At 48.1% G+C, this 69,787-nt stretch overlaps 3 protein-coding genes across 5 annotated transcripts; 2 read left to right on the top strand and 1 right to left on the bottom strand.

The window, feature by feature from the left end:
- The first annotated feature begins 2,910 nt into the window (after positions 1-2,910).
- Positions 2,911-28,852, top strand: KEL (Kell metallo-endopeptidase (Kell blood group)). 3 transcript variants are annotated; one of them, XM_061414973.1, is made up of 19 exons: positions 2,911-3,130; positions 3,450-3,564; positions 3,875-4,019; positions 4,280-4,456; positions 6,384-6,508; positions 6,814-6,960; positions 12,210-12,269; positions 12,363-12,551; positions 12,782-12,930; positions 15,458-15,587; positions 24,157-24,267; positions 25,340-25,438; positions 25,674-25,751; positions 26,408-26,508; positions 26,663-26,773; positions 26,921-26,988; positions 27,221-27,390; positions 27,744-27,839; positions 28,568-28,852. In XM_061414973.1, exons 2-19 carry the CDS (start codon positions 3,517-3,519, stop codon positions 28,727-28,729), a joined length of 2,166 nt encoding a protein of 721 aa, XP_061270957.1. In that variant the 5' UTR covers positions 2,911-3,130; positions 3,450-3,516; the 3' UTR covers positions 28,730-28,852. The 3 variants fall into 3 exon arrangements, with proteins under 3 accessions (XP_061270957.1, XP_061270956.1, XP_061270958.1); XM_061414972.1 differs by lacking the exon at positions 2,911-3,130 and having other exon boundaries at positions 3,385-3,564; XM_061414974.1 differs by lacking the exons at positions 2,911-3,130; positions 6,814-6,960 and having other exon boundaries at positions 3,385-3,564.
- A 183-nt stretch (positions 28,853-29,035) lies between these two features.
- LLCFC1 (LLLL and CFNLAS motif containing 1) lies at positions 29,036-30,383 on the bottom strand. Its single transcript, XM_061414975.1, has 2 exons — positions 30,130-30,383; positions 29,036-29,583 (listed from the first exon to the last, which is right to left on the bottom strand). Exons 1-2 carry the CDS (start codon positions 30,269-30,271, stop codon positions 29,405-29,407), a joined length of 321 nt encoding a protein of 106 aa, XP_061270959.1. The 5' UTR covers positions 30,272-30,383; the 3' UTR covers positions 29,036-29,404.
- Positions 30,384-33,511: 3,128 nt separating this feature from the next.
- On the top strand, positions 33,512-66,566 carry TRPV5 (transient receptor potential cation channel subfamily V member 5). Its single transcript, XM_061414971.1, has 16 exons — positions 33,512-35,004; positions 35,317-35,520; positions 37,452-37,549; positions 37,687-37,809; positions 38,273-38,410; positions 38,696-38,794; positions 38,956-39,131; positions 39,504-39,650; positions 41,471-41,683; positions 55,257-55,343; positions 56,893-56,969; positions 57,204-57,369; positions 57,670-57,736; positions 59,861-60,129; positions 64,549-64,655; positions 65,729-66,566. The coding sequence occupies exons 2-16, from the start codon at positions 35,393-35,395 to the stop codon at positions 66,027-66,029; spliced, it is 2,196 nt and encodes a 731-aa protein (XP_061270955.1). The 5' UTR covers positions 33,512-35,004; positions 35,317-35,392; the 3' UTR covers positions 66,030-66,566.
- Positions 66,567-69,787: the final 3,221 nt, after the last annotated feature.

Below are 69,787 nucleotides of genomic sequence, written 5' to 3'. Positions count from 1 at the left end.
AAATGCACAGAACCATGAACGCAATCGGGAGGCAGTGTCAGTGAAGGTCTGTGAGCGTCTGCTCCTGGGCCTTGCGCTGGTTGTGAGCTGGAGCCGCCTTGCCTTGGAGTTCAGCCGGGGGTGTGGAGTGACTGGGCGTGGCTGGGGAGGCGTGGATGCTGATCATGATGCAAGGTGGAAGATAAGGTGCTTTAGGCTCCAGAGGCGGCAGCCAGAACAGAGGCTTCTCCGCCTTCACTAAGGCCGAGGGATGGGGAGGGCTGGCCTGTCAGCCTTATCTCTGACTTGGCCCGGAGCCTAAGTGGCTGTTTACAGGGCTGGTTATAGGGCATGCTTGTGCCTCAGCTTGCTCTTATCTAATCTGAATTGTCCTTCTTATCATTTCCTCGAGAAACTGCAGCCCGGAGGACTTGGTTGGTGGAAAAGGATCAGGGAGGGGGGGTAGGTGTGAAAGAAGCTAGAAGTCCATCTGTAGAGAACTGGACTTTGGGGGAAGGGAAGGGAACAGAGAAAGCATGGTGGATTTGTATCTAAACAGACCAAAACCTCTCAAAGTCCTGAGTCATCGTTTGGTTCTCAATCCTTAACCTGCTGGCTTGACTGTTCTGCAGCTGAGCTCAGGCATTCAGTTGTCTGACTGTGAACCCATGGACTATAATAGCCAGCCAGGCTCCTCTGTCTGTGGGATTATTGAACCTGCATCTCTTGCATCTCCTTGCATTGGCAGGCTAATTCTTCACCACCAAGCCAGCTGGGAAGCCCCCTAATGTAGACACACGTTATTTTAAGAATCAACTCAGTGGATCACTGTTCTCTTAGACATTCAGAAAAAAAAATGGGGAAGCTCATATGTGGCTGATATCTGCTGACTCCCACCCCACCCCACACCACCCCCATTCAATTGGTTTCCATGACTTTGTTTTCCTCTGTAAATGTTTTCTCTCCATGTGTTCTCCCCTCTGCCCTCACCCAGGGCTGGGCCTCTCTATATCACTCCTGTTCCATAGAACCAGCACTGTTTCTCTTGTCTTTTATCAATCCAGAACCCCAGCACCAGCCATTTGTAGGGATTATTTTCATCATGTCATACTCTTCCTCAAAAGCCTTTGGTCCCTTTTTTTCTGACTCTGAAGTTGTGACTTTTCTTCAAAACTTTCATGATGCTTTACAATCTGGTGTCCGTCAACATAGGAGCTTTATTCCTCATCTCCAGCCATGGAGCCGACCATCCTTACCCACATTCCAACAAATACACCATAACACAGTACTGGTCAGGAAATACTGCAGAGGTATCATTAGTGTGACTGTCCTAGTGAATCCCATTTTGCCTGAGATGGAGAAACAAAGAATGATGGTGAAATACTTTCTTTCAGAAATGTGCTAAGACCCCAGGTGAGGACTCAGTATGATGTGGGAAAGAGAATTTCTGGCTTAGAATGCAGTTCATTCCTACAAGTGTTTACAAAATATCTTATGAGGCTGTGAAAGAGAAAGGAGCCTTGTTTCTGTTACCAAAGAGCTTGTAATCAATAGAGAGATGATATACAAGTTTGCAAAGTCACTTCGGTCATATCAGACTATTTGCAACCCAATGGATTGTAGCCCACGAGGCTCCTCTGTGTGTGGGATTCTCCAGGCAAGAATACTGGAGTGGGTTGCCATACAAGGCAACTGGGTAATAGCATAAGAGGGTCAGTCATGCCTCTCTCAACTGGAAAAAAAAAATGCACACCTTGAAAGTTGAGAATTATGTTTTATCTGGTGGACTTAATGAGGATTTAAGTCCAGGGTACAGCCTCTTAGATAGCTCTGAGGGACTGTTCCAAAGACGTAATGGAGGAGCCAGGTTATATAAGAGATGTTGCAAAAATAGCAACAACATAAAAGGTAGTAGAATATCAAAAGTATCTTAGTCACCCAGTTGTGCCTGACTCATTGTGACCCTATGGACTGTAGCTCACCAGGCTCCTCTGTCCATGGAATTCTCCAGACAAGAATACTGGAGTGGGTAGCCATTCTTTCTCCAGTGGATCTTCCTAACCCAGGGATCGAACCTGGGTCTCCTGCATTGCAGGTGGATTCTTTACCACTGAGCTACCTGGGAAGCCCATCAAAAGATTACTGCTAATTAAAGAAAAAACCATACATCTCAAGTTCATGACTTTAATGCTTGTCTATGTATGGGAAGATGCAGTCGTCAGGACTTATTGACATTATTCCTTTGATATGTACTGTACTATCTAGGGCTGGTATCCTGTTTTTCCTCTGTCCTGAATCCTCTCAGCATGCACCGTTGGGGCAGCTGTAGTGGCTGATGGTTTGATGGCTGAAGCATCCTTTGCTTACCAATATGACAGGCAACATTCTTTGTCCACACTTCATTCTTTGTGGAAGGTGTGAGACCAGGTGAGGTATTCAAAGGGAAATATCATTCCTCATTTTCCAAATGGTGAAACTTACCTGCCTGAGAGTTTAAGTGGTCATTCACAGTCACAGAGCTAGTAATGAGCAGATTAGGGTCTCCTAGCTTGTTGTTCTCTTTCCTGGACTGTTCTGCCTGCAACCTGCAGGGCTGTGATGCTCCCAGGGAAGCCATTAAGCATGCTTGGGAGCAGAGGGAATGGGCATGGAGCTGGAAGACCTCCCAGGGGAGGGGACGTTTGACCTGAGAATTAAAAGGCTCAAGATGTTTCCATCATATTAGGAAAGAGAGAAGAAAGAATATTCCAGAAATAAAGTCTGTGAGCAGAGGCATAGAGCAAGGCAAGAGGAGCCACCCAGGGCAGGATTGCTTGGGGAATGGAGACTGCCTCCCTTTGCCTCCCCTGAGAGGCTGAGATAAAGGAGCCAGGAGAGGCTGGGGTGTCTCCAGACCGATAAACAGGCTCCACCCAGAGGCCAGTAGCATGTGTGTGGGGACAGGGACTGCGGGTGGCACATGTGCCCTTTCTTTAGGAAAAAGGAACTGGGGTGGGGGTCAAAGCGAGGTTATTTCCTGAATCCCTGTCCTCAGACTCAGCACCTAGAGCAGAAGCAGGACGCAATCTGAGAGCAAGAGAGACGGCCAGACAGACGGCAAGTCCCCTGGAGAAGGCCATTCCCTTTGGGAGTCAGATGCCTAGGGTGGGAGGTGGGGCCAGCTGGTGTGTGTGTGTGTGTGTGTGTGTGCATTCTCTGTCCCCCTCCAGAAAGGAGGGATGTGGGACTTGGAGAGTAGGAACCGGGGAGGAGAGGCAGGTGATGGGAGACCGAGGAGGCGGGAAATCTCAGGAAGAGAGGTTCATTCTGAAGCCCGCCTAGGAGCACTGCCCTGGGATGAACATACATGTATGTGTGTGTGGTGGTGGTGGTGGAGGAGGGGGGCACACAGGTAAGGGGGTAGGTGGGCAAGAGGAGGTCTCAAAATGACCTGATATAACTCTCTGTGATGTACCCCCTTCCTGAACCAGCTTCACTGTCCTGCCTCCTCCACATCCAGTTCAGGAAGGTGGACACAAAGAGTCGGTGGGGAGAGCCATGTGGACTGAGCAAGCGAGTGGATCGGGGACACGCAGGAGATGGGAGGTAAGTGCGCAGGGCAGCATTCTGACAGCCCTTCCAGCTCCCAGGGGTCCAAAGAAGGCTGGGTTTGGGAGAGTAAGGGGCGTTATCTCTGTACCAGGGGGTCCCAGCACCAACTAGCGGGGCAGAGCTCTGACAATCCTTCCAGCTCCCAGGGGTCCAAAGAAGGCTGGGTTTGGGAGAATAAGAGGCATTATCTCTGTACCACGGGGCCCCAACACCAACTAACTGTTCCTTCTTCCTCCTTTCCCCCTCCCTCCCCCATCCCAATTCTCTCCATTGTGTGTTTTTTGTTTCCCGGTTCTCGGCACAGAGATCTCCAGAAGAGGAGCTGCACACCGCACAGGATGGATGGTGGCAAATGACCTTGCGAGCGCTAAGGACCCTTCTGCTCTTCAGTATAATCCTTGGTCTTTCTCTGCTGCTTTGGGGCTATGTGTTCCAGGGCTGTGGTCCTTGTAAGCGAGATCCTAGATCCCCCCACAGCCCACTCTCCATCCACCCATCCATCCTCCCAAGACCCACCACACATCCTGACCCCTGGGGGACCCGGGTTCCCAGCCTCGTGCCCCGTGAATCCCTCTCCTGCCCATCAGTCAGACCATTTCCTCCTCATCAGGGTCCCTGTCCCTTTCCCTAACCAGACACTTCTTTGCTTTGCCCCTTGGGGGGAGTCCTCATCGCTTCCTCTTTCGCAGCTCTGAGCTTTTCCCCACAGCCCCTTGCAAGACATCTGTGTGTCAGGACCTCCTGGATCTCTACTTGGCCTCTGGGAACACCAGTGTGGCCCCCTGCACTGATTTCTTTAGCTTTGCCTGTGGAAACATCAACAGGGCTGGCAGTCCTTTTCAGGCTCTTGCAGAGGAGAACAAGCGACGAGTTCGAAGAATCCTGGGTAAGGGAATCAGGATGGAAGATTCTCTTGCTGTAGGTGCCGTGGAGCCTGGAATGATCATGACTGTCCCTCCCAAGCCTGTGTGGCTGGGGAACAGCCAGCTTGTACCATGCTCCACTGGCTCCTAGGGAACTGCTAGGTTTGCTTCTCCATCGCCATACATTTCACAGCAGATCCTGCCTCTCTTCCATCTCTTCTGGTCCCTCTCATCCTCATTTCTTTACCTGGTCCCTATCCCCTCACCTTTCCCATCCATCCACAGATATCTGTGTTATCTCCCTTAAATTTTCAGTCTCTACCCTGTGCCCGATGTCTTCCCACACTGGCATCTCCTCAACACCTATTGCACTTTAATCCTTTTCTCCATTGCCCTCATTCTCCAGCCTTCAAATCCTTCTTGTCCCCTAATGCTCTCTTGTGGGTATTACCCTCTCACTCTCATCATTCCTCAGATCCCCGCTCTCACTATTATCTCCTGTCCTCCCTGAAACCTTAGACAATGGCATGCCAGTTGAACTGGAAGGAAGCTGAAACTGGGGTGCCAGAGATGGGTGATTGGAGATGATGGTGGGAGGAAAGAAGTGACAGAGTGGGTGAGAAGTGGTGGACGGGCTTTTTCTGGTTGTGTGTAAGGGAAGAAATATAGAAGGACACAAAAGACATGCTGGAGGAAGGGGAGGACCAAGTTAAAAACCCTGGAGGTAGGAGAGTTTCTGTAGATGGTGGTTCTGTTGAAAAGAACCAAGAGGCGAACCGTGAGGCAGGAACCCAGGCCACCCAGGAAGTAGGAAGGTGATCCCAGGATGTCGGTGGACAGTGATGAGGACTGAGGAATGAGAATACAACCAAAGAGATGCATTTTCTCTATCGGGGAGCCCAGAGAACCTGTTGACAGTATCAGTCGGAATTTGGAAGAAATAAATGTATCCCTTTGCCCTCCTTCTTTTGATGGGAAAGAGTGGAGGTGGGTATTCCCTGCATAGCAGAGGGCCAGGCTTTCAGGTACGGTACAGAGATAAAAAGAAAATGTACCCTTCAGACAGATTCTGTGGCCCACAATAGAACAAAAAGATATCAGGGGGCCTGAGTGAGTGGGGTTAGATAGGAGAGAGTGGAGGGTTCCAGTGGTGTGCGTTTGGGTAATTGTCATGTGTGTGTTTGTTTCCTGGGATCAGAGAGAGGGGAGAGTCTGGGCTAGGGGAGCCAGCACTGGTTTCTTGGCTTTGCCAAACCCTTCCTCATGTTCTTCTGCTCCTATCCCTTGAAAGTTCTCTGATTTCCCCGATTTTTCTAATTCCTTCGTTCATCTCCCTCTTACCCCTCGTTTCTACTCTTCTGCTTTTTCCATACTCTTCCCCTACACCCTTGTCTCTTCCTCTTTATTGCCCTTCTTACATTTACTTTCCTTTTTTTCTTTTTTTTTATGGTAGCCATTCCACTCGTCTTGTGGAGTATGAGATCTATCTTACTCACACCCACCCCCCAAACCAAGGATTGAACCTGGGCCCTTGGCAGTGAGAATGCAGAGTCCTTACCAGGGAATTTCCTCACCTTTCCTTTATCTTCCTCTTTGTCTTCTCCATGTTCTTATTCTTCCAGCAAATTGATCCAGCTCATGACTTGCCTCGTGGTACAGTGGTAAAGAATCTGCCTCCCAAGGCAGGGAATGTGGGTTCAATCCCTTGTTGGGGAACTAAGATTCCACATGCCACAGGGCAACTAAAGAAGCCTACATACCTCATGAACCCAGCAGAGCAAAACAGAAAAAAAAGAAGTTGTTCCCCTCATCCTCATGCCTGGGTTCCTCCCCTTCCCTCCTTTTCCCTGGGAATCCTCCCTTCCTTTCTTATAACCTTTCCATCTCCCACCTTCCCTGCTTATTTCCAAGCTGCCTCACTCCTTTAATTCTCCCCTGCTTCCTTTCTAGAAACCCCAGGTTCCTGGCGCCTGGCCCCTGGGGAGGAGAAAGCCTTTGAATTCTACAACTCCTGCATGAACATGAGTGCCATTGAGGCAGCAGGGGCCAGTCCCTTCAGACAGGTTATTGAGGAGGTGAGACTGGCACATCTACTTTTCTGGATGTGGAAAGCACACAAGACAAGTGTGTGCTCAGGGCTGCCATATTTTCTTCCCCATAGAGGATGGATCTCTTTCCTAGGAGTTTGGGAGGGAGGTGGACATGGCAATGATCTGTGGACATATCAAGACCTTGGCTGAGGGTAGGAAAAGGGGGACAGAGCTGGAGCCCTAGAAGCGGCAGGGGACTCAGGGTAGAAGTCAGGATGTAGCAATGGTGGTGAGGGATGTGCTCTGAGAGACTATATCCCTGTGTTGAGCGCTGTTTCTTTTCTTCCCAGCTTGGCGGCTGGTCGATCTTCGGTAACTGGACTCCGTTAGATTTTAACCAAACTCTGAGCCTTCTGATGAGTCAATATGGTCACTTCCCATTCTTCAGAGCATATTTGAAACCTCTTCCCACTCCTCCATACCTGCCAGTCATCCAGGTGAGGGATGTGCTGGCAAAAATGCAGGCCTGTCTCAAATTTGTTCTTAGACCAAAAAAATGTGCGATTCAGGAAAGCAACCTAACTTTGTTGTTGTTATGGTTCAGTCACTATGTCCTGTCTGACTCCTGGAGACCCCATGGACTGCAGCACGCCAAGCTTCCCTGTCCTTCACTATCTCCTGGAGTTTGCTCAAACTCATGTCCATTGAGTCAGTGATGCCATCCAACCATCTCATCCTCTGTCATCTACTTCTGCTGCCTTCAATCTTTCCCAGCATCAGGGTCTTTTCCAGTGAGTCAGCTCTTCCCATCAGGTGGTCAAAATATCAGAGCTTCAGTTTCAACACCATCCTTCCAATGAATATTCAGGGTTGATTTCCTTTAGGATTGACAGGTTTGATCTCCTTGGTGTCCAAGGGACTCTCAAGAATCGTCAGCACTGCAATTCAAAAGCGTCAATTCTTCGGCATCCGGCCTTCTTTATGGTCCAGCTCTCACATCCATACGTGACTACTGGAAAAACCATAGCTTTGACTATATGGACCTTTGTTGGCAAAGTGATGTCTCTCCTTTTTAATACACTATCTAGGTTTGGCAGAGCTTTTCTTCCAAGGAGCAAGTGTCTTTTAATTTTGTGGCTGTAGTCACTGTCCACAGTGATTTCAGAGCCCAAGAAAATAAAACTGGTCACTATTTCCACTTTTCCCCTTTCTATATCCAATGAAGTGATGAGGCCAGATGCCATGATCTTAGTTTCTTGAATATTGATTTTTAAGCCAGCTTTTTTACTCTCCTCCTTTACCCTCACCAAGATGCTTTTTAGTCCCTCTTCACTTTCTGCTATTAGAGTGGTATCATCTGCATATCTGAGGTTATTGATATTTCTCCTGGCAATCTTGATTTCAGCCTGTGATTCATCCAGTCCAGCATTTCGCATGATGTATTTTGCACATAGGTTAAATGAGCAGGGTGACAATATATAGCCTTGACATATTCCTTTCCAAATTTTGAACCAGTCAGTTGTTCCATGTAAGGTTCTAACTGTTGCTTCTTGACTTGCATACAGGTTTCTCAGGAGATAGGTTAGATGGTCTGGTATTCCCATCTCTGAGAATTTTCCACAGTTTATTGTGATACACACAGTCAAAGAGTTTACCATAGTCAATGAAGCAGATGTTTTTCTGGAATTCTCTTGCTTTCTCATTGATCCAACTAATGTTGGCAATTTGATGTCTGATTTCTCTGCCTTTTCTAAATCCAGCTTGTACCCCTGGAAGTTCTCAGTTCTCATACTGTTCAAGCCTAGCTTGAAGGATTTTGAGAATTACCTAGCTATCATGTGAAATAAGAGCAATTGTACAGTAGTTTGAACATTCTTTGACATTGCCCTTCTTTGGAATTGAAATGAAAGCTGACCTTTTCCAGTCCTGTGGCCGCTTCTGAGTTTTCCAAATTTGCTGACACATTGAGGGCAGCACTTTAATGGCCTCATATTTTAGGATTTTAAATAGCTCAGCTGGATTTCCATCACCTCCACTAGCTTTGTTGGTAGTAATGCTTTCTGAGGTCTACCTGACTTCACATTTCAGGATGTCTGGCTCTAGGTGAGTGACTGCACCGTTATCTTTAGGGACATTAATGTTGGAACCAGGGACTTGAGGTGAGATTAAGGGAGTTCTGGGAAGACCGTCTTTCTGGTCTTCCTTGTTGCTTATCTGAATCATCCCTGGAACACTGGACTCTTTCCCCCTGTGGCCTGTACTGCTCTTCTCTTATTTTCTTTTCAGTTTCCCCAGAGGGAGCTTTTTAAACCAAGAGCTAATTATGCTATTGTCTCTGTTTAAATGCCTTAAATGGCTCATTGGGTCTTCAGGATCCAGTTCTTAATCCTTAAGGAAGCCTTGCAAGCCTCCCTCTTACAAACTCCTCCAGCCTTATCTCCTCCTTATGCCCCAAGGCAAGCTTGTGCACTTATAGCTCCAAGGATAGTTCTCAGTTCTTTGTGTTCATGACTCCCTTTGCCTGCAACACCACTCCTCAATTTGCACACTCAGCCTGGAAAATTCCTATTTTTTGCATTTTGGTTTTGATGACTATCCCTTCCAGGATGTCCTCACCCTCCTCCTGGCTGCAGTGGAGGTGGGCCTCTCTGTTCTCTCATTTCACGTGCTCTCAGCCTTGAACCCTGTCTTGAAGACTAAGCCTCTTAAGGACAGGCTCACACTTTATTCATTGCTGGTCCTCAGAACCTGGCACAGGGCCAGGCAGCTAGAGGCCCATGCCAGGTGCTTGTTGAGTGGGTTAATAAAACCTTGGAGGCATCGGTATTGTGGGAGGCAGCGTGATGCTATATATTTGGCCCCTACTTTCCAAAATTCCGCAAAACTACACGAGCATGAATATACAAGAACTGATAATCCTTGTGAGGTATTCTCAAGTTCAGTTCTCAGGGTGTGCTGAGGAGTGTAACTGGTGCAGCCTTGGGAAATTAGTTAAGATCTGAAATGGTTAAGGAGAAGCTCAGAGGGGAGAACTGGACTGAGCTCTGAAGCCTGGTTGATTCACCTAGGTGACAGTGAAGCTAAAGGGTCTTAAAAGGGCTGTAGGGAAGTCCTGAGATTAGGGAGGAGCCAGGAACAGTGTGACCCCTCTGCAGGTCAGTGAGGAGACTGGTCTCTTGAATAGAGGATTTGGGGTTGGGGTGGGGTGCGTGGAAGGCAAAAGTAAAACTGAAGACATGAAGTTGAACCTGACTATTCCCAGCCTACAACATCAGACTGAGGTGATAACTTCTGACATAATAAGGGGTGGGGGGGGGGGGCGGGGGCTGGCGGCAGAAAGAGAGAGCTATGGAGGCTTTTCAAATGTGATGGTTTTACATAATGCCCAGGTAGAGTCAGTGGTTTTTGAGGTCAGCCTGGAGGTGCTGAGGAACCTAGTTGAGCAACCTTGATTCCAAATGGAGATGATTATGACAGAAATGGAAATTGGGGCCAGGAGGATGTAGACAACTTCATCCTAGTGGTGATTCATGGTCCATGGTGATTCAAGAGGACCTGGTGACAGACTGAATATCAATAAAAGAAGTGGAGAAATTAGAAAAGGACCCCACAGAGTTGGTTTGGTGTGCATGGAAGGAGGGTGGCTCCCATTGCCTTGAGACTAGATGGTCTCTGAGGGGAAATGCAGGTGGAGAAAATGACTTGAAGAGGGACATCCCAATGAGTTGGGGCCAGAGAGGAGGAAGAAGGGCCAGAAAGTGGGAGTCAAACCAGTTCCACTGAGTCACAAAGAACAGGGGAGAGGCCAGTTCAGGAGGGAGGAATCTTTGATTCCAGAGACTTCTGAGCTCAGAAAAGTAAGGAATGAGGAGACACCATAGGAAACCTTCTACTGGTTGTCGTTCAGTCCCTAAGTCTCATCTGACTCTCTGCGACTCCATGAATTGCAGTACACCAGGCTTCCCTGTCCTTCCCCATCTTCCAGAGTTTGCTTAAATTCATGTCCATCGAGTCGATGACACCATCCAACCGTCTCATCTTCTGTTGCTCCCTTCTTCTCCTGCCCTCAATCTTTCCCAGCATCAGGGACTTTTCCAATGAGTCGGCTCTTCCCATCAGGTGGCCAGAGTATTAGAGCTTCAGCTTCAGCCCTAGTCCTTCCAGTGAAATATGCAGGGTTGATTTCCTTTAGGATTGGCTGGTTTGATTTTCTAGACATAATGTCAAAACAATCATGAAAATGGATTCAGCTTGTATGGAGTTAGAAAGGAGGGAAGTTGAAGTAGACGCATAGATGACTTTTAGTTTTTTAAAGTTTGGACATGAAATGTGACAAAAGAGTCAAGTGAAAGCTTTTTTCAAGATAGCAGAAAAGTTTATAGCTCCAGGTAGAAGTAGGGGATTGAAGTCAGATAAGACAAGCCAAAAACATGGGAGAAAAACCCTTCAGGACAGAGATAAGGACATACCAGTGCCAGAACTAGGGTGAGGCACACGAGGGGAGTGGGCTATTTTCCTGGGGTGCAGAACTTAAGAGGGTACCAAAAACTCACTAATCAAATAGTATTTCAATAAATATTTTTTAAATGTCAAAATCAATGCAAAAACCCATGATGAACAAAATATCACTTTTTTGTTCACTGTAAATTAAAAAAAAATTTTTTTTCCTTCCCAAAATGGATCAAAACTCAATTGCAGACTTTTGGGGAGATATCTATGATTTTAAAAAATGATAAAAAATACATTGTGGATTTTAGGGGGAAATGCATGATGAGCAACATTTTACTATTACATTTTGGTTTTTTTTTAAAGCATTAATTTAGATTTTTAAAATTTCAATGAAAATATGATTGATCTTGATTACTGAGTTTGCAGTACCTCTCTTTTTTTATGGAGCATAATTGCTTCACAATGTTGCATTAATTTCTTTACAACAAGGTGAATCAGCTGAATGTATACATATATCCCCTCCCCCTTGAGCCTCCCTCCCACGGCCCCCATCCTGCGAGGTGAGCTCTCTGTGGTGTGCAGCCGGTGCCCAATAGCTATCTGTGTTCCGCACGGTAGTGTATTTATGCCAATACCAGTCCCTCCGTTTGTCCCATCCTCCCCTTCCCCCACCCCGTCAGTATCCGTTTGTCCATTCTCTACGTCTGCGTCTCTGTTCCTGCCCTGAAAACAGATTCATCTGTAACAGTTTTCTAGATTCCATATATATGTGTCCATAGATGATATATATTTTTTTCTTTCTGATTTACTTCACTCTGTATGACAGACTCTAGGTCCATCTACATCGCTACAGATGACCCCATTCCATTCCTTTTTCGTGGCCGAGTAATATTCCATTGCATATATGTACCACTTCTTCTTTATCCATTCCTCTGTCCATGGACATTTAGCTTCCTTCCATGTCCTGGCTATTTGCACCTGATATGGGCATCTCATACCATTTATCCTAGACCTGGCTCTGGCATAGGCAACAGTTCCCTACAGGACAAGGGTCATTATGCTTCTCTCTTGCTGAGCACCCACAAACTAGCTGAAATGCCTTCTTTGCACATTTGCATGTTGGTACTTTTCCCCTTGTCCCTTAGCCCCAGTCTCTCTCTTTTTTGCCTTTCCCGCTCCTCCTCTTGGCCCCCCACATCCATTTCCTGAGTCTCCCTTCCTGGTCCATCCCATAGCCCCACACCTGGCCTCTCCTTCCTGCACATTTCCCACTTCTCTCAGCCTCTCTTGTGTCCAGATAGACCAGCCAGAGCTTGACGTTCTCCTCAAGCAAAAACAGGAACCGAACTATGCCCAGGTAAGATGGTGCCGCAGACCAAGGTCCTGACCTCTGACTCTGGAGAAAGGCAGGGGTCGATGGTGGCTGTGACTGAGGTTGCCTTTCCCCCAGATCCTGCGGGAATACCTGAGTTACCTGAATCGCCTGGTAACCTTGCTGGGAGGAGACCCAACCAAAGTGGGAAACGATGCCTCCTATTCCCTCTTCATTAACTCACAGCTGAACCAGTTCCTGAGGCCTGGGGAGCAGCAGCAGGCCCAGGGCAAGGTCTTCGAGATGGTCACAATTGACCAGTTGCAGGTGCCTCGAGCCAAGGGCTGGGGGAAGATGGGCATAAAGGTCTTGCTCCCAAACTTTTTTGATCTTCATGTCTTCTTTCTCCTCACTTCCTTAATTCTTAGTCCACCCCCTAACTTTCCTGACTCCATCCTTTCCCCAACCACCCCCTTTCCAATCCCTCTCTATCCCAAGGGAGGGGAACCCCCATCTCTTTTCTGGTCCCCCCTCAACCTCTGTCTCTCTCCTTTAAGAGAGTGGCCCCTGCCATCGACTGGTTGTCCTGCTTGCAAGCAACGTTCGCACCGATGTCCCTGAGCCCCTCTTATCGCGTTGCAGTCCATGACCTGGAGTATTTGAAAAACATGTCACAACTGATTGAGAAGGACCTGATGAAGCACAGGTTTGCCCCACTTCGGGGGTGGTGATGGAAAGAAGGTCTGAGGACCTGGAGGTCTCAGAGACAAAGGACACTGGAGAAGGCAGGCCAGTAAGGGCCTTGCAGGAAGATGGGAGTGATCCAGGGCCATGTGAAGGCAGGGAGCGGGTGGGATGGACAGCCTAGGAGGGCATAGAGGAAACAGGAACAGGGTCTTGAAGGGCATGGGTAGGGAAAACGCACACAGAACAAGGGGTCCAGGTAACCAACAAGACACAGGGTGTACTGAATGGAGCAGAGGACAGTTGCGGCATTTGTGTCTTGTCAGCAGCTGAGGGGTGTGGGCGGGAGAAGGAGGCACATGGAGGAGTTGGTGGAGGAGATGAAGGCTGGGAAAGCTGGGGAAAGGCTGCTCCCCAGCTGTATTTGAGGATTCTGGGCCCCTTGTGGGAAAGATCAGGAAGGTCTTGATGGACCCTGAAGGTCAGGAGAGGCAGGGTGAGGCTCCATGTTGGGCTCACTGCTGGCCCTGAGACTGTGTGGCCACCCCTTAGATACAGTGACTTCCTCCCGGGACCTTGGACTCAAAGCCCTTCTTCATAGTAACTCAGTGGCAGCAACATCTAGAAGCTCCTTCGGAGGGAAGCAAACAACCATTCACACGGGTGCGAACAGGTCTGTGAGAATAAGTCAAACCCAGTGAGAGAGTTGCCAGCAGGGCAGAGAAAAGTCCTGGGTCCCAGCTCTGGTATTCTTAGAAGATGCCTCTTAAGAGGAGCTGAGGTGTCTTGGTTGTGGAAGTATTTGAATCTGTTTTGTTAAATTGAACTCCAGCCTTCTCCCCACTGTGAATTGAGAGGTCTCCCTCTTCATTTGGTTCTTTCTTCCGTCATTCTCCACCGCCAAACCAAACCACAGCAAGCAAGTGTTAGTGTTAGTCATTCAGTCGTGTCTAACTCTTTGTGACCCCATGGACCATAGCCCACCAGCTCCTCTGTCCATGGGATTCTCCAGGCAAGAATACTGGGGTGGGTAGCCATTTCCTGCTCCAGAGGATCTTCCTGACCCAGGGATCAAACCCAGGTCTGCTGCATTACAGGTGAATTCTTAATCATCTGAACCACCAGGATAGAAAAACTCTTTTTAAAACAGACAAAAGTTTTGAACAGTGGTTGCCAGGGGCTGAAAGGTGGAGAAATAGAGAAAGGTTGGTGAAAGGGTGCCAACTTTCAGTTATAAGATGAACACTCTCAAGATCCAGTGTATTCAGTTCACTTCAGTCACTCAGTCGTGTCTGACTCTCTGCGACCCCATGAATTGCAGCACACCAGGCCTCCCTGTCCATCACCAACTCCCGGAGTTTACTCCCCAGTCCCTCCCAGCATCAGAGTCTTTTCCAATGAGTCAACTCTTCTCATGAGGTGGCCAAAGTACTGGAGTTTCAGCTTTAGCATCATTCCTTCCAAAGAAATCCCAGGACTGATCTCCTTTAGAATGGACTGGTTGGATCTCCTTGCAGTCCAAGGGACTCTCAAGAGTCTTCTCCAGCACCACAGTTCAAGTGTATTGGGTAGGTCAAAAAGTTTGTTCTGGTTTTCCTGTAAGATATTATGGGAAAGATTGAGGGCAGGAGGAGAAGGGGGCGACAGAGGATGAGATGGTTGGATGGCATCATTCACTCAGTGGACATGACTTTGAGCAAACTCTGGGAGATAGTGATGGACAGGGAAGCCTGGTGTGCTGCAGTCCATGGTGTCACAAAGAGTTGGACATGGCTGAGCAACTGAACGACAACCCATGGAAAAACCTGAACAAACCTTCTGGCCAATCCAATGTAATATGGTGACTATGGTTGATAACGTATTACAGGCCGAGCTCATATAATTTTGCTTTGCTGTATTTCACTTTGTAGATACTGCTTTTGCTTTTTTTTTTTTTTTTAACAAATTAAAGGTTTGTGGCAACCCTGTGTCAAGCGAGTCTGGGGGCACCATTTTTCCAATGGCATTTTCTCGCTTCATGTCTCTGAGTTACATTTGGGTGATTCTCATGATATCTCACCCTTTTTCAGTATTATTTTAATGGTTAAAGTGATCTGTGAGCTGTGAGCTTTGATGTTACTATCCCAATCATTTTGGAATTTTTTTTGCAATGAAGTGTTTTTAAATTAGGGCAAACAAGAAAAAAAGAAAAGCTCTTCTTGACGTGTTCACATGTCAAGCAGTTATTCTCTATAAATAAGGTTTCCCTCATAGCTCAAATGGTAAAGAATCTGCTTGTGGTGCAGGAGACCCAAGTTCAATCCCTGGGTAGGGAAGATCCCCTGGAGAAGGAAATGGCAACCCACTCCTGTATCCTTGCCTGGAAAATCCCATGGACAGAGGAGCCTGGTGGGCTGCAGTCCATGGGGGTCGCAAAGAGTCGGGCACAACTGGGCAACTAACACATACAAACTAACACATATTAACTGGGTGACACACATACAAAGGGAGGGTTTCTGGTGGCTTTCCCAGAGCCTGGGGTATATCGTCGGTCTCTTTTCTCTCCACAGGGACTTTCTGCAAAGCCACATAATCTTCGGGCTGGTGAAGACACTTTCTCCAGCCCTGGACAGTCAGTTCCAAGAGGCACACAGATCGCTGAGCCAGAAAGTGGGGGAACTGACAGGACGCCCACCCATGGTGAGGAGAGCAGGGGAGGAATTCTTCCAGGTGGGGCACTAACGGAGCATCTGCCATCTGGGGGGACACATGTGGACATAGCTCCCTCAGGAAGGGGCTTGGGAACTAGATGTCCCCCAACATCTGGGCCTCCCGCAGAAGCCCTCAGCGCTTACACTGAGAGCTGGGACGCCAGGGAATGGACCCTTGGGCACATGTCTGGCTACCTCCAGGGCCTTTTTGCTGAGTATTAAAATCTAGATAGAAAACTGTAAGCTGCTCAAGAACTGCTTTTCCTTTGTCATGACCCCTAAACTATTTGCTGGGTTATCCTGAGCACTGTGACTTGAGGAGCTGGATGTACAGGGTTCCTTAGAGTGAGACGCGGTGTGGCGGGCAGGAGCCTTCGCTCTGTCCAGGTGGTTCCAGTGTTCCGTGTCCAGATGTGCTTCATCAAGAGCTCATCCTTCATATCCCTGGGGTCTGTCGGCCACACTGTGGGCTTCGTGGTGCCAATTCTGATATATCAGAGCACAGAGCTGTGTACCAAACGCGCTCCACTAACCAAAGTCCACTCTGACCGTACTCAGGACTGTGAACTTTGAAATCCTAGGTGGACACATCCCAATGTAAGCGGAAGCATCTAGAACATTAGATGCCCTCCAGCCTCTGTGACGCTTCAGGGCAGTCTTGTTCATCACTGGGTTTCTTTTTTTAGTAATTTGTGGATCATTTCTCTGCCTTGGAGGAATTTGTGGCTTTGGCAAATCTGAACTATCTACAGAATTTGAAGAAGGGAATTGTAAACACAGGGACTGGAATGTAGTTATTGCCGATGGAGACTTTAAACTGTGCTAAGCATTTTTCTAAGCCCTTTAAATGTAGGAGTTGATTTGATCCTCACAGCAGTTCCACAAGGAGGGCAGACCATGCCGTCCCTGTTTTATTGGTAGGTAAACGGAGACCCAAAAGTTAAGGATCTCATTCAAGGTGGTATACCTGCTAGGTTGTTAGAGCTAGGATTTGAACTCTGGCTTCAGCATCTGTGTGCTTAATCTTTGCAACAAACAAACAAAAGACCCCACAAAACACAAAACAAAAAAAATTCCCTAGGATATTCTCTCAGGTGGGTAGTCCCCAAGAGCCTTCTGCCCAGTCTTTCTCTTGACTCAGATGAGACAGAGCCCCAGGCCTTCGTAGTTGGGGTTGCTAGAAAATCCCTGGCAACAAACAAGTTCGTGTAAATTCCAGGGGCCTGGTAGTACTTTTGGAAGGATGTAAGACTGCCGACGTTGACATTCACATTTAAAAAATTTAGAAGGCTTACAAATTTCTAAAGTCATCACCCTTTATACACACATATATCCTTTATATATATATTTTATAATCCTTATCTCTCTGCATTTGTTGTTGGTTAGTTACTAAGTCACGTCCGACTGTTTTGTGAGAGCACGGACTGTAGCCCACCAGGCTCCTCTGTCTATGGGATTTCCAGTGTAAGAATGCTGGAGTGGGTTGCCATTCCCTTCTCCAAGGGATCTTTCTGACCCAGGGATGGAAGCCATATCATCTGCATTCAACAGGTGAACTCTTTACCACTGAGCCACCAGGGAAGCTTTTAGGATGTGTAATTGTCCTTGGACTTAAAAGCTGAGTCAGACTCTACCAACAGATAGTTCTGTGACTTGAGGAAGCCCCTTCCCTGGTCTGGAATGGTACCAAATATGACACATAATAATCATAGCTGAAATATGTTGAGTAGTTACTCTATATCAGGCGGTGTTTATTTTATTTACTACTCTCAGAAATACTCTGAGGTCCTCAAAAGGACAAGTAACTTTCCCAAGACCAAACACCTCATAAGTGAAGAAACAGACTCCAAAACAGGTCTGCCTGACCTGTGAGGTCACATTTTTAACAACAAACTGCAGGGTTGAGAAATAGTGGGTGGTAACAAAAAATGCTTTGGCAAATTCTTTCTGTAAAGATCAAGATAGTGTATTTTTTGGCTTAGTGGTCTATGTCAGCTGTGTTGCAACCATTCATCTCTGTCCTTGTAACATAAGACCAATCATATGCTCAGTAAATGAATGGGTGTAGCTGTGTTCTAAGAAAGGTCTTGTTTAGATGCTCTCTGAATTTCCAAGATGGAGAGATCAGGGTTTAAACGGTCAGTGAGATAGCTGAGCAGGAGGTAGGCCATAAGGAAGCAGTGTCTAGAGAGAGGAAAGGGTTTTCCGGGAAAGGAAAGAATGTCATCTCATTGCGACGAGAAGCCTAGTCGAGGCTTGGTGCGGTGTGAGGGACCCTCTTGGTGGCTCTGGCTGAGAAGAGGTGACAGGGCTTGCTGGAAGGCTGTCCTGCTTGCCTGGGGGGTTGAAAATCAGCCTGGAAACCAGTGCAACTGAAGCAGAGAAAGCAAAGAGAGTAAGAATAGGGAGGAAATCAGTGCTTCCCAGATGGCTCAGTTGGGTAAAGAATCTGCCTGCAATACAGAAGACATGGGTTCAATCCTTAGGTCAGAAAGATCCCCTGGAGGAGGGCATGGCAACCCACTCCAGTATTCTTGCATGGAGAATCCCATGGACAGAGGAACCTGGGAGGTTACAGCTCATGGGATCGCAAAGAGTCAGACACGACTGAAGAGACTAAGCATTGTGGGGGAGGGGGGCTGGAGGTAATGGAGGGAGGAGGAAATCAAAGAGGGCTACTGCTACTGCTGCTAAGTCGTTTCAGCCATGTCCGACTCTGTGCGACCCCATAGACAGCAGCCCACCAGGCTCCCGCGTCCCTGGGATTCTCCAGGCAAGAACACTGGAGTGGGTTGCCATTTCCTGCTGCTGCTGCTGCTGCTAAGTCGCTTCAGTCGTGTCCGACTCTGTGCGACCCCATAGACAGCAGCCCACCAGGCTCCCGTGTCCCTGGGATTCTCCAGGCAAGAACACTGGAGTGGGTTGCCATTTCCTGCTGCTGCAGCTGCTAAGTCGCTTCAGTCGTGTCTGACTCTGTGCAACCCAGGAGGGGATTATACCAGGCCCTGGTCAGTCACTGTAAGGTCTTGAGTTTTTCTCTTCATGTAACAGGGGCCTGTAGAAGGATTTATCTGTTTTATGTTTTAAAAGAACATATTCTGTAGGTAAGCAGCAGTCTCCTGATGGATGTTTGGCGTGAGAGAGGGAGTGGAGTCAAAGACACCACGGAGCTTTTGGCCTTAACTGGACCAAAATGTGTATTTCTATCCGATGGTCATGAATTACAGATGTCTCACCATGTTCTTCTGAATGAATTCCAATTTGTAATGCTCTGATTCAAAAGGACTGTCAGGTCTCATCTGACCATATTTTGTTTATTAATTTTGGGTATATGTAGTCAGTGAAAATGGCTGTTAAGCCAAGTTTTTCCCTTATTAAACTCGAGAAGCTGAGTTTGGGAAATTAAAAGCAGAACTTCACATTTGTTTCTGTTAAGGGTAAACTATTTACATTCACGCCAACATGTGTGTTTACTCAGGGGATTTTAGCCTTTGTTTCAGCGATCTGTGATTTCTGCCTTGAGTCATTTGTGGTTTTGTTTACTGAGTCTTCATCTAGATTACTAGTAAGATTCTGCAGAGGAAAGAGTATTGATTCAGGTTATTGAAGACCAGTGTAGTCAGCAATCCATTTATGCAACAAATATTAATTGAGTCCCTATTATATGCCAGACACTTCTCTAGACTCTTTGGATTCTTCATGAACAAAATAGATATAAATCTCTGTCCTCAAATGCTTCTATTCTAACGGAGACAGAAAGACTATAAACTAAATAAAATACATTGGATGGTATTGGAAAAAAAGTGAAAGTGTTAGTTGCTCAGTCACGTCCCATTCTTTGTGACCCTTTAGACTTGCCCGCCGGGCTCCTCCATACATGGAATTCTCCAGGCAAGAATATTGGAGAGGATAGCCATTCCCTTCTCCAAGGTATCCCGACTCAAGGTTCAAACTCAGGTCTCCTGGATTGCACACAGATTCTTTACCATTTTAGCCACCAGGGGATGGTATTAAGTGTTATGAAAAAATAAAAAAGGAAAGAGGGAGAGAAGATACCCAGTGTGGACATGTTACAATGTTCAGTGGGGCAGTCAGGGAAGCTCGTACTAAATTGGAGACATTAATCACTGGCATTCCCTTCTGGGTCAGCCAGTTCAGAATCCACTCAAACAACACTGTTATTTAACATGGATTTTTCCATCGATTTCACAAGGACATAACTTACGGTTGTACCAGATGGTATCTTGAAATCAAGATAGCACCAACAGAATGGAGTAGAACTTGAGAGTTTACAGAGCGCGTTCTGTGTGGTATTTCCCCTGTTATCCCAAGCAGCTCTGTGAGTTAGGCAGAACAGGCATTAGGCTCCTATGTACAGCTTGTGTAATTGAAGTGCCAGGGTGTAAGTTATTATAGTAATTCACATTTAGTAAATGCTGAATTCTCTATGCAGAGGGAGAACCACCGTGATCCTGGAGGATGAATCTGGCTCATGGGTGTGTTTCGCTGGACTCTAAAGATTTTTACAAACTTTTCATGAATGGCTAACTTTCAAAAATTAGGCAATGACACACAAAAAGAGTTCCAGCCCTTTTGGTTGTTGTTTTCAACGTGAGTGCTGAGTTAGCCTCCTCCCAGGGCAACAAATGACTGGAACTGAGGGATGCAGCCAGTAGGCCTGGATATGGGGTTGCCATCACCCCTTCTGGTCCTGGGGTTCTGAAGTTGGGCTGCTTCTGTTATTTATGGTACCTCACGGCTCCTGTTTGAGTTTGTGACTCTTGATCTACTGTTCATTCTAATTTAGTGACCCTTTAAAAATGATGACATTTATTTTTAGTGCTAAAAATATATTTATTCATATCGTCACATTAGTTTTAAAAACTATTTTATTTTAAACTATAGCTGATTAACAATGCTGTGATAGTTCGGGTGAACAGTGAAGGGACTCAGCCGTACATACACATTATCCATTCTCCCCAAACCCCTCCTCCCATCCAGGCTGCCACATAGCACTGTTCACACTTTCCTGTTCTATACAGTAGGTTCTTGTTGCTCAGCTGCTCAGTCGTGTCTGATTCTTTGCAACCCTGTGGACTGTGGCCCCTCCAGGCTCCTCTGTCCATGGGATTCTCCAGGCAAAGACACTAGAGTGAGTTGCCATTTCCTCTTCCAGGGGATCTTCCAAACCCAGGGATCAAACCCATGGGTTGAATCCACGTCTCCTGTGACTCCTGCATTGCCAGGCATATTCTTTACTACTAAGCCACCTGGGAAGCCCTCCTGTCCTTGTTGGTTACCCCTAAAAATGATGAAATTTGAAAATAATTTTGACATTATTCATCCCCAGTTATCCTACACTGGCCCTCAGAGTGTTAGTCACGAAGTCGTGTCCTGAATACTGAAGCGGGTTGCCATTTCCTTTTCCAGGTAATCTTCCAGATCCAGGGATTGAACCTGGGTCTCCTGCATTGCCACTAGATTCTTCACTGTCTGAGTCATACCAGTGAAGCCACCAGGGCCCCAGAAGTTACACATTATTTTCCAGGTGTTCAAAAATAGTCGGTTTAATGATTCATTCTAGAATTGTGTTTCAAAATGCGCATTAAGGATTCCTGGCTCACCTGTAATCTCTAAAATCTACTTTCCCCTTACTGAAAATTGCGCAGAAATCCACTTCCCTCCAGACTCTTGGAGTTTTTCTTGATTTCTGTCATGTTTGTCATTACTCATGGTTCAAAGGTTCTATCTGCAAATATTTTTCTTTCTTTTTTTAAAATTTGTTTTATTCAAGTAGAGTTGATTTCGAGTGTTTGTTAATTTCTGCTATACAGCAAAGTGATTTTGTTTTATATATATATATATATATATATATATATAAAATTTATAGAGCACGTTCTGGGTAGTATTTCCCCTGTTCTCCCGAGCAGCTCTGTATGCATACATATATACATACACACACATTGTTTTTCATATCCTTTTCCATTATGGCTTATCACAAGAGGTTGAATATAGTTCCCTATGCTGTACAGTAGGACATTGTTTATACACTCTCTATGTAATAGTTTGCATCTGCTAATCTCGAACTCCCAATCCATTTCCCTACTCACATCTCTAAAATTTTTTTTTCTGTTTCTTGATCTATTGAGCCTCATTATCTTGGATTTTAATTATTTCTTTCATCCTTTATATTTTAACAGTGATTTTTTTTCTTTCTGTACGACTAATATGGTATACTGTATCATCTCATGTCTCAAGAGACAACTCAGATCCTGATAACCCCCAGCAGATGAATACATAACCTGTCAACCTCCACCCCTGAGACTTAACATTCATTTATAGATCCTGGAAGTGACTTTCCTGCATATAGAACATATGACTCAGCACAGTTGTGACCAGAAGAGTCGCGGAGTGGCACAGGGACAGCAGTGAGTGGTCCAAGGTGGTCTCTATGTGCTTCAGGAACCAAGTCAGGGTCTACCGTGGCCCAGGCTATGGGCTCTGGCATGGAGCTGGCAAAGGCTGCTAAGGGCAAGAATCGGCAAAGGGGATCAGGAAGCAACTCAAGAACCAGGAGGGCCAGACAGGGCAGGCAGACCCACATCATCAAGCTCAAGGCTCATGTGCTCGCTGCTGTCTTGGGTGCAGCCCTCCACCACCTTCCGCTGTCTGCTGAGAAGCAGTCTCAGAACTGAGCTTGTCCTCAGGAGGCTGCAGGAGATGAAGCCAAAGGTGGCCAGCAGAGTCTGCCCCTGTCCCTGGCATTGCTGCCAGACCCAGGGGCCTTTCTGTTTGTTTTCCATGTTTGTGAGCTTCAGAGCATCAACTAATACGGTATCAAAAGTGTCTGAGTCCCTACTCACCAGGAGAAGGTACTTAATAGACCTCATGGCGAGGGGGCAGACAGGAACACAGAGACGTGGGCAACTGGGTCTGGAGCAACCTCCAAAAAGATAAACATTCTAATAGGCAGGCCCAGGAGTGTCTTCAACAACAGTAGTGCTTTCCTTTCTCTTTCCTCTTCCATTGGAAGCCCCATAAGCGATCTCCAACCTTAGGACCAGAAGGTATGGTGGCAGCCCATGTCACTTTCCTGCCAGGAGGCCCCGGGGGGTAAAGAAGTAACAGGAATGAAGTCTAGTGACTTCATCCCACTATTTTTCCTAAGTTCCCACTCAGCTTTCCCTACTCGCGCTTCCTTGAATTTGTCTCTCACCTGCCCTGCGTCATTTCTGCAATGCCATCCACACCAGCATCTCTCTCTTGTTCGTTATTCTTTCCACCCTGCTGTTTAAAACCACCCTGATTGCCAAAGTCCTCTTTGAGTTCTTATCTATCTGTTTCTCCACCTTTGAAGGTGTCCATCATCTCATCCTATATTCTTTTTAAAAAATATATTTATTTTGTTTTATTTATTTGACTGTGTCGGATCTTAGTTGCAGCACACGGGATCTTCATTGCATGATGTGGGATCTCTAGTTGTGGCATTTGGACTCTCTAGTTACGATGTGGGCTCCAGAGCAATTGGGCTCGGTATTTGTGGTATGGACTTCATTGCTCTGTGACATGTGGGCTTTTAGTTTCTCAACCAGGAATCGAACCCACGTGCCCATCCCCTGCATTGCAAGGCAGAGATTCTTAATCACTGGACCACCAGGGAAGCCCCTCATCCTATATTCTTTTCCCTGATTTGGCAGAAAGTTCCTTAGCTCTCTGAATTGCATATATTTCATCTTTTCTTTTTTCCTCTTCTCCTACCAAGCAATATGGTATCTAAAACTCGATTTTGCTCTGATAACTTTCTTCTTTATAACAGAAGGTCCTACCATTTGCAGAGTGGGGGAGGAAGGCAGGAGGCAGGGAAAAATTTCCTTCTTCAATTCCTAGTTTAGGTAAAGAAGCTTGGGAGGAGGGGTGTCTTCACTGGGATCCCTGAGCCATGCACGTGTTGGGAGGGGTGTGCGGTAGGCAGGGACGAGGTGGCAAGCAGACCTGCCAAAGTGAGAGGGCTGGCTCTGTGTGAGTGTATTAGTCGCTCAGTCGCATCTGACTCGTTGCGACCCCATGGACTAACCTACCAGGCTCCTTTGTCCATGAAATTCTCCAGGCAAGAATACTGGAGTGAGTTGCCATTTCCTTCTCCAGGGGATCTTCCTGACCCAAGGATCAAGCCAGGGGTCTTCTTCATTGCAGGCCGATGCTTTACCGTCTGAGCTACTAGGGTTGAATCTAGTCCTGTCCTTCCCAGGAGCCCTTTAGTTATCAAGAAGGATGCTTCCCAGAGGCCTTGCTTTCAAACTCAGTAGGCAGTAAACAAGGATAGCTTGCCCAGCCCAGGCTCATGACTAATGCTGGAGAAGTCCTGAGCCCCTTTGTGCTAAGCAGCAAACTCCCCATGTGTGTCACCAAAAGGATTTATAGACCAAAGGGAGACAGACCCAGGAAGTCCAGAAAAGAGAACGTCCCCTGGAGGAGAGGGTCTAGGCAAGACTGGCCTGGAAAAGTGGATGAGGAAGAACCCTTGACAGGAGCCGCTCATTCCAGCTTTGTCTCTGCAGCCAGTCCACCCTCGCTGGATGACGTGCGTGGAGAAGACAGAAGCTTTCTTCGAGCCCACACTGGCCACCTTGTTCATCAAGGAGACTTTCAAACCCAGCACCCATAGTGCTGTACGTGAGAGCTCCTCTTCAGCCGACGTCCTCCCACCCCTTCCCACCCAACCCATCTTCTCGACTTTGCCCTTCTTGATGGTTTCCGTGGTCAGAGAACCAGGCAGTTAGAGAATCCAGAGAGGGACATGCAGAACCCCTAGAGTCTGCATGGTTTAGCTCTGAGACACAGAGTCCACGCGGCACATACCAATCTGAACAAGCCATCCGGCTTTACTGCTCATGTGTTTCTTCAACCATAAAATGAGAAAACTGAACTCCGTGACCTCTAAGCCTACTCCTTGTCTGTCTATGATTTTTGAACAACTTGTGAAACGATGTAAGAATGGCATGCTATCACTGTAAGAAGCACCCATGGTAACTCCTGAATGCCTTGCAGAGGCTACCATGTGCGTGGTACTCTTGCAAGCGATTCACAGGCACTGCTTTAATTCCTGGTATCGCAGAGGGGTTAAGTGATTTGCCCAAGACCATACAGCTACCCCAAATAGTGGAGTCAAGGTTTGAACTCAGGTTGCCGATGCTGTCATCTATTTTCCTCCATCTAGAAAGGAAATACATAGGATGGTAGATGGCGGAGAAAGTGATAACTCCACAGTCAGGGTGCATGGCTGGGATGGCTTTAGCTTGTTGGGAAGCGGACGAAGCCGGGAAGATGGGGAGAGGAAATGCAGGCCTTCAGGAAGATGGCTGAGGAGGGCAGAGAGCAGAGAAGGGGATGGTGGTCCTCTTCCTCCCCCAGCTTTCTGAATGGATTGCCTGGCCAAGAGGATGGTGTCTCCCCTGCAGGCTGAGGTCTCCCCTCAGACAGGAACTATTTCCCCCATCAGCTGTTAGGAGTCACCCGTCCCCACCTTCCTGTTCTGTGCTTGGTACCGCCTTTCCATCACCACAGCTCTCTGTGCCCTGAGTTTTTGCTCACCTAGCAGATACCACTTCCTCTTTCTGAGGTCTTCCTCCCCCAGGCAGCTCCTCAGGGCCAAGGCCATTTCCTGGAGGGCTGGCGGGCAGGACCCAGGACTAAGACTGATCCTGATCCTGTTTTCTTCTCCCTGCGCCCTCCTGCCTGCAGGCCATGGAATTATTCACTACCATCAAGGATACCTTCATCTCTCACCTTCATACAGTTCCCTGGATGGATAGAGAGACCCGGGCAGAGGCCCAGGACAGGGTAAGGCCAGAAGGAGACAGCATGGGGATGTGTAGTGGGAGTCAGCAGAGGTGGGATCAGGACAGCACAGTGAGTGGGGAAGGGTGCTCAGGGCACGAGGCAAGTGTAACCACCAAAGTGCCGCACGGACATCCTGGTAACACTACCAGAGGAGGGGACAGGGCAGTGAGCAGGAGAAAGTCCTTATGATAGACCCGAGGTCGCTAGAGTCCTCTACCTTCATGTCTCTTCCCAGCTTACCCAACTGCAGGTGAAGATGGGGCCCTCTGAGTGGGCCCTGAAACCAGACCCGGCCAGACAGGAATACGACGACGTGAGTCCCCGCCCTTGCCAGGCCCTTTCTAATCCTCAGCTTCCTCATCCTCTGCGCTATCTAAGTAGCAGACAGTCATTTTCCCTGGTTGACCCTAACCCACCCCTTCCCTGCCCTGGTGCTGACTGGGCTCGATGGGCGAGCAGCCACACAATGGGGCTTCCCTGGTGGGCTCGGTGGTAAAGAACCTTCCTACCAATGCAGGAGACATAAGACACACGGGTTTGATCCCTGGGTGCGGAAGATTCCCTGGAGGAGGGCGTGGCAACCCACTCCAGTATTCTTGCCTGGAGAATCCCATGGACAGAGGAGCCTGGTGGGTTATATAGTCTGTGGGGTCGCAAAGAGTCAGACACGACTGAAGCGACTTAGCACACACAGCCACATTGTAGGTTTTGCCAGCAGAAGAACAGAACTTTTTCAGGTAATGGTGAGTGTGTGTGCACTCTCACACCCATGCATTTGTGTGACTTGCTTGAGTGTGTGTGTGTGTGCTGATGTACGTGAAGCTGGTTCGCAGTAACACACGGTGGTGTCCTGGCGCCAGCTTTCCACTGTTGTGGGGATGTCTCTGGTTCAGACAGCCACATCAGGGTGCATCAGTGTGCGCCTGCATTTGTCTCCATGTATTTGAGTCACGTCCTGGCTCCTCCCAGGTGCAACTTGGACCCAGCTTCCTCCAGACCTTCCTGAGCTGCGTCCGCTCCCGCCAAGCCAGAGTCATCCAGGGCTTCTTGCAGCCTTTCTCCAGTCACAGGTATGAGAGCCAGGGAGACACAGACACCACATCCCAGAGACAGCTGTCCACAATTCCCAGGAAAGACACAGAGGTTCGGGGGAGCAGCAGCAGTCCTTCAGGAAGGACGTCGGGTAAATGATGGAGCTGGAGTTTGGGTGTGCTCTTCCCGCAGGTGGCAGGTGCTCCCCTGGGGCCTCAAGGCTTCCTATTCAATACCTGACCATGTGATGGTCTTCCCAGCCGGACTCCTCCAACCCCCATTTTTCCACCCTGGCTACCCCAGGTATGGGCCATTCTCTGAGGTGGGCAGGAAGTCTCCTGAGAGTCATGGACCAGTGTTATGATGAATGATGGACAGGACTTGTGGTTGGAGAACTGGGGCCAAACCTTGGAAGGACTCTGAGAGTCAGATGAGCCCTTGTCTCCCTAGAGCTGTGAACTTTGGCGCTGCTGGCAGCATTATGGCCCGTGAGCTGTTGCACATCTTTGACCAGTTCTGTGAGTAGCAGCGGGCCACTGGGAGGACTGGTAGGTGGGGCCAACGGGAAGGCAGGTGAGGTCCCCAAAGTTTGCCCAGAGGAGGAGGCAGGGAGGCTGTGCCAGGGTTCCAGGTGGGTATGTCCTGGAGCTTTTGCAGCTCTCCCAGGAGCCAGTGCAGTTTGTAGAAGCCCCACAGCTTCACCCCGGCATCACTCCTCACAGTTTCCCCCGCGTGCCCCATTTCCAACAGTACTCCCTGGGGGCTGCCCAGCCTGTGACACCCGTGCCCTGCAGAAGGCACTGCTGTGCCTGGAACGCCTCTATGCTGCCTTACCATCACCCAAGGGAACCTCCTTCAATGTCTCCCGCACGCTTCTGGAGGATGCTGCAGACGCCGGGGCACTGGCCATCGCACTGAAGGTAACATATCCCAAGGGCTGGGATCTAGTTTTACCAGTAGAATAGACAGCCTGTCGCTAGTGTTTCCTTCCACCATCCCTCATGCAAACATGGCAAAGCTTTCTGCCCTTCACATCCCTACTGAACAGCTGGCAACTTGAGGACTCCCCACCCCCACTCCACAAGCCCTCTTTTCTAGGCTATCCATAGATCTTACAGCAAGGATGTCTTCTCCTGGTTCAGATTAGTGTGTCAGGGCTGAACTTGGGAAGGACCAGGAGCTGGCTTTGGATATTGTATATAGGGCATCAGACTTCCAATTGGCTACGGGTCTGGAGCCTAAGGGCAACTCTCCATCCCACCCCCATATCCAGGCATACAAAAAGAGGCTAGTTCTGTTCCGTGGGGAAACCGTCCTGCCCAACCTAGACCTCAGCCCCCGGCAACTCTTCTTCCGAAGCTATGCCCAGGTAAGCCGCCGCCATCTCCCACCAGGGCTTAATCCACGTCAGATAAATACCCTCCTGTTATTGCTCAGAGAATCTCTCCTGCCTGAAACATCTCCCCGCAGTGTCCCCAACCCTCTGCTGCACAAATCCACACCGTCACCCTTTCACACATGTGCCCTGGGGACCGTCCTTCATCCTACTATAAATTCTTCTACCGAGTCCAGCACTCCCTTCAAAAAAAAAGAGGAAAAAAAAAATCCTAAATTCCTCCTTGAGATGAGACCAACTTTTGTCTTCTCTCATTTCTTCTAGAAATACCGACCCCTTCCAAAAGAGCCTTAACAGACTATCCACTGATCATATTCCTCCTTGGAGACCCCGCCCCTAGGTGGGGTCCCCACCTGACATACCCGCCCCGCCCGGTGCCATGTATTCCCTCAAAAGACACTCTCCCCAGTCCCCCGGGACACTTGAAGACCCCCACAGAGTTCTCACAACAGACCTGCCTCTAGGGCACTTTAAGATGTTATGATGACACAGTTCCACCCTCACCAGATACCCGCTGCCAGATTAAACGACCTACAAATGGCAAATATCTTCTTTCTCCCCGAGGCCCTTGGAGCACTGCTGTCCCCGCTTTTCTCTTTGTCTGCTCCCTTGTCATCGCCTGGTCACCAGGTCTGCTGCGTCCTGCTGATCTGAGGCTCTGCTGTTCTCCTCACCCCGTGTGGACCTCTTTTTCTCCCCAGGTGATGTGTAGGGACCCCAGCACCCAGGATCCTCAGGACATTCGCAGCCCTCCTACCCTTCGAGTCCACGGGCCCCTAAGCAACAGTCCAGCCTTCACCAGACACTTCCGCTGTCCCCAGGGGGCCCTCCTGAACCCCCCCAGCCGCTGCCAACTCTGGTAACCTGGCCGGTTCCCAATGAGGTCTCAGTACAGGTGTATCGGCATCTCTGCGCCCCATCCCTGGAATCAGGGCAACACCTCCTCTGCCCGTCCATTCCAAAAATAAAAGCTGGCCCTTGGCTTCTGCCTGTCTCCTAAGAACAATTTCCTGCTGTGCCTTGTGCCTAGAAGTCAGAAAAAATGAGAGCAGGCCAAGCAGAATTCCATGGATGTGAGCTAAAGCAGTAATCACTGAGCTGAAGGTTGGTGGGCCAAAGGTCTCGCGACTAAGCAGACTGCTTAGAAACAGAATGAAGCTGCCCCCAGCTGCTTACAGGAGTTGATTATTACTTTCATTGTTGCTGCCTCCTCTCCCTGGTCTGTTGAATAGAGCCAGGAGAGGCTAGGGGAGAGAAGGGCAGGGGTCTGGTGTCTCAGCTCTTGGAGATGGCACTCAAAGTGTGGGGAGGCAAGTGGGCAGTGGCCGTGGATGATGCTCGGACAGCAAGGGCTCTGTCTGATGCTGCGACCTCTGGGAGAGGGCCGCTGGCGGGAGCCAGAAAGCCACGTGTTCGTCTCCCTTGGGAGAAGCGCCCTGGAGCCCTTGGGGGAGAGGGTCAGTAAGCTATCATAAAGCGGAGGTAGATGTCTAGGTCCTCATCCAGGAACCAGGCCACCACTTCCGCCTCAACGTCCCTCATAAAAAAACCATAATGCTGGCCAGGTTAAAGCAGAAGGCGAGGTCAAACAGGTGGTCACGGATCGCCGCCACCTCTGAGGTCTTGTCATCCTCCTGCTGGGCCATGTCCACCACCTGCCACATCTCGCCCACTGAGGAGGCCATGAAGTGCTCTTCAAACTGTTCTCGATCTTGGTCTGGAATGGGGCAAGGGGACGGCATGAAAGGAGGGGTTCTGCCTGCCCTGCCCTGCCCCTGCCCTGCCCTGGAGACGAGGAGGAGTTGGGGAACTTGGGTGCCCCTTGGCTCACAGCCTTGTCCTTGACCACAGAGGTGATGCTCCTGGCGGGGGGTGGGGTGCAGTCCCTCTGTCTGTATGTGATCGTAGTTCCCACTCAAAGACATGCATATCCCACTGCCAATGCAAACTGCCTCCTCCAAAGTGTTACCTCATTTGGGGAGTGAGGGGCCATCTTAGAGAAGGATGAACTTCAAAGACCCTCTTTCCATCTCCACAGGGCCCCATGCACATCAGCTGGCCCCAGAGTGCCCTGAACATGGCTCTGGCCAGGAACCATGGCTCTAGACCCTTTATAGGACACTCCACTGCAGCAGTACAACAGGGCCCGGGGCGATCGCCCGTAATCCAAACCTAGCTCAGCTTCCCCTCCAGCCTGACAAGTGATCTGGCTCCACAGAGGTCTGATCCCCGGCTCCAGGGGTCCTCCTCCTTCTTCCCCTACCTGTAGAGGGTGTCTTCTCTTTCTGACTCCTCTCATCTAGGCCTGGGCTCCCTCTCTGGGTCTTCACCCCCTTGACTCGCAGCAGCAGCAGGAGGGTGCCCAGGAATGCTGCCCTGCAGAGCTGGGAGCCCAAGGAGCTCATGGGCCTGCCCAGCCACTGCCCTTGGTCTTCACTCGTCCCAGTGCCCTGCTGGCTCCCCCGCCTCCTCCCTCCCCTGTCCGTTGTCCCGGCCCTTCCCCCTTCCCAGCACCGTTTTCTCCCTTCCCTTCCAGAGGACCTGTGATGTCATGAGCTCTGTGACATCACAGCCATGGGCTCAACCCTCATCCCAGCTCCCTAGAGCGTTCCACTGGCAGGCAGGAGCATGGAGAGTAGTCCGCAGGGGACAATAGAGGCTCCGGGGAGGACTGCCGTGGACCTCAGCAGTGGAGGACCACGGCAGTGACCGAAGAGTCTGTGCAGTCCTTTCACGGCCGTTACGTCGTGAGATCCATGTGGCAACCAGGACTCAAAGTCGCGGCACCGCCGTACCCATTATATAGATGAGGAAACCGAGGTTCACAAGAGAAATGACTTGCCCATCGAAGGTCACACAGATAATAAGGTGCAGAGCAGGGCTCTTGCAGATTCTTTAGATTTTAAAGATCACACCTTCCCACCCCACTCTTCTGTGCGGCCTTTCTCAAAGGAAAGCAACTTGCATAAACTGAGACCCAGACCCATATCCAAACGAGTCTCTTCAAGTCCTGGGCTGTGCGTGAAACTCAGTCCATCCAAAATGAGGGCAGGGGAGGACTTAATTGGAGGAGGAGGTAGGTACCTGCTTTGGGTGTGAGAGCAGAGTACTCTGGACCCAAGTGGAACCGCCCTCTCATTCCTTGTCCTCCCCTGGACTAGTTCTAGCTTTGCCCTCTTGTACTGACAGATGAATGCGTCTTGCCTCACTTCACATCCTTCTGTACTCAAAGCTCTTAAGTGTCTAAACTCAGTCTCTAAAGGGTGAGAGGAAGAAAGTCTTCACAGAAAAACCAGCATGGTAGAGGCGAGGATCCCAAGGAATGAATCTCAAGAAACCTGCCTTCACATCCCAGTCCCCACCCTGCCCATAACCCTGGTGAGCACAGACCTGTTGGCAGTAATAGGTTGGGGCTAGCTGACATCTGCTTCCTGGAGCAGAGGGCTAGGGACACGGGATGAAGGCCAGCTCTGGAAAACCAGAGTCAGATACAAGCCATGAGGGACAGCCAGGTGCCAGGACCGTGAGCTCACATCACTCCCGGCATCCATACACGCATGCCTGAATGAGCCATCAGATGCAGGGGTGAGACACGTCCAGAAATGTGCGCTCTTCCTCAAAGGGAGCAGGTGGCCGAACGGCAGGACCAGCAGAGCCTCCTTCCCAGGGATGCCGCCCTTGCCAGCCGACAGGCTTACTGGGAGACTCTCCCCTGGATGGCCGACACAGCCTCCTATATACTTCCGTGATCCAAGCCCGGTGACAGGGTGACTGGGGAGCGGTACAGGAGGTCACCTGACGACGGGAGAGGCAAGTTTCAGTAAGCGGGTGACCCTGTTCACCCTTCCCTTGCACTCCTTGACCTGCAGGTCCAGGAAATGCTGCTTGCCTGGAAAGAAATCACTAACCTCCTCCTGGCTATTTGGGGGAGGAGTTTCTGTGTTTCTGGCTAACTGAGAAGCCATCTCCAACTCTCTGAGTTTGGAGGGGGCGGGGGGTTGGGGTTGGGCCTGCCTTAGGGGAGCAGCTAGAGCCGAAAGGACCAACTGGCTGGCACCGACCACCACAACTCTAATTTCCTCACCAGACACCTGCCTGATGCCCTGTGCCTAGGAGATAAATCTTCATGGGAAACCAAGAATCCCTTCATGTTTTTTTTTTTTTTCTTATTACAAAAGTATATTTTAAAATTATGGAAAAAAGGCAAATAATTCCACCATCCAATGACAATTCTTCTTCATATTTTTAAAGATAGTATTTGAATTCTTTCCCTACACGGCTGTGGGCAGGTAGGGTGGGAGTGTATGACCAAATATTGAAATCCAGGCTTACATGCTGTCCTCCTTTCTGGGCTCCCCTGGTGACTCAGACGGTAAAGAATCTGCCTGCAATGTGGGACACCTGGGTCTGATTCCTGGGTTGGGAAGATCCCCTGGAGAAGGGAAGGGCTACCCACTCCAGTATGTATAGCCTGGAGAATTCCATAGACAGAGGAGCTTGGTGGGCTACAGTCCATAGGGATGCAAAGAGTCGGATACAACTGAGTGACTCACACTTTGCTCCTTATCATATCAGAATAAGAGGTCTGGGGCCTTTGATGCCAATGGGCTCTGAGATAAAACAGTGAGGTTTTATCGGGGGCCCTGGACCAGCTCTCATCTACTCTCACGAGACCCTGGGGCATCACCATCATGCAGGGAAGCATCTGCCTGCAGGAGGGAGGTTGTAGCACTCCTGGTTTGCAGAAAGCTCCCAGAGGATGAAGACTGATGAGAGAAGGGAGGAGAGGGTGGCCATGCAGGACCTGACAAAGGGGACGGAGGACTGGGGAGAGAAGCCAGAGGACAGAAGAGGAGAGGGCTCCCCAAAGATAAGGAAGTGAAGTGAAAGTCACTCAGTCATGTCGGACTCTTTGCGACCCCATGGACTATACAGAGGAGAAGGCAATGGCACGCCACTCCAGTACTCTTGCCTGGAAAATCCCATGGACGGAGGAGCCTGGTGGGCTGCAGTCCATGGGGTCGCTAGGAGTCGGACACGATTGAGTGACTTCACTTTCACTTTTCGCTTTCATGCATTGGAGAAGTAAATGGCAACCCACTCCAGTGTTCTTGCCTGGAGAATCCGAGGGACGGGGGAGCCTGGTGGGCTGCCATCTATGGGGTCACACAGAGTCGGACATGACTGAAGCGACTTAGCAGCAGTAGCAGCAGCAGGACTATACAGTCCATGGAATTCTCCAGGCCAGAATACTGGAGTTGGTAGCCTTTGCCTTCTCCAGGGCATCTTCCCAACCCAGGGATCGAACCTAGGTCTCCTGCATTGCAGGCAGATTCTTTACCAGCTGAACCACCTGCTGCTGCGTCGCTTCAGTCGTGTCCGACTCTGTGCGACCCCATAGTCGGCAGCCCACCAGGCTCCCCGTCCCTGGGATTCTCCAGGCAAGAACACTGGAGTGGGTTGCCATTTCCTTCTCCAATGCATAAAAGTGAAAAGTGAAAGTGAGGTCGCGCAGTCGTGTCCGACTCTTCGCGACCCCATGGACTGCAGCCCACCAGGCTCCTCCGTCCATGGGATTTTCCAGGCAAGAGTACTGGAGTGGGGTGCCATCGCCTTCTCCAACTGAACCACCAGGGAAGCCCAAAGAAGCCCAAAGATCAGGAAGTCATTTCTAAATCTCCAGCCTGCCAGGTGGGATGAGGGGACAGTTTGGTCTCCTTCAGGAAGCTTGTTCCTGTTCTCCACCCCTCCACTGAAAAAGAACAGTACAGACAAAGGCGTGTGCAAGTGGGAAGGGAAGACCCAGAGGTGGAGGGCCCCTTCCCTCCTCCGGCACCCAAGGACCGTGCCCTTGGTGCCAGCCTGCGCACCTGCTCTGTGCGGCTCGGACCGGGCCCTCCCGCCCCCACTCCCTCCAGCACTAGCATTATAGGCTGAGTATTACTGGGCAGGCGCTCCTTTCCTCTGCAGCCCTGCTTATCAGCATATCTACACCCCCACCTCATCCCTATCGCTCCCTCCATCTCCTTAGACTGGAAGTCTCAAGGCTTCGGAGATCATTACAGCCCCACACTGCCCCACCCCCAGCAAAGCAGAAAAATGTCCCACAAGGTGACCCCTCCCCATTCCCAACCGGCATCTGCCCCCTCCCTGGGGGAGCCCATGCTTCCTGCTGCCTCAGGCACTTCCTCTTTCTTTCCTTACTTATTTTCCTTTCAGTTCTCATCCTTCTCGAAAGGTGGTTTTGTCCATCCTTCAGTCTCTAGAGAAGTGCTCTCTCTTTCCTACAGCAAAGGAAGTGAGGGGTCCTTGCCCCGGAAGACCCCCAAGGTGGAGGGTCCCCAGCCTATCTCCACCCACGCCTCTCATCTTTATAAGCAGAAGGTTCCCAAGGAGCAGTGAGGTCTGATGGGTGACTTGGACCTGAGGTTCCACTTGGCAAGTCAGCTCCAGTTTTGCCTCCCACCGGCCGTGGGGAGTCACACGCATCTCTCTCTGCTCCATCTTCTCACTTAGGAGAGACACTTCAGCCTGCACCCAGGGAACTTGGGGATCTCTTCAATGACTACAGTTCAGGAGATATATCTGAATATATCTCTTTGAAAACAATCAGGAAGAAAAATGGAAACTGTTATATCATAAAATAATTTAACACTGTCTTATCTTTACTCCTGCTCCTCCTGTTGACTCACTCCTGGAGGGAGTCCTGTGATTTCCTCCACCACCGCTCAGTCCCTGCTGCCCAGCCTCTGTGGACGTTCAGGGCTCGCTGGGGTCTCCTCTGCCTGGAAGGGAGGAACTGGAACGGAAGAAGAGGCCCTGGGCTTCTCCAGGAGGAGGGGCAGCCAGGAGACCTGCTGGCTGCAGGGGCTGCGGGGTACTAGGCAGAGCAAGAAGTTCTGGGGGCTTTTGAACCCCTCTGTGGAAGAAGAATCAACTGTCCTTGAGCTGTTATGACTATGTTTTACAGACTCTGCTGTGACAGCATGTAAGTATCACTCCAGTTTTACAGATGAGAAGACTGAGGCACAGAAAGCTCACCTAACTGACCTGTAAGGACAGAAACCCAGGATTCAAACCCAGACCTGCCTGACTGCAGAGCTGGAGGGCTTTGCTTCTCAACTCTCCTGCATCCGAGGTAATTGCTCAGCTGGCTTGTAGGACCCACCTTTGGGCTCTATCCTGGCTCCCAGGTCAGATTCCTGGGCCCCACCCCTCCCCTGGCCCGGTCTCAGCCGCCCTAGCTCACTGATAGGAACGAGCTCCCTCCCCCCTGGCTCTGAGGCAGGCTGTGTGCCCCAGGGGCTTTCTCTAGAAAGAGCTCCTCCCCTCCAGGTAAAGTCTCTCTCTCCTGGCAGGGCCCCCAGTCCCCTCCATGCACGTGCACACCCTGCACAGCGCCACGCCAGATCCACTTGTGACCCATCCCTCCTCCTCGTCTCCGCTTCAGCTGCCGGCTGCATCCTAGCCCTGCTCCCTTGAACCACCTCCTCCCCGCGACTGGCCACTGCCCGGAAGGAGAAGACATGGGAGCACCTCCATCCAAGGCCAGGGGTCTCTGGATCCAGCTTCAGAAACTGCTGACCTCCTGGCTGGTGGGACAGCAAGACTGGGATCAGCGTCTGGACGAGATGTACATGCTGCAGCAGCAGAAGTAGGCTTTCCCCCTCTCCCTGAGCCTCAAGCCCTCAGCCCACTTGGGTCAGTCTGCCCTGCCCACCAGAGCAGCCCAGAGTTCAGTGCCCGGTGCTGGGATGGGCCCATGCATCTGTTATGGAAGCCGAGCTCCTATGTCAGCAGTGGAAGAGGGGTGTGGCATTGGGTCCCGGGAAGGCTGGGGCATGGTGATGCTTGGGCTCTCACTTACTGAAGGTGGGGTGGTGGGTGCTAGGGACCCAAAGATACCAGACAGGAGAAGCCAGCATGTATGGCAGGGGTGAGTGGGGCAGGGTGGGTGCAGGCTAGTGGGGAACGGGGTGCTGGGGAAAGGTTAAGATTCTGTGGGTTTTAGGACACTCGGGTGAAGAAAGAGTGAGGAGTTACTGTTAATGAAAATGAAATTGATGGCCTGGCAACGGGACAGCTCTGGTTTGTGCAATACCTGGAACTGACCAGCTGACTGTGGAAACCAGATGACCCTGAGGAGTCCCAGTGGGGACTCCTAGAGCCCATCTGCGCTTCCCGAGTCTCCTGTGTGCAGGCTGTGTTAGATCTGGAGCAGACAATGAGGCTTGAGCCTGTCTCTGGCACACCTCCGATGGGACTGGTGACTCCGAGGAGCAGAGCATTTTATGGTCAGCCCTGAGGTCTGGACCCCTGGAAGACTAATGGGGGCAGGGACCCATCCTGAAGGCAGGCTTCTCCCGCTGGGTGTTCGGGGGACTTGGCTCCCATCAGAGAGTTGCCATTAGCAGATCTGAGCGGGCAGCCAGGGCTAGACTCACGGGCATTGGCTTCTCCAGGCTAGAGGCCAGAGTACGGAGGCTGCGTGCAGAGCCTCTGGACTCTGCAGTCCTGGCCCTGGTTGCCCTGAGGTGGGCACGCTCACACGGAGGGTATGGGTGAGATGGGCAGCAGGCTGGTCCCCACTCCACCCGATCTCTCTGGAGAGAACTTCAGTGAGGGGCGGACCTGAGCCATACCTTGAGATCAAAAGCTTCTTCAGATAAAAAGCTTCTTTCCCCTGGCTCGGGGGACCATTGGAAGAGAGGAACGGGGGGCTAGGGGTCATCACAGGAACCGCCCACCATCAGTCTGTTTACCGGCCCTTCACCTCTCCCCTCCTGACCCTCAACCTGCCATCTGTGTGTCCACCTTCAGAGCCAACACATACTTGCCCAGCAGGAACCGGCTTCGGCATTATCTCTTGTCTGGCTCACACAGGCAGGGGAGAGACAAAGATTAACCCACAGAGGTACCACAGGAGGAGTATCTCCGTGGGGCTCCTCCCACCCACTCTGAGATGCACACACTCAGAGAAGTTCACAGCCACGCGCTCTTGCAGACAGCGCGTTCAGACTCTTGAGTCGAAGGATGACACTTAAGGAGGGATGGATCCTTCATAGTCCATCTCAGAACTCTCCCTCCCCACAGCAGGAATGTGCATCTGGATAGCCCCCAGGGAGTCAGAACAATAGCTGGCCTCTCTCTCAGCCCCCTCCCAGTCTCTCCGGCTCCTCTCAAGTAAAGAGAGCCGGTTCAGCAGGCCTGGGAGCAGGGATGAAACTGGGCAGAAATACCCTCTCCTCCACCCGCTACTGATTCCCAAGTTCCTGAAACATGGACTCAGCTAGAATGACTTGGCCAGGCCCACCAGGACCAGCCATTCCCTCCCCCGGGCCCCCCTCCCTCAGGTACTCTGCTGCTTAGTCAGCTGAGCCAGGAGTCTCCCCACCACTGGTGGGAAGAGGTAGTAATGCCGCCCCATGGGGACCCTGAGCTAGGGTCCAGGAGACAACACTGCAACGTGTCACCACGCATTCCGTGTGGCCGCTGTCCGTCCAGGAGGACAAGGACTCTCTTCCTCTCTGCTCTTGGCCTCTCTGCCATTCTGTCTCTGCCTGACTCCCGTTCATCCTCTGCCAGGATTCGAGAGTCTCCTCTGCTTCGGGCAGCCAAGGACAATGACCTGTGTGTCCTGAAGAAACTTCTGCTGGACCGAAACTGTGACTTCCGGCAACGAGGTGAGATCCGAATTAGAAGTGGTGGAGATGGGGCAGAGGCCCCGGCCATGCCCCGCAAGGCACTCTGAGGGTTTCTGCCAAGGGGCGGTGGAGCGTGTCTCTGGAAAATGTTGATGTCCCTGTCTCCTCTGCTCCAGGGGCTGTCGGGGAGACGGCACTGCACGTGGCCGCCCTCTATGACAACCTGGAGGCTGCCATGGTGCTGATGGAGGCTGCCCCCGAGCTGGTCAAGGAGCCTGCCATCTGTGAGCCATTTGTAGGTGAGGTGTCTCCATGGTTTTTCAAGGTGGACCCAGGTAGGGGAGACTCTGAAGTCACCTCTTACAATGAGCCTCTGAGGGTAGGTCGGGGAAGGAGTGATGGGTGCTCAGGAGTGTGGGAGGAAGGCAGAGGTCCTGGTCTTGGCTGTGAGTGTCTGGGACCTGCTTTAGCCATTTGTTATTTCCCTTCAACTCCTTTCACGTTCCATGAAGAACGGAACTCTCTCTCTTTCATAGCTGCACTAGAGTGATTACCCTTATATGCCACCCGCAGTAGTCAAGAGGCGGAGACAGCTAAGTGGACCTGCCTGAGGGACGTCTGGGGCTCAGTCTCACACCATTCTGCTGAGTCAAGGGAGGAAATCCATGCAAGGATTTCAGGGATCTCCTGGAAGCCAGGGGGGATGCCGTGTCTCGGAGAGAGTTGGGAACAGACACCCTGACGGACGGCTCTCTTGTCCAGGTCAGACGGCCCTGCACATAGCAGTCATGAACCGGAACGTGAACCTCGTGAAAGCCCTGCTCGCCCAAGGGGCCAGTGTCTCTGCGAGGGCTATAGGCTCCGCCTTCCGTCTCACTCCTCACAACCTCATCTACTTTGGTGAGAGCAGGACCGGGGCTGGGAGGATGGGGGTGGGCACCAGTCAAGGGAGGGTGGGCTGAGGAGGCCCCGTGCCTGGGGAGACTAGGAGAGGTCGGCCCTCATAAGGCCAAAGGCCAGAGCCAAGCCTCCACCCACACCCCAGGCCCCCTCCAGCATCCCCGCCTCTGGTCCTGCTGACAAGGGGCCCTAGGCCCAGAGCGGAGACGGGGGAGGGAGTGGCAGTTGCTTGGAGACACCGCCCCTCCCCACCTGCATCTCACGCCCGGGCCTCTGCCTCCCCAGGGGAGCACCCTCTGTCCTTTGCCGCCTGCATGGGCAGCGAGGAGATTGTGAGGCTGCTCATTGAGCATGGTGCTGACATCCGGGCCCAGGACTCCCTGGGTAAGAGCTGGGCTGGAGGGGGCGCTGGGAGGCTGGGGGTGGCAGGGGAGAGGGGAGGGGCTGGGACCGCCCTCAGGCCCCCCCCGGGGTGGGGGGTGGTCCTGGGGAACGGCAGGGACTCTGGTCCCAGGGGTCACGTGACACCCCGTGTCCTCTCCCAGGAAACACAGTGTTGCACATCCTCGTCCTCCAGCCCAACAAAACCTTTGCCTGCCAGATGTACAACCTGCTGCTGTCCTACGACAGGCGAGGGGACCACCTGCAGTCCCTGGACCTCATGCTCAATCACCAGGGCCTCACCCCCTTCAAGCTGGCCGGAGTGGAGGGCAACACTGTGGTGAGGGGCCCTCCCCCAGGCCCACGGGGGTCCTTCTCCTGACCCTTCTTCCCAAACTCCCCAAAAGGGAGTACCTCCATCTCCATCACTAAAATCCTCAGCCTCAGGAATTTCTGACTCAGGGGGATTACAGAATCTTACCTGAGAATATCTGCTATGGTAACCCAAAGTTCCACTCCCCTTGCCTATTCTCTCCTTTCAGGTCTTTATAGGATTTGTGGGAAGGAAAGACAGCCCCAAATTAAAGGTTCAGGTCAACAGAGGCTTGTCAGTTCCCAGCTGTCCACCAGATCCAAGGAGTAAGCAACCGTGCTGTTGCCCTTGACCTGCTCTTTACATACTGACCCCCGTCTCACCCCTGTGTCCACCCAGATGTTCCAGCACCTGATGCAGAAGCGGAAGTACATCCAGTGGACGTGCGGGCCGCTGACCTCCACTCTCTATGACCTCACAGAGATTGACTCCTGGGGAGAAGACGTGTCCTTTCTAGAGCTTGTGGTCTCCTCCAAGAAACGGGAGGTATGGACACCACGGAGGATTAGGGGCTGTCAGGCGTCTGTGCAGAGCCCGTCTGTTTACCAAGATCCTCGGCTCTAGAGGCTTCCCTGTAATAGATGGGGGTGAGGATAGACTCCTGAGACTTTGGGAGAAAATGCTGATCAATACCCCTTCCCTAACTCTGCTCTCTCTGCTTAGCTCTGGTCCCTTCTGCTTACCTTTCTCATACTAACACTGCATATGAGTTCTCCAGATAGATGTTGCTTCCTATCACTTATTCATTCAGCATATTGAGCTTCTTGCTGGGTCCCAGACACTGTACCAAGAACTGAGAATACAGAAACAAACTCAAAAACAGTTCCTTTCAGACAGCTTTGTCAATTTCCCATCCCTGTTCTCAGTAACTGTAATAGCCTTCAAGACAAACATTGGGGTCTATACTATGAATGGTACCTAATGACGCAATGGTACATAATGGTGCAACAGAATGGAGGTCCGTTTACATTGGCTTGGATGGGCCAGAAAAGATGTCACAGGAGATGTGCTTGAGCTGGGGCTTCTAGAAGGAATTGGGAATCACCAGGCAGATGAGGAAAAAGATAGATTTCCAGAGAGGGAAAAACGCATGGGTCATTCAGACAGTATTGGATTGGGTGACATGAGGGAAAGGAAAGTTTGTTGAAGATTTATAAAAAGAAGAAAATACTGATGCTTTCTGGAACCTCCAAGATGGTGGCAAAATACAGTTCTTATTGTTTATCTGCCACCCAACAATTTCCTAGAAACCCTCAAGAGCCACAAAACTCAGATGATCGCTGGTACTAACAAACAGAGGATCTGGTTTATCAGAGGATCTGATGAACAAAGTGGCTGGTTGCTATGAACTTCTTCAGAGCAGGATTTCTTAGGGATTGGAAGCCCAGCCTTCACCTTCAGTTCTATCAGGCAACCAAGATTTGTTCATTATGATGAAAATAGAGGCTCTCTCACTGGAGCTTCTTCAACCTCCTGCCTTGTTCTGCCCAGCAGGTCTAGAAAGCCTCCCCCATCCCAACCCCGTCTCTCTTCTACTCTGTAGGCTCAATGGGAAAAGGTGCTTTTTCTGCTTGTGGGTAATCCCTCCAGCTAAACTCTGACTTTGCCTTTTCCTACTTTCTTAGATGCATCATGCCATCTATCATCCTCTTTCAGGAGCATCTTTAAAGTCTCATTGGCCACTTAGATCTGAGCATTAACTTACCCAGCTTAGATTATGGCCACACCCGACTCTCCAAGTCCTCTGTTGTTCCTCTCATGTCCGTAATACTTGTAGAGCAAATCTGACTACATGCTTGCTTGAACCTTCCAACAGTTTTCCATTGCATTCAGATAACAAAGTCCAACTCCTTAGCTTGGCATTCATGAGGTACCATGATCTGGCCCTCAGCTACTTCATACAGGATAATCCCTGCACCCTCCAAAAGATTCTGCCACATCCCCCTCATATGCCAATGTCTTCTCACCTCTTCCTGCCTTGGCAACTGCTTCTACTATATAAAAGACCTTGCCTAACTCTCCATTCACTCAACTATCTCAGCCATCTATGTCTCGTCCTTCAGAGTCTCTGAGGAGCTCAGAGATCCTGGTATTTACTTCTGCCATGGTTTATCTGCAGCACTAGCCTGAGGCACCACAAATAGTAGAAACTGACTAGTCATCTGTAAAAGAAATGAATGAAAAGATGAACTGAATGAATGACACTTGTGCTGATCATGACGCTGCCTGCCTGGGACCCTGTGGGGAACCTGGTGCTGCAACTCACTATATTGGTCATCCCCTGCTGCCCTCTTCTTCTATGGCAGGCTCGTCAGATCCTGGAGCAGACCCCAGTGAAGCAGCTGGTGAACTTCAAATGGAGAAAGTATGGGCGGCCTTACTTCTGCATCCTGGGAGCCTTGTACGTGCTCTATATGATCTGCTTCACCATGTGCTGCATCCACCGCCCTCTCAAGGCCCGTAGTGGCAACCACACAGATGCCCGAGACATCACCGTATTCCAGCAGAAGCTGCTCCAGGTGACTCTTAGAGGGGATAAGAGGGGCTGTTAGCATGGGGTGATGGCACTGGAAACCAGAGCCATGCTGCCCAGGAAATATGCCACTCCTTTGACTCTGGCAGGGGCAGGCTCCTGATTACCTGGACAGAAATTAGGCGGGAGTTAAGGGGACCAAAGCTGAGACTTAATGAATACAAGTGGACTTGTCCAGGGAGTGATGGCTTTCTTGTGAACTTTGAAAGAATGCTTAGTTTACCTGTACCTTTGTAAAATCCCTTGTTACTCACAAAGGTCTGTAGACCAGACCTTTGTAAATGTGACCTTCAACAGAAGCCTTGTTGTTCTAAAGGGAGGAAGAGTGTGCTCCAGGTCCATTTTCTGAGTCTGCCTGTGAGTAACACAGACATTCTTCGGACCTTCATTCGCTTCTGAACACAGAATGAGTGCATTGAAAGTGAGGTATCAGCTGTCTGACCACCTGTCAAATGTGCTGCAGAGGATGCCTAGATTGGGTAGCAGTTAGAAGGAAATAGTCTCTGGGGTCCCTTTTACTCTGGTTAGCTTGCCATTCTGTGAGTCACCTTCAGAGACCTGGGGTGAGGATGGCTGACTAGAGATGTGGAGTAGATGTCCAGGTCTGCTGTTGAAAGGAGGAGACTCCTTGGTGTGACAGAATGAGCAGGCTCTCATGAGTGCTTCTGGGCATGTTGAATGTAAATGTTCATTTAATAGGTAACCAAAATTCTTGTCCTAGTGACCTGAAAATACCTAAAAGGGAGTGCAGGCATGTGGGCAGAAAGCAAAAGACACAGGAGGAACAATTTTGCCAGGGAAGAGCTCAATGGCTAGAGATTTATGCTCAATGCAGAATGGGTCAGCTAGAGGTATAGCTCAACCTGGACTTGGAAAAGGGGCAGTTTGGGGGAGTTAAAGAACAAATAACCCAAGTCGAGTTAGCTCAAAGGCAGTGGATACTCAAGGAAAGGACAGGGCAAAGAGCCTTATTAAATGCTGAAGTAGGTCAAGTCACTCTAAGCTTTTAGAATTGCCTCTTGGTGTATATACAGTGTGGCCATGTGTCCAGAGCCTCTGACTGTCACAAAGCGGGGTTTGCTGCCTGCAGAACACAAGGCTGAGTATGGTGGGGCGGCCTTGTTCGAGGTGGGCATAGGTGCATTTGGGGGAAGCTGGGTTCCCTGCGGCTCAAATGGGACACGAAGGTTGTCCCTGGTGTGGAGACCATACACCAGGAAATAAGGACGTGGAAGGGATGGCCAACTGAGATGGGCCAGTGATAATGATGAAGGAAATGGATAAGCATGGGGGTGGCTGGACATTTCCAGTGCTCCTGACTCTGATTCCTCAGATGCATTCTTTGCCAGCCTTCCTTTGTTTCAGGCTGACTGGGGGGGATTTTCTGGATCTAGAATGCAGATCCAGAATGTAGATAGCCTTCTAGCCAAAGAGTTGGGTGATGCTGAGCAACTGACTACCACCAAGGCTCCTTCTTTCTTACCTTCTTCTTACCACCGTGTCTCTTTCTCTCTGGGGGAGGACTAGTTATGTCCCTGTGAATATAATGTTCCTTTGACCCAGATAGTCTAGATAGTCTAAATTATTAGCAGCTACTTCCCCTTGCCTCAGGACTAGATGAAGCATAATTATAGCTAAGTGCTCTAACTTTCTTTCCATCTTCTTTTTCCTTTCTTTTCCCCCTTCAGCATTTTTACCCTTTTGCTCACTTTGATAAAATCTACATTAGCCCAAATAGAAGACTCATGACTTTCAAATATTCTTTTCTTGGTTGGGTAGGTGGGGCTTAAGAAAGCAGCTGTGAGCAGTTTGAATAGGGAAGAGCATCAGGGAAGGTCTGTGTATTTTCGGCATGAGCCCTTGGGCCTTGGTCCTGAGTTGATGGGGCCCATATGTTCCTCTTAGTAGGAAGTCAATTGGGATTAGATCAGGAGCTCCCAAATTTATCACCATGACTTGAAAGATTCTGCTTTCATGATGCGCCACATTTATTGAATAATATGGAATTCTTTTTTTCTACATTTCTATTGCTTGAGAGTCTTAGAAATACGAAAATGTACCAACATAGGGTCTTGATTAATGCAGTTGTTGCCATATTAATCAGCCTACAGAGCTTTCTCTTAGATAAATGAGTACTTTTATATTAAATTCTATTAATAAATCTGGACACACAGAGCTCTCAGTCACTGTAGGATTTTCTCTGTGGGTCTCATGGGATCTAGAAAAGTCACTGGACTCCACGACAGTAGCCCAGAGCACCATCGCAAAACACTGGAAAGGAAAGAAAATACTCCTTTATTTATACAAGGTGGCATAAACTAGGCAAAAGCAGTCATAGGAAAGGGTGGAGTTTGGGAGATATTTTAAGAAATTTCTTCACTCTAGGATGCTTCATTGCTCAGCCATAAACGTTATGCTATTCCCAGACTTCCCAAGAACTCTCTTAATTAATGAGTTAATTTCTTGTCTTCATTCAATGTTTACTTGGTTTAGGCAGAACAAAGTGCATTATAATCCTAGTTCTCCTAGACTGCCAAGTGAGCAGAAAGTTCGAAGTCTGGGATTAGGTGGCTTAGATTTAAGCCCTAACTCTAAAACCAAATAGCTGTTTGACTTGAGCAGATCCTATGTCTTGCTAGATCAGTAGTTTTTTAACCAAGACTACTTATTAGGGCTTCTTTGGTGGCTCAGTGCTAAAGAAACTGCCTGTCAGTGTAGGAGATGCAGGTTTGATCCCTGGGTTGGGATGATTCCCTGGAGAAGGAAATGGCAACCCACTCCAGTATTTTTCCCTAGGAAATCCCATGGACAGAGGAGTCTGATGGGCTACAGTCCCCGGGGTCACAAAGAGTTGGACACAGCTTAGTGACTAAACAACAACATCGACAAATTAGAAACATAGAAATCTGGTAAAAAAAAAAAAAAAAAAATTATGGATCCCTAAGCTGCCCCATACCTGAGGCATCAGAATGTCTGAAATGGTGGCCCCTGGCACTGGTATTTTAAAGAAATTCCTTGATTGATCCTCATACTCAGCTTGGCTTGAGATCTGCTAAGCTTTCTAAGGTGAAACCGATCACTCTGATTGTTTAGACCCCTGATTTGCTGTTCAGCAAGCGGGTATTGATCTCCCATCATCAGATTTCCTTTCTGTGTTTTGATGATTTTCCTTGATCTCTCCAATGCCCTTTGCTTCAAATTACTTTGCTATTTCATTCATTAGACAAACCTCTACTGAGAGCCTAAGCGTGCCCCAAGCATTTATTGTAGGTATTGGAAACTCAACCTGGTCTGAGCAAAACACACTTCACCTCTGCCTTTTGGCATTTGCAGACTGACTGACATTAATTAAATGAATAGATATTTCAATGCAAACTGTGATTGTTACAATTCACATGAGTTTTGCTTATGATCAGAAGACAGGATGCTGAGAGACTCCTTGAAGGAGGAAATGGCAACCCACTACAGTATTCTTGCCTGGAAATTTCCGTGGACAGAGGAGCCTGGCAGGCTATAGTCCATGGAGTCACAAAGAGTCAGACATAACTGAGCATGCGTGCACCGATGAATTCAAGGTGGAAAGTGAATTCTAGGCAGAGACAATGCATATACAAAGGCCCTGGGGCAGAAGAGTCTTGTGAATGTCTAGGAACTGAAAGAAGACTGGTTAGAATAGAGGGAGCTGGGGCAGGAGCCTCCAGATTAGGTTGTCTGGGCAGATCTTTCCCAAATCATGTAGGATGTTGCTGGCCATCCCAAGGATTTTACTTTTTATCCTAAAATTAATGAGAGGCTCAGGATTTTAAACAGGGGAAACACTTGATAATTCCTACATGTTGCAATTCCTCACAAACTCCGCTATTCAAAGTGCCATAGTTATTTGAAACCCAGCTGTACGCCAGCTCAACACTGTTTTACTTGAGGGTCCTACCCAACTCCCTTTGGAACAAGCACAGCAAATTAAAGAGAAGGCAGAGGTGGGAGAAACAGAGAGCCCGGGAGGTAAAAATAACATCTATTGGGCGCTGGCTTTGAGCACTTGCCATGCATTTTCTGGTGCTTCTGAGATCTTGTGAAAAAGCAGATTCAGAGAGGAAAGCTGATGTGGGCCCTGAGTTTCTGCGTTTCTGACTCGCTGCTGGGTGAGGCTGGTGTTGTGATTCTGTGGACCGCATTTTGGTTGCTAAAGAATTATACTGGGTGATCCTCATAGATGCCCTCATAAGTAAATGAAATTCTTATAACCATTTTAAAGATGGTGAATCTGAAGTCGTGAGAGATTAAGTACTTTGGTAAAGATGCTCGGCTAGTAAGGGCAGTACTGGTTGGGGTTCCGGTCTGTTTCACTTCAGAAGCTTCAACTTTAATACAAAGCCAGGTCATTTCTCCCTCCAGAGAAATATGCTGGATTCCAGGTTTCTTCCTCAGAGGGACCCACTGCTTGAGGAACTCCTGTTTCCAGGCTTCGATAGGTAGCCAGTGCCTGCCATACTCATCTGTACCTGGGCACACCTGATATTCCCCCCGCAAGAAAAGAGGTGCTGTGCTGGAGTGCAGGAGTGGGGAGTTAGTCAGACGTGGAGTTGCCTCTGACCTCTAGCCACTGAGCTACTGCCTATGCTCCAGTGTTGATCATTGGTTCAGTTCAGTTCAGTTCAGGAGCTCAGTCGTGTCCAACTCTTTGTGACCCCATGCACTGCAGCACACCAAGCTTCCCTGTCCATCACCAATTCCCAGAGCTTGCTCAAACTCATGTCCATCAAGTCGGTGATGCCATCCAACCATCTCATCCTCTGTCATCCCCTTCTCTTCCCGCCTTCAATTTTTCCCAGCATCAGAGTCTTTTCCAATGAGTCAGTTCTTCACATCAGGTGGCCAAAGTATTGGACTTTCAGCTTCAGCATCAGTCCTTCCAATGAATATTCAGGACTGATCTCCTTTAGGATTGACTGGCTTGATCACCTTACAGTCCAGGGGATTCTGAAGAGTCTTCTCCAGAACCACAGTTCAAAAGCATCAATTCTTCAGCTTGTTGTGGGTCAACGTGGGCCCCAGTTTTTTATGTGATTAACCTTTTGGTGGCTAGGGGTAAGTCCTGCTTCTGTGGGAATGGATAAGGATGTCTCCATAGAGAAAAGACATCTGCTGGGTTAATCTTCCTGAGAAAACACAGAGACTAGGACACAAAATAAGCCCCTGGAAGGTAGACTTATAAGGTAACCATGAGATCTTCCTCCCTTTTTGGCCTAGTGGTTCTCAAATGGGGATCTGTAGTAGAAATATTTACATCTTAAAAAAAAAAAGATGCTTGATTCTTGCACCAAATTAGAGTCTCCAGGGTTGGCCCAGGCATATGTGTTGCGACAAAGCTTCCCAGCTGATTCTTGTATGTATGTGTGTATATGTGTATGTGTGTATATGTATATGTATGTGTGTGTGAATGTATGTGTATGTGTGTGTGTGTCTGAATATGTATGTATATGTATGTGTATGTATGTGTGTGTGTGTGAATGTATGTGTATGTGTATGTCTGTATATGTGTGTGTATATATATGTGTATGTGTATGTGTGTATGTATATATTTTGGCTGCACCGAGTATTCGTCGTGGTGCTGGGGCTTTTCTAGTTTTGCAGTGAGCAGATGTGGGCTTAGTAGTTGTAGCGCGTGTGCTTGGTCGCAGTTGCTTAGTTCCCCAACCAGGGATCGAACCTGGACTCCCTGCCTTGGGAGCATGGAGTCTCATCCATTAGATCACAAGTACCACCGCACCTCCCACCAACCCGCTGATTCTGATGGGCAACCTGGTTAGGAATCCCCGCACAGTCTAGAGGATGAGAGGAAGGATTATATGAATGATGACCAAGCAGGTCTCTTTCTGGGAGCTTCATTGCTCTGCAAGAATCTTGGGGAGAAGGAGAGGGTCTCAGATGTGGTCTGACAACTGTCTCCAGTGCCTTCCCCCTCCTAGTGGTTGCACTTGCTCCCCACCCTTCCCCACGGTGGTACCTGGGCCCTGCTAGGCCCACCCTTCTCTGGGCATTTCCTTCAAGACAATGAGCTCAACCAGCTGGTGAGCAGGACACTCTCTGTAAGCCAGTTCTTAACAAAGTAAGGCCAGTCAGCCTCCAAGGGGCTCTGGCCATTGACAACTCCTGAAATTCTAAGCCATACAGAGAGGTTAAGAACTCTAGTCATTGTTGAAAGATGCTTATTTTTTAAAGGAGCTGGGGGGGAGGATTTTCTCAGTGCATCATTAACTAAGCCTACTTAGGTGACCTTGAGCTAGGAATCTGGAAATTCCAGGCGAGCCCAGTTCGTCATCATCCTTTCTCCATTTACCTCCCTGCTCTCGCTTCCTGGTTCCCCTCTGCCTCCCTCCAGCTCTTAGATCATGCTCAGCAAGCACCTGTCTGCTAACCTGCTTCCTTCTCTCCTTCCTTCCTTGTGAATGCAGCGTCTACTGTGTGTGCATTGTGGATAAAAAGGAGTTAGAGGTCCCTGCTTTAAGGGAGCTCTAAGATTCTGGGTGCGACAGAAAATGTCCAGATAACTGCAGTGTGCTGGGGAAGAGCTGTGAACAGAGACTGGCATCGTGTTCCTGCAGGGAGACAGCTGATCTGGACAGAGGGGCAGGGAAGGAGACCCAGGAGGAATGCTGTGACCTGGATCTTAAGGTTAATGGTGAACCAGAAAACCCTGCTGGAGGAAGGCATTCTGAGAATAGGGCACAGTTCATATGGAGACCTGTCTTACCAGTTGAGGACCCTAGTAATCAACATGGCTGGAGCTGACACAGAATATGGGGACCCAGGGCAGGAACCAGACCAGCAAAGCCATTGTGCTGAGTCTTATATTTTAAAAATAGAGGAAAAAGAAGAATAAAATATAAGACTTTTTTTTCTCTTTTTTGGCCTCACCTGATGGCATGTGGGATCTTGACTCCCAGACCAGGGATTGAACCTGCGCCCCCTGCAATCGAAATGTGGAGTCTCAACCACTAAACTAGCAGCGAAGTCCCTCATCTCACAAAGCACAGTTCTAACTAAAAGAACACATGTGCAACCCCAGCAAGGGTTCCGGGCATCACGCTTGGTAGTCTGAATATTTTTCATTCCTGTTTCACAGTGAGCACTTCTAAGTAAAGAATACATGCCCAAGACTTAAAAAATCCAGTGGCAGGTATAATGAAGACCACCAGTGCACTGGCCTGCCCACCTCACTCATGCCTTACTTCTTGGAGGCAACCAGTTGTTCCCTCTTTAGGCTCTTGGTCCCTGTTGTTACCTCTGTCCCACTGAATAATACACTTCTATCTCTATTCATTAACTAAATTTAGACATAAGCTATTGAATTTCTACTATGATACAGATTTAGAGAATACTCATCACTCCCATCTCCCCCCCTCATTTTTATCCCAAAGACATGCTGGAACTAGGAAAGATATTAAGCAGAGAAACCAGGTCATGATATATGCATTTGAAAAGGTCAGTGCAAAAACAAGGTAAGGAGTGGGTTGAATGAGCGGGCAGTGGGTACAGGGTGCCATGGGTTTGCTTTAAGGCAGTGGTGCTATGGATTGAGAGCCAGTGGAGCATTTGAGAGAATTTGGGAGGCTAAATGAACAGGACTTCAGTAAAGTGAATTTACAGTTAATTTTGCCAAACATACCCTTGGTCCCCAAACCTTTTCATAAGAACCACAAATCTAGAGAGCTACAGATGGGTCTTTCCTTATAGATAGGAAATCTTGAATGAAATCCCCAAAGAATAAAATTCTAAAAAATTCAAAGAAAAACTTATTACCACGTTGAGTTTACAGTTTAATTCTAGAAGTGCAAGGGTGGTTGATGAAAAGGGGATTCTGATTGTCAGTTTAACAGACCTCAGAAAGTCATTCACTATAATTCAGTGCCCCTGTCCATGTTTAAAACACTAAAACCTTTCTCCACTTTGTAAAAGAGTATCTCTTCCAAACAAGAGCCATATTACACATGAGTGTGAAATACTAGAATTTATCTTGAAATCAAAGAAAAGGGAAATGTTTTAAAAGTTCACTACTATCATTATTTTTCAGCTTTACTGAGATATAATTGACAATTGATATTGTAAGGTATTTAAAGTATTCATCACAGGGATTTGATATACATATACATTGTAAAAGGATTCCTATCATCTATTAACACATTCATCACCTCACGTATTTATTTATTTTTGTGAGAATAATTAAGTTCTGCTCTCCTAGCAAATTTCAGTTGTATAATGCAGTGTAATTAACTATTAGTCACCTTGTTTTACCATCAGACCTTATTCCCCTTATAGCTGAAATTTTGTATCCTGTTACCAATCTCTCCTTATTTTATCAGTGCACCCAGCCCTTGGCAACCACTTTTCTACTCTCTTTTTCTAGGAGTTTGCCTTTTTTTTTTTTTTATTCCACATGTAAGTGATATCATGCAGTATTTGTCTTAATCTGATGGGCTTATTTCACTTAGCTTAACACCGTCAAGTCATCCATATTGTTACAAATGACAAGATTTCCTCTTTTCTCATAGGTGAATAATATTCTGGTGTGTGTATGTATATATATACACACATATATGTGTGTACCTGTATGTATACATATGTATGTGTGTGTGCATGCGTGCTAAATCATTTCAGTTGTGTTGGACTCTGCGACCCTATGGACTGTAGCCCACCAGGCTCCTCTGTCCATGGGATTCTCCAGACAGGAATACTGGAGTGGGTTGCCATTTCCTACTCCAGGGGAGCTTCACAAACCAGGGATCAAATCTGCATCTCTCATGTCTCCTGCATTGGCAGGCGGGTTCTTGTCCACTTGCACCATCTGGGAAGCCCATGTGTATGTGTGTGTAATATATATATCACATCTTTATCCATTATTGATTGATGGACACTTAGGTTGTTCCTAGAGCTTTGCTACTGTGACTAATGTTGCAATTTACACAGAAGTGCAGATATCTCTTCCAGATTCTGTTTTCGTTTCCTTTATTTTTTTATTTATTTTTAATTGGAGGATAATTGTTTTATGATGCAGTTCCTTTGGATATATACCTAGAAGCTGGATCATGTAGTAATTCCATTTTAACTTTTTGAGGGGCCACCCTTCTGTTGTCTACAGTGGCTGCACAAATTTATGTAGTGTACAATAGTGTGCAAGGATTCCTTCTTCTCTGCATCCTTGTCAACAATTGCGATTTCTTGTCTTTGTAATACTGGCCGTCCTAGTCGGTCTGAGGTGATATTTCACTGTGGCTTTGACCTGCGTTTCCCTGATGATGAGCGGTGCGGAGTATCTTTTCTGTACCTTTGGCATACAAATGCCAGCCCTTTGTGTGTCTTCTCTGGAAAAAGGTCTGTTCAGGTGCTCTGTCCAGCTTTTAATCGGATTGTTTGGGGTTTTTGCTACTGAGTTGTATGAACTGCTTTTCTTTTCATTGCAACTTTCACACATGCATGTTACCCTTTGTTTTCCAGAGAGAGGGGTTTTATTAAAAAAACAACAACAACAACCTTATGAAAGGGTCTGTGTGGTGGTCTTGGAGAGCAGCAAGGAAGGGGGCTTTCAGGAGAGTGTGGTGCTCTGCAGGCTACTTTAAGTGACAGAGAGATGGAGACAGCTACTTTAGGGCAGTCAGACACCAAGCGCGTGTGTGTGTCCAGTGGCTGAGTCATGTCCCACTCTTGCAACCACATGGACTGTAGCCCACCAGGCTCCTCTGTCCATGGGATTTTTCCAGGCAAGAATACTGGTGTGTGTTGCCATTTCCTCCTTCAGAGGATCTTCCCAACCAAGGGATCAAACCCACATTTCCCAGGTCTCCTGTATTGCAGGTCGATTCCTTACCAATGAGCCACCAGGGAAACCCCAAACCAACTGGAACAGAGGCCAAAGCTTGGCATCTCTGGACACCTCTGTTACTAGTGAACTTGAGCAGGGGAACTCCTGCTCAGAAAGGAATCTGTTGAACAAGCAAAGCGGTGCTCATGAAGGGCAGACCCAGGAGGCGTAGATGGGAAACAAAACTGTCCCTCAGATCAGATCAGATCAGTCGCTCAGTCATGTCCGACTCTTTGCGACTCCTTGAATCGCAGCTTGCCAGGCATCCCTGTCCATCACCAACTCCCGGAGTTCACTCAGACTCACGTCCATCGAGTCAGTGATGCCATCCAGCCATCTCATCCTCTGTCGTCCCCTTCTCCTCCTGCCCCCAATCCCTCCCAGCATCAGAGTCCTTTCCAATGAGTCAACTCTTCGCACAAGGTGGCCAAAGTACTGGAGTTTCAACTTTAGCATCATTCCTCCCAAAGAAATCCCAGGGCTGATCTCCTTCAGAATGGACTGGTTGGATCTCCTTGCAGTCCAAGGGATTCTCAAGAGTCTTCTCCAACACTGCAGTTCAAAAGCATCAATTCTTCGGTGCTCAGCCTTCTTCACAGTCCAACTCTCACATCCATACATGACCACTGGAAAAACCATAGCCTTGACTAGATGGACCTTTGTTGGAAAAGTAATGTCTCTTCAAACTGTCCCTAGTATTCTTCATTTTTAACATTTTCATCCTGAGGAAGAGAGTTGATACCATTCTCCTGCTGTCCTCTAGGGGTGCTCTAATCACCACAAAGCTCCTGGCCAACAGGTATCCTCCTCCTCTTAGTAGAACCAAAGAAAAAGTTGGTGGCAATTTTCCAGCTATATGCAACCAAGGTCCTGGATTCCCTGGTGGCTCAGATGATAATAAAGAGTCTGCCCGCAGTGTGGGAGACTCGAGTTTGACCCCTGGGTTGGGAAGATCCCCCGAGAAGGAAATAGCAACCCACTCCAGTATTCTTGCCTGGAAATTCCCAAGGATGAAGGAGCCTGGTGGGCTATAGTCCATAGGGTTGCAAACAGTCAGACATGACTGAGCAACTTCACTTTCACTTTCATGCAACCAAGGTCCAAAGTTTTCTTAAAAATTGTGTATAGACACATATATGGCACAGATGCCATTATTTTATTTCTATATCTAGTGTTATTTTGTCCCTAAAATTAACAAACTTATTATTTATCCTACTATCTGATTCTCAAAAGGAGTTTGCCTGTTTCACAGTGAAAGACAGATGCAACAGGAACATTAAGATAAAGAAAAAGAACAAGATCTGTGATCTGAATCTTTGGATGGAGGAGAGGGTATTCAAAGACAGTTGCTAGAGCTGGAGATTAAAAAAAAAAATAAAAGACCTCTGAGCTTCCTTGAGAGCAAAGCAAAAGGGAAACCACTCACTATATGATAAAATAAAATTGTCCAGTCTCTCAAGAGAAGTAAACATCAGAAAAGTTGGCAGGATATCAGTTCTTTAAGGAACAGCACCAGCAAAAGAACTGAAGTCTAGTCACAGATTGTTAGAGAATGTTGTTTACTAAAGGTACACAGTCACCAATTCCTTTCCTGCTCTTCCCTGGTCCCATATGAGTTATCTGAAACATTTCTACCATCTCTTAGTAACTCTGGTTCTACTCTTCCCTAAAGACTATATCCTTGGCTTCTTCTGAGCTGACATACACCCTCTTAGAGGCCACAGGATATTTGATGGGTGCCTTCTTTATACCCTAGAGCACCTCCTGAGGTGGGGATTTAGTTGCTAAGTTGTATCTGATTCTTGTGACCCCGCCCCCCCCCACATTGACTAGCTGTCCAGGCTGATCTGCCCATGGAATTCTCCAAGCAAGAGTACTGGAGTGGGTTGCCATTTCCTTCTCCAGGGAGTCTTCCTGACCCAAGGATTGAATCCAGATTTCCTGCACTGCAGGCAGATTCTTTACTGACTGAGCCACCAGGGAAGCCATGAGCACCTCCTACTACGTAGCATCTCTTCCTGTTTCAAAAGTTATGCCTCTCACTGGACCAGTGAGCACACTACTGAAGTAGCCCATAGAGGTTCCGTTTATCAGTAGAACAGAGATGACTGGTGGTTCTCACGCCTAACGAGGGATCCCATCCTCTTCAGTGGAGATCATCCCTAGGGACTCTCAAGTCCTGTCTTGGGTGCACAATTCAAAGACATGATCTTGGAGAACAGAATTCCCAAAAGTCTGAGGGGAACTTTTGGGAGTGTGTGTTGAAATTATTTGTATAATTTCATCTGGAGGTTATATATACATGATCAGTTTTCCAGAAAGAGGGCCTGTGGTCTTCATGATATTCTCAGATGGGCTCATAACTTCAAAAAAGTTAAGGAGCATTATTGTAGAATTTGATTGCTGCATCTGGGTAACACTGCAAGCTTTTAACTGTGAAGTAAGGTGTGCAGAGGAGGATGGTTTTTATTCATGTTGACCTTAGGCCTATACCTTTGACACTTACCATCCAGGATAAGATCAAGTTCTTCCTTAGAATCGAAAACCATAGAGTGTCTCTAGCCCTTTTCTCTGGAGAAGGAAAGGGCAACCCACTCCAGTGTTTTTGCATGGAGAATCCCAGGGACGGGGGAGCATGCTGGGCTGCCGTCTATGGGGTCGCACAGAGTCAGACACAACTGAAGCGAGTTAGCAAGCAAGCAAGCCCTTTTCTATATTGCCAAATCATAATAAAACCACAATGAATTTACCTATGGGGCTTCCCAGGTGGCCCTAGTGGTAAAGAACCCACCAGGAGATATAAGAGATATGTTTGATCCCTGGATCAGAAAGATCCCCTGGAGGAGGACATGGCAACCCACTCCAGTATTCTTGCCTGGAGAATCCCATAGACAGAGAAGCCTGGTGGGCTACAGTCCATGGGGTCACAAAGAGTCAGACACGACTCAAGTGACTTAACACAAAGCATGAATATATCTATAGTGCTCTGTGGCTTATAATACGTCCAAATACATCATCTGATTTGGTCTTCACAAAAACCCTAGGAGATAACCATTATAGTCTCCATTTTACAGATGAGACATCCCAAGCTCAGGGAGTTTTAGTGACTGATTCAAGGTCTCACGGGAGCTAGAAGGTTCTGGGTCCATCCCAGAACCCGAGTTCTGTGGTGTGTTTATATTCAACCTGCTGGGAACCACAGCAAGGTTGGAAAAGCTGGCCTTTCAGCATAGCTGAAACCAGCCCAAGCCACTAATAACTCTTCCTGTTACTTTAACTTTCTTAACCTGATGTGCTTAAATGCGACCTCAGCCCCTCAGTACACACATCATCGTAAGTTATAGTTCAGCAGCATAAGAAGTGAGTTGTTAGGTGGTAACTCAAGTTTTTAGCATATGGAACATATATATTGTATTGGGTTGGCCAGAAAGTTCATTCAGAATTCCCGTAAGATGGTATGGAAAAACCCAGATGTATTTTTGGCCAACCCAGTATATTGCATCTTGGTTTACTTAGACCCATGCCCTGGTCATAGACTGAGCTGCAAGGACAAATACAGTGGGGGTGGGTGGTGATGGTGGTGGTAAGGGGCGCTCTTATTCATCTTGGATAGAGCTGAGTTGCTTTAGACCACTTACTCAAAAAGATTTGCCTCTCAGTCCATCAGAAAGCACTTCTGATCCTGAATGTCTCACCACAGGAGGCCTACGTGACTCAGCAGGATAAAATCCGGCTGGTGGGGGAGCTGATGACGGTCATCGGGTCAGCGATCATCCTATTCCTAGAGGTGAGGTGCAGCTGAGCCCTCAGACTGAAGTCTTTTATCTTTTTTTTTTTAACACCAAAAACATTTTGTATTGAGATATAGCCAATTAACAGTGTTGTAGTTTCAGGTGAACAGTGAAGGGACTCAGCCATACGTAGACATGTATCCATCCTTCCCCAAACTCCCCTCCCATCCAGGCTGGCACATAACCTTGAGCAGAGTTCCCTGTGCTGTCCAGTAGATTCCCATTGGTTAGCCACTCTAAACACAGCAGTGCATTCATGACCTTCCTGAAGTCCCCAACCACCCCTCCACCCCCAGTGACCATGAGTTTGTTTTCTGAGTCTGTGAATCTCTTTCTGTTTTGCAAGTAAGTTCATTTGTATCATTCCTTTTTCGATTCCACATATAAGGGATGTCAGATGATAGTTCTCCTTCTCCATCTGACTCACTTTACTCAGAATGACACTCTAGGCCCATCCATGTTGCCACAAATGGCCTCATTTCATTCTTTCTAATGGCTGAGTAATAGTCCATTGTGTGTGTGTGTATATATACACCGCATCTTCTTTATCCATTCCTCTGTTGACAGACATTTAGGTTGCTTCCATGTCTTGGCCATTGTAAACAGTGCTGCAATGAACAATGAGGTACATGTATCCCTTCAGATCCTGTTGTTCTCTGGATATATGCCCAGGAGTGGGATTGAGGGTCATATGGTAGTTCCGTTTTTAGTTTTTTAAGGAACCTCCATACTTTTCTCCACAGTGGCTGGACCAGTTTACATTCCCACCAGCAGTGCAGGAGGGTTCCCTTCCTTCCATACCCTCTCCAGCATTTACTGTTTGTGGATTTTTTGATGATAGCCATTCTGATCAGTGTGAGATTATATCTCATTGTAGTTTTGATTTGCATTTCTCTAATAGCTAGCTATGTTGAACAGCTTTTCATGTGCCTATTGTCCTCTTTAAAGAAATGTCTATTCAGGTCTTATGCCCATTTTTTGAGTGAGTTGTTTGTTTTGATGCTCCTGCTGCTGCTGCTAAGTCGCTTCAGTCATGTCTGACTCTATGCGACCCCATAGACAGCAGCCCACCAGGCTCCTCTGTCCCTGGGATTCTCCAGGCAGGAACACTGGAGTGGGTTGCCATTTCCTTCTCCAATGCATGCATGCATGCTAAGTCGCTTCAGTCGTGTCCGACTCTGTGCGGCCCTATGGACAGCAGCCCTCCAGGCACCTCTGTCCACAGGATTCTCAAGGCAAGAATACTGGAGTGGGTTACCATTTCCTTCTCCATTTTGATGCTACTAAGTGTCATAAGCTGATTGTAAATTTTCAAGACTAATCCCTTATCAATCACATCATTTGCAAATATTTCCTCCCAATCTATGGATTGTCTTTTTGTTTTTTGTTCCCTTTTCTCTGCAAAAGTTTTTGAGTTTAAGTAGGTCCCACCTGTTTAGTTTTGCTTTTATTTCCATTATTCTGGGAAATGGATTTAAAAAGATGTTGCTGTGATTTATTGAACTGAAGTCTACAGTTTTCCTCCCCCGTCTGGTCTTTTTCCAGATCCCAGATATCTTCAGGGTCGGTTTTTCCCGCTATTTTGGACAAACTGTCCTCGGGGGGCCATTCCATGTCATCACGTGAGTGTTCTTCCTTCCGGGCCCCTGCCTTCCCTTGCCAGAAACATTTCAGGTCTCCCTATCTCTTTCTGGGACTCTCGCTTCCAGGGACTTTTCTCCTCTGGGTTTGTGTGTGTGACTGTGTATGTGTAGGTGGTTGAGTGGTGGGTTCTGGGCAAGTCAGCGCCACGCTAGAAGGGACCTAGAATATTCCCAGCCCCTCCTCTCATAGCCCCCTCCCCTCTCTCCCCCCAGCATCACCTATTCCTTCCTGGTGCTGGTGACCATGGTGATGCGGCTCACCAACACCAGCGGGGAGGTGGTACCCATGTCCTTCGCCCTGGTGCTGGGCTGGTGCAGCGTCATGTACTTTGCGCGAGGATTCCAGATGCTGGGCCCCTTCACCATTATGATCCAGAAGGTCAGTGCTTTCTCCACTTTCTCTTGCTTTCAGACATCAGACTTTTCCCAGACCAAGGGAGGGAGGGGGAGCAAAAATTAAAAAAAAAAAAAAAGTGCTTTCCCCACAGTTTCTCCTACTTTCAGACATTGGACTTTTTCCAGACCAAGGGAGGGGGTAGGAGCAACAACAACAACAAAAAAATGAGGTTCCTGCTAGATCTGATGGAACTCTGGTGACTTCCGATCTAGCAGCAGTAGCTGCTGAGAGGCAGGTGGAGACATGGTCCCCCACCCTCCCTCCCCTCTCTGCTCTCTGTAGATGATTTTTGGAGACCTGTTGCGTTTCTGCTGGCTGATGGCTGTGGTTATTGTGGGATTCGCCTCAGGTGAGAACATCACTCTCTTCTCCTCCAGAGCATGGGATTCAGTTCTCCAGAAGGTTCTCTCTCACTCTTGCTCTCACTTATTTCTCGTTTGCACTCCCTTTTGCTTTTTTTTTCCTCCTAGTGGAAAGTGAATTGAAAAACCTGCTCATATACTTAGGATCAGGGTCACTCAGGTTGGCCTAGAGCATGAACTCATGTGCTCTAAAGCTCTGGTCAATCATGTTTATGTTGACTAACTGCCCTGCAGCATCTTTCAAGTAGAGATAAAGAAAGGGCTTTGAAGAGAGACAGATATGAAACAGGAAAGACAGGCCAGTTGTGAAAGGTGCCATAGGCAAACAGTTCAGTATTTAATTCTTCTATATTGACACTTCAGAAGAATAAATGAAAAGCATTCAATAACACATCAAGTGCCCCTCCCTTTTTTTTCCATTTATGTAGTCAAAGTTTAAAGAAAAGAAAGGAATTTGGAGAAGGAGGTACAACAAAAGGGTTTGGAGGGTTTGAAGAATGAGAGAGGAAAACAGAACAGTTGTGAAGAGAGGCTTGAAGCACAACGGCCAGAGGGGACCCAGTCATGGCCCAAGGAGTAGGGAGAGGGTTCCAGGGAAGGAGGAGAGGAAACATCCAGAGCAGGGTAGGTGAGACAGAGCAGAGGGAGGGAGAGCACAAGTGAACAGAAGAAAGTTCTTCAGAGAAGGCAGAGAGAGGAAGGAAAAGCAAACACTGGTGCCTCTAATCCAGTTCTCCATGTCTGCGGCTGAACCTCTGGAAGGCAGGTGGATGTACAGGGTGACGTGTGAGGACCCCAACCCCGGGCTCCTAGTACAAAGGATGCCATTCCTTCTTAGGCATTTCCTCGCTTAATGGGGGTTCCCAGAAAACAGTAGATGGAAAAACTACACCAAGATGAGAACTCTGAGAGGGTAAAACTTAGTCTGTCTGTTTGGAGGATTCCTCATGTTCCCTTCCTCCCCACCCTCATCTATACGTATGCAGAATGAGGGGATGTAGCAGAGCCATTTTCTACAGATCTCCCAAAGCATCTGTTCTTGGTTCTTGCAAAACCATGCTTTGTCATAGACCCTAGCTCTGCTCTTGGGGTCACCTTATTTAGATTTCCATTCCCCATACAGGGATGAAGCTTTCAGAGGTTCTGATGCTGTAGTAAAGTTTCCAGGATACCTAATACTATCCAGTAGTCTACACATCACATTTTTTGCAATTGTCCAAGAACACTCAGGAAATCTCAGAGTAATGGATGACTATCTAGAGAACACTGAGATTTTTTTTCTTAGGTTCTTTTCTTTTAGACTTTTCATGTGCTCAGTTCTTTAAAGCTGTTGGAGATTTCATGCATTCTTTTTTTTTTCTTATTGCTTTGATTTTTTATTTTATTTTATATTGGCAAAGCATTTTTATTTATTTATTTATTTTTGTTTTAATTTAATTTTATTTTTTAACTTTGCAATATTGTATTGGTTTTGCCATATATCAAAATGCATTCTTGTAACAATATGCCTTTTAAATATTTGGTTCTAAAAATGTAAAATCCAGGTAGGTGACATATACTATATATATCTATTGATAGATAGATAGATGATAGATGTTAGCTAAATTCTGAGTATTGCCATTATCCAGAGTGATAAGCTTGGTCATGGGATATCTCAGGGTTAGCCAAGTACACAGGGAAAATGTGACTTAAATAATATGTATAATTTACACATCTACATCTGTGTGTGTGTGTGCATGTATGTGGGCTTCCCAGGTGGTAAAGAATCCACCTGCCAATGTAGGAGACATGGGTTCGATCCCTGGGTGGGGAAGATCCTCTGGAGTAGGAAATGGCAACCCACTCCCGTATTCTTGCCTGGGAAATTCCATGAACATAGGAGCCTGGCCGGCTACAGTCCATGGGGTCACAAAGAGTTGGACATGACTGAGCAATTGAGCGAGCATGCACACGCATGCATGCATGTGCGTGTGTGTAATTGTATGTATGTATGTAATTGTATGTAATTGTAATTGTATATACTGGAGGTAGAATGAACACTGACCAGGCCAAGGCTTATTGTGATAACTCCCTGTTTCCTGATCTCCATGCCCTCTTTCTGGGCGGAGCAGCGTTCTATATCATTTTCCAGACAGAGGACCCGTCCGCTCTGGGGGAGTTCTACGACTATCCCATGGCGTTGTTCAGCACCTTTGAGCTTTTCCTCACCATCATTGATGGGCCCGCCAACTATGATGTGGACTTGCCCTTCATGTACAGCATCGTCTACTTTGCCTTCGCCATCATCGCCACGCTGCTTATGATCAACCTGTTGGTCGCCATGATGGGCGACACACACTGGCGGGTGGCCCATGAACAGGACGAGCTCTGGAGGGCCCAGGTGAGTTTGTTAGTGTTAGTCTTACTGAGGGTCAGGGGACGGAGAGAAAAATCAAAGTGGGATCTGTCAGGGTAGATGGCTCTTAGGAGAGTTATGGAACAACCCAATGCGGGTGGTCATCTCAACAGAGGAATTTTTGAATAGATGGAGGAGAAGAAGTTGATAGGATGGTAGCATAGGGTTAGGATCAACACCCAGGAACTGTGTGTTGACCACAGGAGCAGGGTAGATTCAGGAGTCATCCTTGACTCCAGAGGCAACTAGAAACTTTCTTCTTATGTATTCTATACTCTGATTTCTCTTCAGATCATATAAATCTTTCACCTTTTAACTTTCTTGTCCTTATCTGTTCTAGCTTTTCATTTGAACCTTATCTTGTATTTGCTTTTATAACTGTTTTTCTATTATCTTTTCTTTATATCACCATAGCCTAATAAAATCTTAGAGTTGGCAGTGTCTTTAATGGTCTTCTAGTTGAGCTCCTACCCAGTATATACTCATATAGTCATTCATTGGTCAGAGGGTAATTCAGTGTCTTCTTTAATGCTAAGTAATCATCGAAAAAGCAAGAGAGTTCCAGAAAAACATCCATTTCTGCTTTATTGACCATGCCAAAGCCTTTGACTGTGTGGATCACAATCAACTGTGGAAAATTTTGAAAGAGATGGGAATACGAGACCACCTGACCTGCCTCTTGAGAAACCTATATGCAGGTCAGGAAGCAACAGTTAGAACTGGACATGGAACAACAGACTGGTTCCAAACAGGAAAAGGAGTTTGTCAAGGCTGTATATTGTCACCCTGCTTATTTAACTTCTATGCAAGTACATTATGAGAAACGCTGGGCTGGAAGAAGCACAAGCTGGAATCAAGATTGCTGGGAGAAATATCAATAACCTCAGATATGCAGATGACACCACCCTTATGGCAGAAAGTGAAGAGGAACTCAAAAGCCTCTTGATGAAAGTGAAAGTGGAGAGTGAAAAAGTTGGCTTAAAACTCAACATGCAGAAAACGAAGATTATGGCATCTGGTCCCATCACTTCATGGGAAATAGATGGGGAAACAGTGGAAACAGTGTCAGACTTTATATTTTGGAGCTCCAAAATCACTGCAGATGGTGATTGCAGCCATGAAATTAAAAGACGCTTACTCCTTGGAAGGAAAGTTATGACCAACCTAGATAGCATATTCAAAAGCAGAGACATTACTTTGCCAACAAAGGTTTGTCTAGTCAAGGCTATGGTTTTTCCTGTGGTCATGTATCGATGTGAGAGTTGGACTGTGAAGAAAGCTGAGCACCGAAAAATTGATGCTTTTGAACTGTGGTGTTGGAGAAGACTCTTGAGAGTCCCTTGGACTGCAAGGAGATCCAACCAGTCCATTCTAAAGGACATCAGCCCTGGGTGTTCTTTGGAGCTGAAACTCCAGTACTCTGGCCACCTCATGCAAAGAGTTGAGTCATTGGAAAAGACTCTGATGCTGGGAGGGATTGGGGGCAGGAGGAGAAGGGGACGACAGAGGATGCCAACCCTGGATGGCATCACCGACTCGATGCGCATAAGTCTGAGTGACCTCTGGGAGCTGGTGATGGACAGGGAGGCCTGGTGTGCTGCAATTCATGGGGTCGCAAAGAGTTGGACACGACTGAGCGACTGAACTGAACTGAATTAAACTGAAGACCTTATTATCATGTGGATTTGGGTAGAGGTTGGGAGGAGAGAGCTATTTCATATTTCAAAAGTTTTTGTTATTAGAAAAGTCCATACTGTATTGAGCTGAAACCTATCTTTCTATAAGATAGAAAAACTGGGCCACCCTTTGGCCCCTGTTTTTTCCTCTTATATAATGCACAACACATTCTCCCTTCTGTGTGCCGTTAAAATATCTGAAGAGAGACATTGTTTGTCCCCTTGGACTTTCCATTCATTAGCACTAATTATTTGGAGGCTTCTTCTGTGCTGGAAAATATCTGGGATCTGGCAGCACAAGCAAGATGATGTAGTCTGTGCCCTCATGGGGCTTACAGGCCAGTTGGAAAGACAGACATTAAAACTTCATAGAAAGCCTTGTAATTAGAAGAGCAAATGTGTTGTAGGGAAATGAAGATGCTAAGAACAAGAGGCAAGAGAAGAGTTGGACTGGAAAGTTAGAAAGTGCTTTCCTGATAGACTAACATTTAAGATGAGCCTCTAAACATGGGTAATAATTCATCAATTATGAAGAATAAGGGGGTACTTCCTGGGTGGTCCGGTAGCTAAGACTCTGAGATCCCAATGTAGAGGGCCAGGGTTAGATACTTGGTCAGGGGACTAGATCCCACACACCAAAACTAAAACCTAGTGCAGTCAAATAAATATTTTTTTAAAAAGGAGAATAAGGGGATGGAATGGGAGTTAGGATTTTTATCCATTGGGACACTTGGCTATGGGGACAGAAAACCAAACTCAAATAGATGGGAAAAAAGACAGTGGGAAGACGTGTTGATCCTCATAACTGGAACATTTAAGATCTCCATCTCACCCATTACATAAGTTTCTCTGCTGTTCTCTTTTGTCCTGACTCCTCTAAGTCAGTCTCTTGCATCATGTTGCTGAGATAGCTTACAGAAGCTCTAAACTGACAAAGGAGTGAGCAGATACACCCATTCCAGTGGCCCCACTCTTTTTATTTATTCTTTTTCTTTTTTGCTGCACTGGATTTTTGTCCTGGCATGGGGGCTTCTTTAGTTGCCAGAGCAAGGGTTCTAGAGCTCCAAGGCACAGTAGTTGCAGTGACCTTAGCTGTTCTGCAGCATGCAGGATCTTACTTTCCTGACCAGGGATCCAACCTGAGTCTCCTGCACTGGAAAGCAGATTCTCAACCACTGGACCATCAGGAAAGTCTCAAGGGGCCCCATTTTTACCATATTCTGGGTGACTCCTGATGCTGTGGATCTGTAGCCTTGAAAAGAGCTGGACCCATTTCATTGCAACAAGTTTGGTCATAGGTGGATCCTTCCATTTAAGGTTAAGACCAAGGATTGGAGAACTGGTGGTGGTGGTAGAGTTTGGGGGAGAATACATGAACCAACCAGGACTGTGTGAAGTCCAGTCTGTTCTAACTGATGGACTGACAGCAGAGAAGAAGTGATTTTCTAAACATCAGATGGGCTCTGTTTCCAGAAGAAGATGGGGAAGCTGAATGATGGCGCAGGAAGAAATAATAAGTGTCCCTTTCAAGACAAAGAGAAAGCACTATCTAGGGAAAGGAAATAGAATGATTGAAAGTCCTGAGGGTGGGGGGAACTTGGCACAACTCAGGAGCAGAGAAAAGACCAAAAGAATCGTGGAGTCCTGAGAAAGACGGGAGCAGAAGATGAGGTAGAGAACTAAGTTATTTTAGGGATTCCTAGGTCATTCCATCAATCAAGCTTCCTGGACCCAATCCATCCTGAATGACCCTCTGTTCAGACCTAGATCCTGGGCCTTTCAAAGCTAGAACAATCTTGATGTGATTGGAGGAAAGCAACATAAAGAGAGATCATCCCTTTTCTGGCTTTGAACACTAAACTATAAATAGCACCTAAAATGGAGTCAGATTTTTTTGTAAATATGCATTTGGCTCTTATCAAATATGCAATTGGCTCATGATCAAATAGAACCCTCACTTTGTTACATGATTGATTTTACTAAGCCCCTTTACCAGGTTTCCCTGTCCTTAACACTGACACTTTAGTCCTATAAATGTAGGACCTTGCATTGGGTTTACTTAAACTTCACATTAGTGGTTTTTGACCAGCATTCCAATCTGGTAAGATCATTTTTATATTGCTTTGTCATCGTGCCTATTATATATCCCTCCCAGTTTTGTGTCACAGGCATATTTGATAATCTTGTCTTATGTTTCATCTAAGTTATTAATGAGGGCTGGGTAAAGGACAGGCCACATGCCATGCCACTAGAATTTTCCTCACCAAGTTTGGAGTCATTAACCCACTCTTTTCCTTCTTAGGATATGGGTGTATTTTTCACTGCAGATTCCCTCAACATCAGCAGTTATCATTTCATCCCCAAGATCACAGAAATTCTATTTAATCCTTTTATTTAAATTCGAATAATTGGTCTATGGCTTTCCTCTGTAAAAGGAAAAGATATTAGTTTGGATGGGATGGCTCATTTTCCATGAATCTGAATGGTAATGCAGGGGTCACTGTTTTATTCAAAACTCTCATAAAATAGTCCCTCCTTTTGCGGTGAGTGATGAGGCAGGCAGTAGCATAGCGCCTCACACGGGCAAGGGGGTGGATGGTGGATGTCACGCATCCCTTCTGATCTGGTGCCCTCCTTCCCCTCCGGGTTCCCTCTGTCAGTAGCCCCAGGGTCCGCTCAGCATCATGGCTCTTTCTGGGTTCTTGCCCTGTCTCTCCTCTCCTCCTAGGTTGTGGCCACCACGGTGATGCTGGAGAGGAAGATGCCTCGCACCCTGTGGCCACGCTCTGGCATCTGTGGGTACAAGTACGGGCTGGGGGACCGCTGGTTCCTGCGGTGAGTGACCATGGAGACCTGTGCACTGTCCACCTGTGTGAGGCCGTGGGAGCCAGGGTGCCCGGTTCTGCACATATGACCCTCCTCTCCATTCTCGGGATGCCAAATTGGACCCGGAGGGGAAGTCATCACTCTCTGAAGTGAGACTGTGTTAGCCTGTTTAGGGGAGGGGTGCGGAGAGGTCGCGCCAGCCGTGAAGTCTGAAGGGCAGTGACATGTGAACCGCGGCGAACACATATTCACGCTCCACTGTGGGCATGCGCTCCTCAAATGGGTCTAGTCTTGTTCCCACCTGACCCCCACTTCCAGTAGATTTATTTATTATTTTTTTTATTTGTTTATTTTTTTCTGGTTGTGCTGGGTCTTCATTGCTGGTGGGCTTTCCTCTAGTTGCAGCAAGCAGGGGGCTACGCTAGTGCAAGGGCTTCTCGCTGCGGGGGCGTCTCTTGTTTCGCAGCACGGGCTCTAGGGTGTGTGGGCTTCAGTAGATCCAGCCCCGGCCTCTAGAGCACAGGCTCAGTAGTTGTGGCACACGGGCTTCCTTGTTCAGTGGCACGGGGGATTCTTCCCGGACCAGGGATCAAACCCGTGTCTCCTGTGTTGGCTGGCGGATTCTTTACTGCTGAACCAGCGGGGAAGCCCTCTAGTGTATTCTTAGAGCTTCTAGTCTAGCCTGCAAGCTAAGCTGCTTCTTCATACCCTACCTTCAACCTCCTGACGTGGCATGCCTCTCTCATTTATTACCTGACTTGCATCTCCTCATCCTTATGACATGCTTATCTTTTAATTGGCTGCTTTCTCTTTCATACTCACCCACATTCCCCCCACCATCACCCCCCCCCCCCCCACACACACACAGGCCCTGCTACCCTCCAAATCCTGAAGGCGCAGCACTTCCGGTCTCTCTCCCAGTTTATCCTCCACTTCTCTTGATTTGATCCTAGCAGGTCTTCCGGCTTCAACGCTGCTCGCTTCCTCCCGCTCTGCTCTCATTGCCGGTTCCCACTTGTGCCGCATTCACTTTGGCTTCTCCTCATGATCAACTGAGCCTTTCTCCTTTTTCACCTCTTCAGAGTTGAGACCAACCAAGACCAGAATACTCTGCGAGCACGTCGCTACGTGGAAGCTTTCAAGGGCTCAGACAAGGAGGAAGGACAAGGGCATCCCCCTGAGAAACGGCCCTCGGTGACTGAAAGCGGGCTTCTAGCCAGAGCCTCCCTGGCCCTCCCGACCCCTTCCCTGTCCAGGACCACCTCTCGAAGCAGCGGCAGTCACCGAGGCTGGGAGATCATTCGACGCAACACCCTGGGACACGTGAATCTCGGACTGGACCTTGGGGAGGGGGATGGAGAGGATCGGGTTTATCAGTTATGATCAGGACCCTTGTTACTCTCGTCCTGACTCCAGGTGGGCCTGGGTGAAGGCAGAGACACTGCTTGTGAAGCATCGCCCTTCCTGCCTGTTAACCCTGTGAGGGGTGGACAGAAGAATTCTCCCAGGCCATCCATACCTCACCCATCACCTCAGCATTCCCAGGAATGAGTACCTTCTGGCTTCTTGGAAGTCTCACATCTTGGGAAAAGAGGGTATCTGTTCAAGCAGAGTTAGGCTTGGCAACTAAAGACACCAGGTAGGGATGCTAGGCCAAAGGCTGGGTCATCATGTCCTTTTCTGCCCCATGAGGTGCTAGACTGTGAGCTGTGACGTCTCCCAGGTCTTCAGGAAGCACAAGCCGGGCATGGCCCTGAGGTTGTAAGCCTCACCTCTTCCTGTACCTCATAGGACCCTCTCCCCACCTCACAGCCAAACCCACACTAGAAAACTGCAAGAAAAAAGGTTATTTATCCTCCCTTTATTTAAAAAAAAATGTATTATGATATGCAGAACATAAAATGTACCATTTTAAGCATTTTTTAGCTGTGCCGTTCAGTGGTATTAAGTACATTCACATTGTTGGGCAACCATCACCACTATTCATCCGGGGAATTTTTTAAACCGAAAATCGTATACCCATTAAACACGAACTCCCCATCATTCCTTCCCCATGGTCCCTGAAACCAATATCCTACTTTCTGTCTATGATTTTAAGTTTTCTAGTTACCTCGTATAAGTGGAATTATCCAACATTAGTCCCATTGTGCCTGGCTTATTTGATGTAGCATAAGGTTTTCAAGATTCATCCATGCTATAGTGTGAGTCGGAATTTCATTCCTTTGAAAGGCAAATATAATAACATCTCATTGTATGTTTAGATCACTTTGTGTTTATCCATCCCTCCACTGATGGACAGTTGGGTTGTTCCACCTTTGGCTCTTGTCATACTGCTGTGAACACTGGTGTACAATTATCTTTCCAAGTTCCTGCTTTCAGTTTCTTTGGATACTGAAAACTTCCAAACTTCCGTTGATCATCTAAGGATCAAATGAAGGGAAGTGGAGAGAGGTGGAGAATAAACTGGGATAGAGACCCAAAGGGCTGCACATTCCGGATTTGGAGCATCAGGGCTTGTGTGGGGGTGTGATGGTGGGAGGAATGTGGGTGAGTAGGAAAGAGAAAACAGCCAATTAAAGGATAAGCGAAAGCAGTTTTGTGAAACTTCTAGCAGTTCTCTAGAACTGGAATGGCTAGATCTAATGGCACATATTTATTAAATTTTTTGAGGGACTGCCATCCTGTTTCCGGCAGCAGCTGTACTGGTTTACATTTCCTGAAGCAATGCACAGAATTCCAATTTCTCCACATCCTCACCGATGTGATTTTCTGATTTATTTTTTTTTAATTTATAGTAGCCATCCTTTTGATTAGGCAATGGTATCTCTTTGTGGTTTTGTGCATTTCCCCAATGATTAACAGGGCTTCCCCGATAGCTCAGTTGGTAAAGAATCCACCTGCCATGCAGGAGACCCCGGTTCAATTCCTGGGTTGGGAAGATCCTCTGGAGAAGGGATAGGCTACCCACTCCAGTATTCTTGGGCTTTCCTGGTGGCTCAGCTGGTAAGGAATCCACCTGCCATGCAGGAGACCCCGGTTCAATTCCTGGGCTGGGAAGATCCCCTGGAGAAAGGAAAGGCTACCCCCTCCAGTATTCTGACCTAGAGAATTCCATGGACTGTATAGTCCATGGGGTAGCAAAGAGCTGGACATGACTGAGTGACTTTCACTTTCACTTTCAATGAGTAACAACACTGAGCATCTTTTCAGTGCTCACTGGCATTTGTATATCTTTTTTTCTTGGAGAAATGTTTTTTCAAGTCCTTTGTCCAGTTTGTTTTGGGGGTTTGAGGGTTGGTATTTTTCAGTTGTCTTATCCTTGTTTTTTGAGACTTAGAGTCTAAAGTGTATCTCATTTGCATCCTGGTGTGTTTTTAAATATGGGTGGTAAAGTATTCCTTTCTTTGCATGGATGGCCCCATCAATTATTTTACGGGACCATCCCTGGCTTGTCGCTCAGGTTGCCTGTTAGCAGCTGTTCATCCTTTTGTCTGGAGGTAGCAGGCTTCCAGCTATGTTTCCTGCGACAGCTCCCCTCTGCCCCCAGCTCCGTTGCCCCTGCACCAAGGTGTGGGTGGACAGCAATCATAGAGCATGGGCCATCCCTTTCCAGGAAGGAGATTGGAAACTAGGTGTCTGGGGTACCCATCACAGCCTCGCTTCTGTCTCCAGCCCTTCTCATCCCAGCCCTGTCAACACCCTCACCACAAAGCCGTAGCAACTTTTTAAGAGGACTGTGATCTGGAAGAGCAAAAAGGTAAGTGGGATTTGTGAAACTGCTCTAGGTTCATCCAGATACACATGCAAGGCCCAGGTGAGTGTGGAATGGTGAGGGATAACCCTCTCACACACACACACAGAGGTTCACAGGTGGTATAGTTTCTAAATGTGCTCAGTCAGCGTGATTGCTCCTATCTCCGTTCACAATGGAAGCTCCCCCTCTCCTGTGTAAAACTAAACTCCCATCTGTATTCCAGATACAGCTTTCTTTCTGTCTCCTCAGGCAGCTCTGTCCACCACTGTATCCTATAACTCCTCTCATTATTCTAACTTCAACCTCTCTCTCTCCCCAAGCGATGCTAGTCAGCAAATAACCGCGCTCTGCTCTTTCCTATCCTCAAAGAGATTGTAATTGCCTTCCTTCGCCTTCCAATTTCTCCTTTCGACTCCTGCCCTATCTTTTTACCCCCTTTTCAGGGCCAGACTTCTTAAAAGGAGACTCTGTTGTCTGCTGAACTCACACTGAGTCCCCACCCCATTGTGGTTTGACCTTGCCCCTCCAGCTACTGACAGGAGTCTCATCAAGGTCATCTCCCATAGCTGACCCTGCTGAAGCACCTGAGTCTTGTGCAAACTCTTGTGCAAACTCACCCCCTCTCAGCATGCCCCTAGTGCCATGCTCGCCTCCCACTCTGCCTGCTTCTCTTCTCCCCATCTCTTAGATAGTTTTGGTCCATGAAGCTCTCTGTTTTCCTCACCACCTGGGAAGTTCCTGCTGCCTCCGTGGATGATATTGACACACACGTTTGTGACTCAAGACTTCTTATCTTGGCTTTGGTTCTGTCTCCTGAGCTCCAGGAGACAGCTCAGATGCCTCTCTATTAGACAGCTCTACCTGGATATTTTACAGATACCTGGAACTCGACATGTCCCAAACTGAACAGCTTTTCTTCCTCACCAAACCTGCTCCTCCACCAGCATTTCCAATCAAATAAAAGCGGGTGAAATTGCCTAAGCCCCAAACCTAGGCGTCTTCCTCCACACACCCATATCAACTCTCATTTGCAGTCAGTCTCAGGTCTGGTGGATTCTACTCCCTAAAACATCTCATTTGAAAAAGAATAACTTTTGAGTAGATGATACATCCCACGGCCTGAGATTCAAAGAGCACGTAAGATATACAGAGAAAAAAGCATTCCTGCCTCTATTCCAGCCCCTCAGGTATCCACCTCCTTAGGGACATTCAGTAGTAAGTTAGTTCTTTATCCTTCCAAAAATACTTTATGTATGTCCAAGCCTACCTATGTATGGGCTTTCCTGCTGGCTCAGAAGGTAAAGAATCTGCCTGCAAAACTTGGGTTTGATCCTTGGGTTGGGAAGATCCCCTAGAGAAGGGAATGGCCACCCACTCCAGTATTCTC

This window comes from Bos javanicus, chromosome 4 (genome assembly GCF_032452875.1).
Source record: "Bos javanicus breed banteng chromosome 4, ARS-OSU_banteng_1.0, whole genome shotgun sequence".
NCBI classification, from domain to species: domain Eukaryota; kingdom Metazoa; phylum Chordata; class Mammalia; order Artiodactyla; family Bovidae; genus Bos; species Bos javanicus.
Note: the sequence above shows the minus strand (reverse complement) of the source record. Positions and strands in the feature narration are given on the sequence as shown.

Bases quoted from the DNA above. Each gene is read 5' to 3' on its own strand.
- KEL (XM_061414973.1), top strand. From the start codon at position 3,517: ATGTGGACTGAGCAAGCGAGTGGATCGGGGACACGCAGGAGATGGGAG. The intron at 12,931-15,457 runs GTTTGCCCCACT...TTCTCTCCACAG, and splicing joins AAGGACCTGATGAAGCACAG to GGACTTTCTGCAAAGCCACA. The intron at 26,509-26,662 runs GTATGAGAGCCA...CTCTTCCCGCAG, and splicing joins CAGCCTTTCTCCAGTCACAG to GTGGCAGGTGCTCCCCTGGG.
- LLCFC1 (XM_061414975.1), bottom strand. From the start codon at position 30,271: ATGAGCTCCTTGGGCTCCCAGCTCTGCAGGGCAGCATTCCTGGGCACC. The intron at 29,584-30,129 runs GTAGGGGAAGAA...GCCCCATTCCAG, and splicing joins AGAGAAGACACCCTCTACAG to ACCAAGATCGAGAACAGTTT.
- TRPV5 (XM_061414971.1), top strand. From the start codon at position 35,393: ATGGGAGCACCTCCATCCAAGGCCAGGGGTCTCTGGATCCAGCTTCAG. The intron at 41,684-55,256 runs GTGACTCTTAGA...GTCTCACCACAG, and splicing joins TCCAGCAGAAGCTGCTCCAG to GAGGCCTACGTGACTCAGCA. The intron at 64,656-65,728 runs GTGAGTGACCAT...TCACCTCTTCAG, and splicing joins GGGGACCGCTGGTTCCTGCG to AGTTGAGACCAACCAAGACC.